Consider the following 70,107-nt stretch of genomic DNA (forward strand, 5'->3'; position numbering starts at 1 on the left):
ATGGTGAAATCCAAGCTCATGAGGATTTACTCCTAAGTTCTCTTTTAAGAGTTTAATAGTTTTGGCTCTTACTTCTGGGTCATTGATCCACTTCCAGTTCATTTTTATATGGTGTGAAGTAGAGGTCCAACTTCCTTCTCTGACATGCAGAAATCTAGTTGTCCCAGTACTGCTTGCTGAATGGACTTGGCACCCTTGTTGAAAACCAATTGCCCGTAGATATATGGACTTATTTCTGGACTCTCAATTTTATTCCATCTGTCTGGATGTCTGTCTTTATGGCAATGCCATATTGTTTTGGTTACTGTAGGTTTGTAGTAAGTTTTGAAATTGGGAACTGTGGGTTCTCCATCTTTGTAGTAAGTTTTGAAATTGGGAACTGTGGGTTCTCCATCTTTGTAGTAAGTTTTGAAATTGGGAACTGTGGGTTCTCCATCTTTGTCCTCTTTTTTTTTTTTTTTTTTTTCCCCAAGTTGTTTTGGCTATTTGGGGCTGCTTAGAATTCAACCTGAATTTGAGGATCAGTTTTTCCATTTTTGCAAAAAAAAAAAAAAAAAGGCTGTTGGAATTTTGATACCGATTACATTGAATCTGTCGATTGCTTTGGGTAGCGTTGACATTTTAACAATGTTAAATCTTCCTGTCTATGTACCTGAGATGTCTTTCCATGTTTTTAGGTCTTCTATAATTTTTTCAGCAGTGTTTTAAAGTTTGCAATGTATAAGTCTTTCACTTCCTTGGTTAAATTTATCCTTAGCTTTTATACTTTTAGATGCTATTGTACATGGAATTGATTTGTTTCTTTTTTTTTTTTTTTAAGATTTATTTATTTATTTCAGAGAAAGGGAGAGTCGGGGTGGGGAGGAAGGAGGGAGAAGAGATAAGGTGGAGAGAGATAATCCTGAAGCAGACTCCCCACTGAGCGCAGAGTCTGATGCGGGGCTCAATCCCAGGACCCTGAGATCACGACCTGAGCCAAAATCAAGAGCTGGCTGCTTAACCAGGTAAGTCACGTAGGTACCCTAATTTTCTGTTCAGATTATCCGTTGCTGATATATAAAAACACAGCTGATTTTTGTGTGTTGATCTTATATCCTGCAAATGTTAGCTCTAGTAGTTTTCTTTTGGGTTAGTTGGAATTTTCTGTATACAGGGTTATGTCATCTGTGAATAGAGGCCATTTTACTTCCTTTCCAATTTGGATCCCTTTTATTTCTTTTTCTTGTCTAATTGCTCTGGCTAGAACCTCCAGTACAATGTTGAATAGCGCTGGTGAAAGCAGGCATCCTTGTCTTTTTCCTAATCTTCGGGGGAAAGCTTTCACTTTTGTACCGTTGAGTTTAATGTTGTGGGTTTTTCATAAATGCCATTTAGCAAGTTGAGTAATTTCCTCTCTCTGTCTGGTTTTATGACTATCTTTTATCATGAAAAGGTGTTTGATTTTGTCAAATGCCTTTCTGCATCAGAATGGTTATGTGGGTTTTTAACTTTCATTCTATTAATATGATATATTTCATTGATTTATTTCTTATGCTTAACTACCCTTGCATTCCTGAAGTGAATCTCAATTGGTCATGCTGTATAATCTTTTTAATTAATTAATTAATTAATTTATTTTTTATTTTTTAAAATTTTTTATTTATTTATTTGACAGACAGAGATCACAAGTAGGCAGAGAGGCAGGCAGAGAGAGAGAGAGGAGGAAGCAGGCTCCCCACTGAGCAGAGAGCCCCATGTGGGGCTCGATCCCAGGACCCTGAGATCATGACCCGAGCCGAAGGCAGCGGCCTAACCCACTGAGCCACCCAGGCGCCCCTAATCTTTTTTAATATATTGTTTGGTTTGCTAATATTTTGTTGAGGATTTTTTATGTATATTCATAAGGTATATTGGTCTGTAATTTTCTTTTCTTGGGATGTCTTTTTTTTTTTTTTAAGATTTATTTGTTTATTTGACAGAGAAAGAGACAGCAAGAGCGGGAACACAAGCTGGGGGAGTGAGAGAGGAAGAAGCAGGCTTCCTGCCAAGGAGGGAGCTCGCCTGATGCAGGGCTCGATCCCAGGGCTCTGGGATCATGTCCTGAGCCTAAGGCAGATGCTTAATGACTGAACCACCCAGGCGCCCCACTTGGGATGTCTTTATCTGGTTCTGGTAATAGAACAGTGTTGGCTTCATAGGATAAGTTAGGAAGTGACTTCATTCATTTTTTTACAGCTAACTAATGTCCCATTGTTTGAATACACCACATTTTGTTTATCCATTCATTTGTTGATCAATATTTGGGTTGCTTCTACCTTTTGGTTATTATTAATAATTAATTCTAAATATTCATGTACTAATTTTTGCATAGACCCAGGTTTTCATTTCCCTTGGCTATCTTCCTCACAATGGAATTGCTGGGTCATATGGTATCTTCATGTTTAACCATTTAAGGACCTGGCAAACTGTTTTCTAAAGTAGCTGTGCCATTTTACGCTCCCACCAGCAGTGTATGAGGCTTCTAATTTCTCTACATCCTCGCCAACACTTGCTTTATTTGACTTTTTGATTCTATCCCTCCTTGTGGACGTGAGGTGGTCCCTCACTATTGTTTGGATTTGCATTTTCCTGATGGCTAATGACGTTGAGCATCTTTTCGTCTGTTTATTGGCATTTTTGTGTATCTTCTTTGGAGAAATGCTTATTCAGATCTTTTGCCCATTTAAAAATTATTTTATTATTATTATTATTACTATTTAGTTGTGAGCGCTTCCTACGTATTCTTTATACTCAATATTATCCTCATGGGACTGCACCTGCAAAGACTTCCAAAGACTGCCCTCGGGCTCCTGGGCCCTGCTTCGAGCAGCACCCTTTTGCAGAGAGCCCCGTAGGCCTTGGCAGTATAAAATGCCCTGCGGGGTCCCCGTGTCACCAGGCAGAGGCTGACACTTGGTCTACAACTGCGCCTTGGCCTCCTTCCCTTTCTGTCCTGATTGCCTTTCAACAACTCACCTGCACCTGACCCTCATCTCCAGGTCTGCTTTTAAGGGAACTTGACCTTAGAAAGAGTTTGGAATGGTGGAGGAACTGAAATTGCAGTGTTGCCAGAACTCAGAGAGAATGCAGAGATTGGGGGGGATGGTGAGGCTAAAGCCGTAGGCAGAGGCCTGACCACACAGAGCTTTGTGCATCACGGCGAGGGGTGGGTCTTTATCTGGAGAGCCACGGAGGGGTCACTGGGTGGTGTGAACCATGGCTGGACCTTATCTGACATTTTGTTAAAGTGCCTCTAGGTTCTGCGTGAAAGACACATGAAAGGGGCCAGAGTGGCTGCAGGGAGACCGTGGAGGAGACACAGGACAGCTGTCCAGGGGATCCAGGGGAGAGAGGATGGAAGCTGGAATGAAGATAGGGAGTGTGGAGGGAGAGAGAAATGAAGGTTAGAGAGAGATGGGCAGGTGGATTTCCAGGCTATGGGGAAGTTCAAGGACAACTGGCGGGTTTCCAGCCTGAGCACCTGGAGAGGTGCTCAGTGCACAGAGAGGGCGGTGGAATTGGGAGGGCAGAGCGGGAGTTCCACATGTGAGACGACACCAGCTTACCATCAGCTGCTGGTCCCATCCCATTTCACAGATGGAGCAAGTGAGGCCTGAGGAGTGCAGGGGTTCACCCAGGGTCCCTCATCACGCTCCGAACAGAAGGTGATGGGACTTCGGGAGTCCTGTTGCCTACCCAGAGCACTTATTTCCAGAGGCCCCACTGGCTCCAGCCTCAGAAAGCCGGTTCTTTAGGTGGAAGGTTGTTAGGGTGGGGTTTTGAGGCTGATGGATTTATTCCAGGCTGGAGGCCAGTACACAGTCCCCAGAGGACACAATGTCCCTGTTTTATGAGGGCAGCCTGTGCCCTGACTCCGACCAGCCACCCTGTCCGGGTCTGGCAGGCTAACTCGAGGGCAGGAGGGTGGGGGGGGTGCCCACATCAGAGTGGCCGACAAGTTGGAGGCTTATCTGCGCTCCCAAATTTGCCATTAATCAGACCAGGGTCCAGATCCTGAGCTTTCCCCTCTTTGTCCTGTGACCCCTTTCCTTGTCATCTGACCTTGGTTAGGGCACCTCCTCTCGCCCGTCTTTATTCAGTCTTCTCATTTGTAACATGGGGACATCCCAAAGTATGACTTTTGTGCCCTCAGGATTGTAAGAGAACGGATGGATAAAAAAGTACCTTGTAAACTGTCGAGTGCCTTAACTTCTATTTCGGCTCAGTCTTACCTCTGCACCAAGCCACCGCCCAGTGGGTTTCTAAGGCTTTGCTCCCTGACCAGACAGTCACCCCTCTGGAGAGGGAAAGAGGTCTGGTATGGAGTTCGGGGATGCAGAGATCTTATCACTCTGGCCCGGGAGCCTTGATAAACCCATTGTGCAGGTGGAAAAACTGAGGGGTGGCCCTCTGCTCAGAGTCCTTAGGCTGTTAAGCTTAGCTTCAAAGGCAGGGCTCTCTGACTCTAAAGATGAGAAAATTCCTTATTCATTTAGTGACCTGATTGGACAGATAAGCCAGAGGGGAAGCAACCTGCCCAGCGTCATGTGGGCAGTCAGCAGCAGCGGGTAAATGCCGCTGGAGGTCCCTGCCTCTCGGGCCTTGCCCCTTCCACCACCTTGTGCCCACCAACCCCTCAAGCACAAGAAAGGAGCTCCCATCATGGTGAGCTAGACGCAGTCATGTCACTGGCAGACTTTCCACCAGCACGGAGGGACCCTGAACCTCCACTCCCCAGAGCGGCCTCTGAGGGGCTGAGGCTTCGCTGACACATAGCTCTGTGGTCACTTGTGGGGCGTCTCCTGGGGGAGACCACATGCCACAACCCCACCATGGGCAGGTTAGGGCAGAAGTCAATCAAAAAACTAATTAAGAAGTCCACACAATTCAAAGAGCAGAACGTTCTTTTGGAATCTCTTGGTGGCCTCTGGAGAAATTTCTTCCTTGATCGGCTGGATAGTGAAAGCATGGGCTGGCCGGGGTGGTGCCAGAGTACAATGCTGATGCTAGCTAGATACCACTCCTCAAGCACTTAGTATGCTCCAGGCACCTTTCCCACCACTTTCCACATCAGAACTCATTTAGCACTGACAGCGAGGCTTTGAGATCTGATTATCCTCATTGTATGGGGAAGGAAACCAAGGCACAGAAAGGTAGCATCACTTGGCCAAGGATGCACAGGTCTTGAGGCACAGAGCCCGGGCGGAAATTTGGTCTGTCCAGCTCCTGAGCCATGCGACTGACCACTTTGCCACACTGGCTCGCGGGCTACAGGAGACCGGAGGTGCCTCGCCCAGAGGACCAAGACCAGCCCAGCAGAGGCGGCTGGGGTACACAGCAGCGGCCAGGCTCAGCACGATTTCTGAGGGGACAAAGCGTGTGGCCGGTGCAGAAGCAGCAATCCGCCCAAACTGTCCCAAGATGAGTCCAAAATGTCAGCGTGGCCCCACGTCCTGACTCTGCCACTTGCCGTGTGGCACTTCAAATGTCTGTTTCCTCCTCATTAAGATGGACTGAACTTGGTATTGGCCTCACAGGACTGTTGTGAAGGATCCAGGGAGCCCTGGAAAGCGTCTACTGTGCTTAGTCCCGAGGTAGGCACAAAGAAATTGCAGACGAAATGTTAGCTATTACTATTATTATTTATTATTTGTATATGTCATTATTCATCATTAGATTTCATTTCTGCATCCCCTCTCCCCACCATGCACTGCTGGATGTAGACGGGGTGTTGGGGGTTGGCTCTTTTTAGAGACAGAGGGATGCACAAGATGGCTTTGGGGAGCCCTCCCTTGTAAGGATTCTGGAACCATCCATCCCCTTCCCCATCCCCCCTTTCCCTTGCAGCGTCTGTATTCTCCTCTCTCCAAAGTTAGTTTCCATCCTTGCACCCCAGGTGCCCTGGCTCCCTGCCTGTGGTCCCCACTGGTTGGATGCTGTTGCTATAGCAACAGCATTTCAAGAGCCTTCAGCCCCCCTCTGAGGCGACAGGCATGGATGGAGGTGGGCTCAGCAACTGCCTCCTGCATCCTCTGGCCAGTGTGGATGGAAGGCAGGAGAGTGGAACGTAAGAATGAAAGCTGGCCTGGGCTGGGGGGGCCAGCCCCGCTCGGACCCCAGCTCCAAGCGTTGTCCCACCATACCCCACCTCGCCTTGTCACAGGAGAAACACCTGAGCTCTTGATTACAAAGGCAGATTCTAGCCCTGCCTTGGCTCCCAGGCCCTGATTTTAATTATCTGGGTGGGACCCCCTAGGAAGCTGCCTTTGATCAGCTCTGCTCAAGGCTCTGAGGCAGACAGGCCACAGAGCACATGTGAAAAAAATCTGGAGTCCTAGACGATTGCTGAAGCCATCTTGGGCATTGAGGTTTGTGTTACTTTCTTTGCTGAGCCGTCTCCAAAGAAACACTCGCCTAGTCCCCCTAGGCATGCTCCAGTCCCGCCTCCCTCTCTTTCCAGAGCTGAGCTGAGTACCCACCCTCTGCCCAGAGTCAGGAAAATTCCAGGGCCAGGCCCCCAGAGGCCACCTTGTTAATGCATTCTAGATGGAGATGGGGGGGTTCACCCTTTCCCAGCAAAATGACCTTCAGTGGAGGTGCTAGCCAGGGTTACTCAGGGTGATGTGAAAGCCTGGCAGTCTTCTAGATACTCAAGAAGAGGGGTGCCTGGGTGGCTCAGTGGGTTAAGCCCTGCTTTCGGCTCAGGTCATGATCTCAGGGTCCTGGGATCAAGCCCCGTACCAGGCTCTCTGTTCAGCAGGGAGCCTGCTTCTCTCTCTCTCTCTCTGCCTGCCTCTCTGCCTACTTGTGACCTCTCTCTGTGTGTGTCAAATAAATAAATAGAATCTTTAGATACTCGAGAAGCAACAGGCAGGGCTAGGTAAAGAGAGATAGGTAAGGAGCTACATGATTAGGCTCACAGAAATTCCAGAAATGCTGAGGCCTAACAAAACCAGAAATAAAGGAACAAAGCAGACGACCCTGCCCTAGGCGTCAGAGGTGGGGAATCTTTTTATGACAGTCACATTGTGACCAGCAAAGAATAACTTGACCCCAAAGAAGAAGGAGGCTATTCAAGATGTTATCACTGGTCCTTACTCAAACCAAGACAGCACAAGAATGATAAGGCCACAGGGCCCCGATCAGTCCTAAATAAAAGAGTGTCAATGGGGACCCACATCGGCCTCCCTGTCAGGACCCCTCTCACCCCCGAGATTCCTTTGTCTGTGTTCTTGTTTAGTAAAACTCCACCTCATTACTCACTCTCCTTTGTCCCCAAAATTCATTCTTCAACTCCGTGGGACAAGAACTTCACTCCCCCTGCTGGATCGAGATGTGGTCTCCCCGCTCTCACCCACCCCAACCACCAGCACGAGGCTAAGACACTGGGCACCAGAAGCATTGCCTAAAGCAGGGCGAGTGGGGTGGGGACCTGGGGTGGGGGGAGTGGAATTCATAGAGTCTGAAATGGGTGCGGGGGGAGAGAAGACAGAACATCAGAGGGGGAGAGGGGTTTCTCTGGAGCACCCAGAGAGAGGACCAGACCAGGAACCCTGGAGGGTGAGAGGATGGCCTTGTCCGTGGGAGGAGCCCTTGAGAGCGAGAGCCAGCGAGAGAGCGAGCTTTCCCTGCCCTTCCTCTTTCTGGGATTCCCTTTGCCCCAGGCCGGCCCAGAGAAGAAACCGTCAGCCAGCACGGATTCACCTGACCAGACACCCTTTATTCCTCCCACTCACCTCCCTTCTCCTCCACCACTGGTTCCTGAAATCACAGCCAAATAAAAAGCCACCTGGATCCCCGTCCCGGATCAGAAGCGGAGCCCGAATCCCCCCCACTTCTGGCAACGGGGTCCCGTGGGCCCCCAGGGGCAGCTTATGCACCCCTGCACTCCCGGTGGGTGTCTGGCTTGCCTGAGACTAAGACCTCTGAAAGGGTCTGTACCAACAGCTCTTTCCACCACGGGCCCCGGGGGTTGTGGAGTCGGTCCTGGGCTCCACCGTGTCCTGCTTTGCTCTCCATTCTCACTATTCTGATGGTGAGTCACGTCTTTCTAGAAGTTTCTGGGGCAGGGGAACAGGTTCAGCTTCTTCCCCTCTCCCAGCGTGGGTCAAACACACAGTGAGTGCTCACGAGCCCCAGCCGGGGTTCCCTCCTGTCGCTGGGCCCCTCCCCAGCCACCCTCAGGCCCGGTGCCATTGGTGGAGGTCCTAGCTAGCGGGAGGCAGGGGGACTTGTCTGGGGTGAGTCCTCCAGAGACGTCTGTGAGTCTGTCCCCTCCGAGGAGAAGCTGCCCCCAGTAGGGTGGGGGGTCTTGCTCTGCCTGAGGAGTCGCTGCCGGGAGAAGAGGGGGTCAAAGAAGGGCTCAGGGGCTGGAAACCAAAAGGGCTCCTGGGGGCCTTTGCCTTCTTCAGCCTCTACGGCCCGACCAGCTTCCTGGGGCAGAAAGCCCACCTTCACATTTCTGTTCTGTCCCTCTCTGTGGGCCCGAGGCCAGCAGGGATTTGGTAAATGGTCCAGGCCCGGTAAGTCCGAAGGGGGCAGGCCCCACCTTCCTCTGGAAGCAACATCTCCATTCGGACCCTGGCCCTTGGGAGCTGCCCTTCTGACTTCCGGGGGTGCTGAGCGGGCCTTGGGCCCCTCTGGGCATGGGCAGTGGGCCAGGGCCTTCTTCAGAAGGGTCTGGATCTCCTCGTGCCTCACCCGGGCCTCCTCCCACAGGTCCTGGCCCAGGCCCTCCTGGCTCAGGGAGGCCACCTGCAGCCCCATGGCCGTGAGCTTCTCTGCGGGGAACTCCAAGGCCAGGCGCTGCCGGTAGCGGTCGAGGCGGCGCTGGTCCCCAGGGCTGGCCCTCTGGGCCTTGCCCAGCCTGAGCTGCCTCATCAGGTCCTGGCAGTCTGTGTGAAACCAGGTCATCTGGGGGCGACAAGAGAGGAAGTTGGGGTTCAGTCTAGGAGCAGGACATAGGATAGGGAGGCCTGTCTCCAAGCAGAGAGGAAGTACGGTTGGGATGAAGTCATAAGAAGCGCCCAGTCAATGCCCTGGTTTCCTGTGCATGGCCCTGAATGTCTCTGCTGCCAGCGAAGACAACGGGTCCCCTCTCTTCCCTGAGGTAAACACACCTGCCATCAGCTAACGGGCCTCAGCCCCCTTTGGAGCCTCAGGCATGGTCTCCTCCCCTCGGGGGCCCACAAAGACTCACCCCTTGCTGGGGCTCTGCCTTTCCTTCTCAAGAAGGGGAAGTGGTACTAGCAGATCATTCGGGTTCTCGGATGGTGGAAACACTGTCTTCACCCATTCTGAGTGGCACGGAGGGAGGCATCTCATGGGTATTTATTGAGCACCGACTGTTTGCCAAGCTCTGGGTAGCTCATGTATGATGGCACTGAATAGTACCAGCAGCCCATTTCACAGAGGGGGAAACCAACGCTCAGACACATGAAATCACTTGCCCCAGGTCACGCGGCAAATCAGGAGGGAGCTGGGACTTGAACTCAGATGCGTCCAGCTTTCCACAGATTTCTCTCTCAAGCCTGTCCTTGCATGAAGGAAACTGTTCCAGCGAGGGCAGTGCCCACACACTCACCAGCGAGACCACCAGCTGACCCAGGCCCAGGGTGGGGGTGTCCATTCCGCTGGGCTTCTGCCTCATTTTGGGATTCTACTGTCCCTACTTCACCCACAAAATGTCTGCAGGCTGCAAAGGAGCCAACACGTTCCCAGCAGCTCGTGAAAAACATAATCTTTCTCTCCATTAATTTAGAAGCCGACAGCGAGCTGTTAGCTGTGGGGATTGGAGAACCGTTTTCTCCAAGGAAACCATCTTTCCGCGGATTAAGGGAACTTGTCTTTAGATAAATGGCTTCATATTCGCGGCAGCACACGGAGCTCATGGCTGGGAAAGGGCTCCATAACTCTCTGTTAGTGGCACAATTGTTTTATTATTATTTAGTGCCAAAGCTGCCGGATGCACGCTCTCAGCCTGGGGCTGGGCCCAGCCCAGGGCTGTCTTGTCTGTCTGTCCGCCTGGCTGGGTCTCCATCTTCCAGGCTGGGCTGGGCAGGGATGGGCAGCACCTTTGCCATCATCTTACCAACCCTTTGGGGGTGTGGATCAGGATTCAGGCCCAGAGAGGAGCACGGGTCAAACAGCGAGATGGCCATGGTGGGATTCCAAGTCAGGCTCCCACCTCCCGTAGGATTTCCAGGCCTGGGGCGGGGGGTGTGCGGGGGGAGCTCTATCTTGCCACACGCCCCCCTCCCCCCCAGTCTTCCTTCCTCTGCCTCACTCCTCACTCTCCCTCTGGCCGCTTGACCTCTATGGGGACCTGCCCCGTCCCAGGCACCTGGGAAGGATGAGGGCACAGTCCCGGGGCTCACCTCCCTGGGGGGTGATGAAGCCACAGGATCATTCCAGATCACAGTGAGCACCTTGAAATGAGACAAACAGGGTGACCAGAGAGATGGGTGGGGGAGGGGGGCAGACAGCCAGGCGGGAGGTGGGGGACATGTGAGCTGAGCGCTGAAGACAAGAAACCAGCAGGTCTCGAGGAAGAGCGAGTGAGAAGGCACAGAGTCGCCGTGAGTCTGCTCTACGGGGCTGATCTGGGCTGAAATTAGTAAGCAAGTGAGAGAAGCTGCCAGATGCCCTCAACCCGTGAGGCATTACCACCACTCCTACTGCTACTAATGATGATCCTATCGGTGTCGATAATAACAACACCAAATTAGAATACAGCCCCGGGGGCGGGGGAGGGGAGGGTTACTTACATTTCATTTCCTCCTCTCACTACCCAGCGAGGCTGGCCCCAGAGCCCGGGGACCTGGGTTGGAATCTCAGCTCTGCCACTTACCCCTGTGTGACCCTGGAGGAGTTGTTTGACTTCTCTGTGTTTCCTCATGCATAAAATGGGCATAATCATAGCACCTGCCTCCAAAGGTGGGTGTGACAATAAGATGACACGTGAATGATAAGCAAGGCCACCACGTAACAGGAACTATAGACGCATTGGTTACGATCCCTGTTATGATTGTTATTCCCGACAAGGAGCTGAGACCCAGAGCAGTAGAGACCTCACTGAGGTCACACAGCCTGTGCGGGCAGAAGCTGTCCCTGACTCTGAACCTCAGATGCGGCCACTGCTTGGCTCTCTCCTGTCAGCTGGGAGGAGGTCCCTTTGGTGCCACTGACCACATCCACATCCAGCGGCCCCACAGAGACAGAGAGTGGCCTGTCCTCCCTTTGCCCCAGGCGGGACTTGACCAGAGTCCCTCTTGCCGCCCTCCAAAGCATCCCGTGTTTTCTGTCTCCTGTGTACTGGGCCAGCCTGACAACTGGCCCTTCCCACACTCTGTGTGAGGGGGTGAGTCTGAGGGCACTGGGCCTGGGCCAGAACTGTGGGTTCTTGGCCCATCTGGGGTAGCCCGGGCTGTTCTCTTGTCCTCCTAAGCCTAGTTCTCCACCAAGAAAATGAGAGATTTGACTAAATGGATTTGGGAGAGGTGGGGGTGGGGGTCTTAAATCAAATCCTGCTTGGTCACTGGCCCACTGGGGAAACAGGAACGAGAGACACTTCCGTCATTGGGCCTCCATTTACTCATCTGCAGAATGGAAACAATGTTGGTACCCCTCCCTCATAAAGATATGGTGAGATTAGGGGCACCTAGCTGGTTCAGTCAGTAGACCATGGGACCTGATCTCGGGGTGTGAGTTCGAACCCCACATTAAGCATAGAACCTACTTTAAAAAAATTAAATTAAAAAAGAACAAATAGAGATGATGAGATCAAGTCAAGCAAGGTTTGTGAAGCACTTGTCGGAGTGTCTGGCATGGAGTCCACAGTCACTAATGTGGACTCATCTCATAATAATCATATCACCATCATCATCATCATCACGCCTGTTGGAACAGGGGAATCTATTACCACCTGCCCTCGCATCTTTGGAGAAGAACAGAGAGAATCATGAATCCATCTGTGTTTAAATTCCAAATCTTCTTTTCCGCAGCTGTGTGGCCTTACACAAAGCCCTTTCCCTCTTGGGGCCTCAGTTTGCTCATCTGTAGAATGGGACCACTCAACCTTGCTTCACTGGATTACGAAGAGATGATGGACGCAAAGCAAAGGAGTTCTTCTTGCCTGCTACCCCAGCACTGACACACTCCCATCCCCCAGAGGAGCCCTACCCTCTCCTCCCCACTCCTAGCCAAACTCTGGGTTCCTGGCAAAGACTGAGACCTCTGTTCTGAGGGTGCTCAGAGTAGCCTTTTGGGCCTACCTGTTCCAACCGCCTCCCCTCCCCCAGCTCCCACCATCTGTGCAGGGCAAGGTGAGGCATGGGAAAGGCACTAGAATGGTGCCATGAGCTTGCTGTGTGACGTTGGCTAAATGACAGCCCTTCTCTGATCCTGTTTTCCCAGCTCCGCAACGGGGGGTGGGGCAAGATCAACGTTCTTGACCTGGTCTGACTACCTGCAGTCGTCCTAGTGAGCTCTCCATGGAGACGAAGTCTATGGCTTCGATTGGATTCTGGAAAACACCTGGAACCCTTCCCCTAATCCCAATGTTGGAGAAGCAGGTGATTCTGAGTGTCCTCCGAGAGCTGACACTCGGGTCGCCAGGAGGCTGCCGGGTGTAGTGGGACAAGCTGAGGTCAGAGATCAGCCAGGACTGATTTAGGGGGGTAACCTGTCCTCTCCCACCTGGCTCTCTTCCCACCTGGGGGAAGAAAATGCAGGTCATGCTCTCCTCCTACCCTACAGGGTTACAGAAGGAAGAGCCCAGGGCTGCACGGGGGCTGGTTGCTGTCCCCACCCCAGCTTGCAGCGGCAGAGGGCGGGGAGGGGTCCTGGCAGGCGGCCACAGGCTCACCTTCTTGCAGAAGAGGTGCAGGTGGAGCAGCGTCTCCAGGTCCGTGCGCTGCCGCTCAGCTGCCATGTAGAAGTGGGTCAGCTTCGCCTGGAAGGCCCGCTGGGTGGAAGCGAAGGCTGCCAGCTCCGGGAACTCTGCTCCTCCCGCCGCGCTGCTTCCTCTGGCTGTGGCTCCCAGCTCAGCCGCCTGCTTGGACAGCTCCAGGCCACGGCGGTACTGGGCCTGAGCGGGGAGAGGAGGGGTCCACTCAGTTCCCATCCTAGCCGAGGCCTCCTCTGGAGGTCAGGAACCTCCACTGTCCGGCCGCTGGGTGGTGACACTTGCCAGACCTCTGTTGCCTCATCTGTAAAATGGGGCCAGGCCTCTGCCTCAGCAGCCCACTTGCCTCACTGGGACTCTGCTTAGAGTTATCTCCTTCTGGAAAACTTCCCTGACCCAGGGCCTGGGTTTGGGGCTCCTGCTGCATGTCCCCACATGTCTCCCCCAGTCCTTGCTGGCCTAGGAACTCCCTGAGAACTGAAAGGGGCTGAACTAGGGTCCAGTACATCAAGGATACAAATTCCTTGCCCCGACCTCCGAGTCTGACTGAATAGGTCTCAGGTGGGACTCTGGAATCTGCATTTAATGAAATCTTCCAGGGATTCTGAGAGAGGTTTTTTGGTCTAGTGATGATCCTGGAAGGCTTCCTGGAGGAGATAGCATCTAAGCTGAACCCTCTGTGATCTCAGCTGGTCTTCTCACTATCTCTGGAAGTTTCATTGTGCTCTCCAACCTCCACACCTTTGCCCCAGCCATGCCCTCCTCCTCCACTGCCCTCTCCATGTGCCCTGGTCCTGCTCCCAGTCTTAGGAACGCACTGCAGCGTGGAGAAAGAAGTCCTCAAACTCCATGTGTGCCTTCTCCACGGTCTCCAAGCTTCTGTCTTTGGGGGTCAGCGCTTGCAGGCACCGGCTCCCCTCCTGCTCCATCCAGTTGCTGACCTAGGGCAGGGGAGGGAAGTTTGGACATGGTGGGGGACCTGGGGGATGTCTCTTAGCTGGTTCCCCAACTCCCTTGGAGATGAGGATCTTCTTGTCCTCAGTTTTTCAGTGGCTGGACCTGTGCCCACTGGCCTAGACTGACACCATCCCAGGTCTGGGCAGGAGCAACAGCTTGGGGAGGTTGGGTGCATTGTCACGTTCTTCAGCTACCTGAAGGGAAAGAGAGCCTGGGTGACTCAGTCAGTTAAGCATTTACCCCTGGCTCAGGTCATGATCACATAGCCCCAGGACTGAGCCCTGCCTTGGGCGCCCTGTTAGGCAGAAAGTCTACTTCTCCTTCTTCCTCTGCTTGTCCCCTTGATCCTTCTCTTTTGCTAACTCCCTCTCTTGCTCAAATAAATTAAGTTAAATTAATTACATTAAATTAAATTAAATCAAAACAAATACCTAAAGGGGAGAATACTCCCCGAAGGGGACCCCAGAGGGCATCTGGCCTGGCCAGCATCATGCACACTTGTTTGAACCAAGTCACAGGGTAGCAAATTTTGCTTCGTCTAACCACTTGCTGGCACCAATCATAGAAGAGGCGGCCTTGAGAGTAGTGAGCTCCCCACCCTCAGAGGTGTACAAAAGTGCCAGAGGAAAAGCTGCCTTCTGTGGAGTAAGGTGCATAGGTGCTATGAAGTAAGGTGCTATGTACTCAGTGTATCAACTGGGCAATTCACTTCCCCTTTCTGGGCCTCAACTTATTCAGAGGAAAAATGGGGCAGACATGAGGAATCAGCAAGGGACAGCGGCTCTCCAACCCCTGAGCAAAAGTCCCCTTCTGATTCTGGGAAGCCTTCAAGAGTATGTATTCACTCATTTTATCCTCAAAAAGCCCAGCACAGCAGGCACTTACATTATTCCCCACTGAACAGATGGGGAAACTGAGGCAGCAAACAGTGCAATAACCTGCCTAGGGTCATCATCAGTGGCTGGAGCCAGGATTAGCGCCCACGCTGTCTGCATGCTCCACAGCTCCAGCCTGGAGGGGTGCACTGGCTCGAGACCCCGGCAGTCAGAGCAGTGATGCCAGGGGCAGGCTCCGGGATCCCCAGGTGTGTGACCACAGGCAGGTGATGTCATGTCTCCCAGCCTCCACATCCTCATCAATGAGTGGGAGGAATCCCGGCATCCTCCCACATCCCTGGCAAGGGATAGGTTGGAAAATCCTGGTAGGTGCAGAGGCTCTGGCCCAGGGCTTGGCGGGGTAGGGCTTGGTGGGGGGGGGGGTGGGGTTATGCCTTCACACGTCTGGCACCTAGAGAATGCCATGTCACGGTCATGTCACCGGAGGCCTGCCTGGCATTGAAGAATGGCCAGCCTTGTGTCCTTACGCCAGAGCAGAGTGCCTGCTGGGGCAGGACCTGGGGCAGGGTTTTCTCTGCAGGGAAGCCAGCCTCCCCTTTCACCTGGAGGATGGCAGCTTCCAGACGGCCCAGGCGGATCCGGAGCTCCAGCCTCCCCAGGAGATGGTTAGATGCACTGACTAGGACATGCAGCCGCTCATCTACGAGGCCGTACAAGGCGACAGCTTCAGCCAGATGGCTCCTGGGAGGCAGAAGAGGGGGAAAAAGGGGCCCCAGATGTTCCTCCCCACCAGTACCTGCCTGCAACCTCCCACCAATTCCATGGTTCTGGCCTGGGGATTCCAGCTGCTGAGTTGCTGTGTGACCTTTGATAGGTCCCTATACCTCTCTGGACCTCAGACTTGGCCTTCCAAGGGACTGGGAAGACCAGAGGACACAGCAGGAAAGCAAATGACCCCTTCCCCTTCCCCGGGAGGATATGAAGTGGACTGGACAGATCTGGGTTCAAATCTTCACACACACCCCAAGCCGCAGAATCAGACTGAGTGCGGCGTGGACATCAGTGCTTTCTAAAGCTTCTTGGGCAGTTCCGGGGGCAGTGAAGGTTGAGAAACAGCCCTCACACACTCAAACCTCCTAACACAGTGCCCACCACACAGTGTGCGTTAGCGCTTATTACTTCTATTGTAAAGATGGTGAGTGGGCGTAACACACCCTCGTAGCCCAGCCTCCATTTTACAGATGGGAAAACTGCGGTCCAGAGAGAGGAACAGACTCTCATGCATGGCATTCTGTATTGAAACCTGGTGTGCAGCTTTTTAAATATTGACAAAGCCAGTGAGACATAAGTGAAGGGACGCAGACCGACCGGAGTGAGGCGTGGTAACACTGCGGGGAGGGGAGGAACACCCCTCAAATCCTACCCCACCCTCTCCTGCCCTATGGGGTCTTAACTTGAGAAGGAAAAAAGAAAACAATGCTTTGGAAGGAAAGCCTGCTATCCTTGCTCTGGGCCTCCTCAACGGACGGCAGCTTCCCACAGATCGCTGCCCTTCCAGGAAGGGATGAGGGCCCAGGGTCGGTGGTGCTCCGGCTGGAAAATACCAGCCTGCCTGGAGGGACAGAGAGAGGAAGGGGCGGGTGTGAGGGCGGACCGGGAGCTGCAGGGTCCTCCCCACAGAACAAGTAGGCTCAGCGGCTCATGTGGGACCACAGCGCCCCCTGGTGGAACTTCTGGGAGCCAACAGTCTGGAGAGGCCCACGGAGGACAGAGGAGCCAGGGAACCAGCCAGGGAGGTGGGGTCATGCTGGGAAGGACCGTGCGAGCCCCACCAAGCCGTGTGAGGGGCAGGGAGATGGCTCCAGCCCAGCACCAGGCCCCACATCAGCGTGAATCTGTCTGTGGCTGCAGTTCAAGGTGACAGGTTCAGGCTGCCTGGGTTGAAGTCCGGACCCCGGTACAGGTCAGCTGTGTGATCCTGGGAAAGTCACTCAACCTCCCTCTGGGCCTCAGGCCCCTCCTTTGTAAAAGGGGGGTAATGCTAGATTCCTCCTAGTGGGAATTAAACAAGTTAATATTTGCAAAGCCCTTAGGACAGGGCTGTGCTCATACTAAGTACTATTCAGGTGTTGGTTAAATAAACAAATGATTCTTGGAAGCTTGTGTAAACTTTGTAATTGTGTTTGTTCTAATGGAGATAAAATAGCTCCAATTACTGACGGATTTAATTACTGACTTGCACCCCCCACCCCGAAATGTAAGCAAACCAGTACTTTCCAGGAATATGTGTCTGTTGTTCTGTGGCTCTGACACCACTGATGCCACCTAAGGTTCCCTGAGCGGGGCTGAGGAGCCCACCAGGGAAGGCGGGCCGTGCCATTAGAGCATTTCCCCGAGCCTCGGCCTCCCATCGGCCAAATGAGGATGGTACGGCCCTCACGAGGTTCTTCTGGGGAATAAACAAGATGGACCTTGAAGGGACACAGCCTAGTGTCTTAGAAAGTCAGAGAAAGTGCTCGAGGGTGACCAGAAGTGAGCAGGGGCTGTCTTTGGACACCTACCTGGGCTGAGGAGGGCCGGGGCTGAAGGAGAGGCAGCAAAGAAGGGACGGGAACCTTACCAAAGCCTCAGCCCAGGATATGAGCCCTGCAAATGCCCCCATCCTAGATGTCCTTAGGGCCCCCTTGGTGGGGGCCAAGTCCCCAGGGCCAGGGAACAAAGGTGGGTGAGGAAAACCCTGGCCGTTCATACCTGACATCGGGGTTGGAATCCAGCCTACCAGCTTCCTGCTGCAGCTTGGCCAGAGTGGCTCCCCCTTCCCGCTGGAGGCCCAGCAGGCCTGGGTCCCTCAGCACGGCCTCCATCAGCTCCTTGGACTTGCTCAGACACCTGGAGGCCTCCTGTCAGTGTAGGGAGGTGGCCTGAGGCGCAATCCCCACTCTCGCTCTACAGCCTTCCCAGGGCTCTCCACACCCAGATCGTGCCTGAGTCCCCCAGTTTGGTATTCAAGGTTCTGCAGAAAGTCCATCCTTTCTATCTCTAAAACATCTCCTCCAGCCATGCTTCCTCTCATCACCATGGCAACCTCACTGGTCCAACCGCCTCATCTCTGTGGGACACTCAGCCCAGCCTCTTCACTGGTCTCCCGGCAGCTCGCTGGCTCCCTCTGTTCTCCATATGGCAGCTGGAAGGATCTCAGAGGACCAAGGCGTTCATCCTGCTGCTCAGAACTCTCCGAGGCTTCTCTGGCAGCTTAGAGTCCCAGCCCAGCCCAACTCCTTGATCCAGCCTCCGTGGGGTTAGAAGATCCTCCTGTTGTTCTGTTCCTCTCCTACCCTGCTCCCACCGCTCTGTTCTACATCGGCCTCCATGCTCTTCTAGAACATACCAGAACAATCCCCCCTCAGCACCTTGGCGCATATTTGCCCTCCACCTGGCACAATACCCCTCCTGTTCCCATCGCCGGCCCCTTGTCATTCTCAGGAGTCTGCTTAAATACCATCTCTTTACGGAGCCGCCCCCCTTCCCTATGGTTCTCGATCTTTCTTGGCCTTTGGCACATTTTGTAGCTACATATCCATTTCTTTGTTTGCTTTTTAAAGGACTGCCTCTAGCACTGCACCCACGACACCCTCCAAAGGCAGGGACTAGTCCTTTTGCCCCAGGCTGGGGTCCCCAGGGCGTGATACACAGCGAGTGGCCTATAAATATTAGTCCAGTAAATGAATGAAAAAGGGGGATGGTTATGCCCAGCATGCTGTCCCCTTCACTGAGCCCCTTGGTCCACGGAATCTGGGGTACAGAGGGGCTTCCCCACCCCATGAACCTGGCTCACCTGCACCCCTCCAGGGGGCTCACTCTTCTCAATCTGGTTGATGGAAGCCTTTAGCAAGGAGGCGGCCCGGCGGAGGTCAGCAAGGAAAGGGTCCAACTTCTGCATGATGGAAGACCAGAGCCGGGGTGTCAGCCTGGGCCCCCGAGGAGGGCGCCTGCCCACGCCAGGGGGACCCAGGGCGGGCATCAAGCAATGGTTCTCAAACTTGAGCTGCATCAGAATCACCTGGAGGGATGGTCAAAATCCAGACTGCTGAGCCCCACTCTTGAGTTCTTTATTGAATTCTTTCGGGTGGGGCCTGAGAAGGTACATCCCTAGTAAGTTCCCAGGTGGTGCTGATACTGCTGGTCCAGGGACCACACTTTGAGAATCACTTGGGCTGGGAAGGAGAGAGGGAGAGGAAAGAAGCCCAAGGTATCCTCTGGGGGAAGGGGCAGGAGCAGATGTGGGAGGGCAGAGATAGGGGACATCCTCTGCTGGGTCCCCCTTCAGCCCAGCTCCACCACTGACAGGCTGTGAGACCTTGGGCAAGTTGCCTAACCTCTCTGTGCCTCTACTTCCTCCTCTATAAAATGGGTTCGCAGTCGTCCCTACCTTACAGGCTTGCAGGAGGATGAAACGGGTTCATGTGGGTGAGGCACTTAGTGTCTTAGCCATCATTATCATTAGTTTTATATTCTGGGACTATGGGCTAGATTTCATGAAAATAGAGTTCAAAGACCACTGGATTCATCAGAGGGGAATGGGGGGCCGGTGAAATGAATAGGAAAGGAGATCGTTCAATATATATACACCCTTCAGCAGCATTTTTGAATTTTGAACCCACTCTGCCTTTTCAAAAATGGGCACAGGCTCAACAGGAGAGGACCCAGGCCCCAAACAAGTAAACAAACCACCGCACGCAACAGTCAGTGGGGACCAGCGGTTCTCACGGGGGGGGGGGGTGATTTCGTCCCCCAGGGGACATCAGGCAATGCTTGGAGATGTTTTCGGTTGTTGTAATTTGCAAGGTGCCCCTGTCAGAGTGGGTAGCGGACAGGGACAGTACAAATCATGCCACAATGCACAAGAGAGCTCCCCCCCAAAAAGAAGAATTATCCAGTCCCAAACGTGAACAGTGCCAAGGATGAGCAGTAGGGAAAGTCGAGGGCAACATTTATGGGCACTGGTTTCCGTGCGATTTAAGCCTGGAATCTTCTGTGTGCTGTTGTGCTAGTCCCTCTCCACCACCACACACACACACACCACCCTGTGTGTCCTCGTGTGTTAAACTGGACATGAAATGCCCCCTCCGGGGTTGTGCTGAGGAGAGGCTGAGATCATGAGGGGAAGGAGCCCAGTGCGGGCTGTTTCCTGATTTTCCTCTCTCAGAAGGGAACATGTCTGCCTCCCCCGCCAGCCCCTGAGCTCTCTGAGTTGTGCAAGGCCCAGAACAAATGTCTGCTGATGTCTTTTCAGTTAACAACAGACACAGCCGTGTATACACCAGCCACTCTTCCAAGCTCTTTGCCCGCATTAACTCAATTAATCTTCACAACAGCCCCCTCGGAAATAGCTATCTTTACCGCCCCCTCCCCAATTTTGGACTAAAAGGAAAGGACTCAGAGAAGGTAGGTAACTTACTCAAGGTCACACAGCAGAGTGGGGAATGAAACCCAGGCACGTTGGGCCCAGAGCCTCAGCTCTTAATCACCACCCTCTGAACCCTCATCATAAACGTTTTTTGAATGTCTGGTTTGGAACCTGACAGAGTCGCTAAATCCCTGAAGCAAGAGTATGAAGGGAGGAAGAGGAGGAGCCTGGGTTGGGGGTAGAGGCTGTGAGGGCGGGCACCTGGAAGAATTGCACCCACTCGCAGTGGCAGTAGGGGAGGGAGCCCTCCAGGGCTGGGGGCAGCTGGCTGGGGTCCACGTGGTGGCCGAGAGCCTTCAGTGAGGTCACCACCTCTACCTGCAGATCAAAGAAGTCAGTCAGGAGGACTGGAGGATTCCGGGTGGGGACATATGTTTGAGAAAGGCCTGCCAGATCCCTGTCCCACCACTGCTCTACCCGTCACAGGGAAGGCTGGCCCTGGCTTTAAGAGTTGCTTTCTGGACCAAGGATCTTCTCTGGAAAGTCTGAGAAATCAACATTAAGAATGCGATCCTGGCCAAGAAATGGCACATCAAAGCACTTAACATACCCCACCTCTTAGCCTGTGCCCAGGCAGACATCACTAATCAATCACAGCACTGGCTCCCTCTAAGCCAGGCTCTTTCCCAGCACAGCTCTCCAGGCCATCACACAAATTGATTGATGCTGACTCTTTTCTTGTAACTTCTTTGGAATCCTTGTACTGTCCTCTGACAACCCACCAAGGTGCTGTCTCCTTCTTGGGGCTGATGAAAAAGTTCACCAAATCTGAAATGTCCTCTAAGACATGGAGGAGGGACGAAGTGGCTGCTTCTCCTGGGCGCTAAAGATGAATGTTTATGCCAGGCCCAGCTCCAGATACCTAAGCTTGGGATCGGGTGGACTCAGTTTTTTTTGGACCCGTCCTTGGCACTCAAAGTGTGGTCCACGGACCAGCAGCCTCAGCACCACCTAGGGGCTCCTAGAGATGCGGAATCCCACGCCCCATCCAGAACTCCTTCACTGGAACCTGCACTTTGACAAGGTCCCTCAAGGGATTCGCTGGTCCATAAAAGCATGAAATGCACATCCTGGCCCACAGTGTGTCTCTTTACCGATGAGGAGAAAGAGAAAGGCGGCTTTTAAAACCATTTCCAGAAACAAGGCAGAGGGCAGGGTGCGCACACCATGATTGTAATACATGCACCGATTAAAGAAAATGGCAGGCCTCTTTCCTGCAAAGCCCTAAACGATCCGAACCTGAGATGCCGAGAAACCCAAGGGAGGGGGAAGGCAGGAAGATCGGGGCCGCAATATGCCTCTAGCTTGCTGAGTGGCCTTGGGCCTCAGTTTCCCCATCGGAAAAAAGGGAAGGAGGGGTCGAGGAGATGAAGCTTTTTAAATAGTCTTCATGCCACTGCAGGTCCGTCATGAGCCAGGAGCTGCTGGCATTGCCAGAGAGGGAGAACTGTATGGTTTGGAAGCACCTGCCGGAGAGGCTGGGGCTCAAAGTTGTAGCACCTGGCCTTGTACTTGCTGACCTCCACTAGGCTGACCTTGAACTTGTTAACCTTCCCTAGCTGCTGAATTCTGCATCCCAGCTCAGTTCAGCTCCCCCACTCACCTGGATGTCAGGCAGCATCCCTGGCTGGAGAGCAGCCTCCTCGTCCCCCAGGTAGAGCACAGCACCCATGGAGGCTGGGGCCAGAGCCTGTCAGAGAGAATCACTTCAGGGGGGCTCTGCCTAGACCTTCACTGAGCCCCCTGCTAAGATTCAGGCAAACAGGGTGGGTGGGGTTTGGTGGGGGGATGTGTAGGTGGGATGTTTGGAGGGTGAGTCATTGGGAGTCAACAGAACAGCAGGTCCAGGCTGTGTTACAAACGTCCTAGATGATCCATCCCCACTGGGCCTCAGTTTCCCCATTATAAAGTGAGGAGGAGAAGGAAGAAGAGATCAGACCATCAGGTAAGCACACGCCAACCTTCCACTTCCTCTGTTGCCTAACCCATTAACTTAGGAACCTCTTCCTCCGGCATTCTACGCTCATGAGGTTCAGGGGACCCAAGTCTAAGCCGATCAGTGTGCCGCATTCCCCTGGCCATGGAGATTGGTTGGGGGATGGCCACCTGAGCTAAGGAGACAGAAGGAAACTTGCTGGGACCCCTGGAAAGAGAATCTCTCACTCTGTCCTACCGGATTTAAATGAAAGACTATGGGAATTGAAAGCTGTTGGGAACCAGAGAGCCACCAAGGCAGGGAGCCTGGCTGAGAACAGCGCCCTCCCAGGAGAAACTGGCCAGAAGTGCAGAGACAGGAACCGGGTCTTGGAGACAATATTTGAGCCCCTGAATCAAGCCATACTTGGAAGTTGGATCTAATTTCCAGATTGTCAAGTCAAATGAACCAATGAACTCCCTCTCGCTTCAGGCCTCTTTGGGCTGGGATATCTATACTGTAATTAAGAGTGTCTGCCTGGCGTTCCTGGTTCCAGTTCTCAGCCTCCTGGGCTCCATGAGCACCACAAGTCCCCTGGAGCTCCTAACACTTGCTAGGCTGAGGCTGTCCACTGCCCACTCACCTGGGTGACCTGCAGGGCACTGACCAGACCAGGATGCGGGGGCTGTTTCCTGGCATCAATCACAACAGCCAGCCCCTTGGTTTTATCTTCAGGCCTGTGGGTGGTAAAGAGAGTTGGCAATCTTGCTGGATGAACCAGGCTTTCTAGGGGGAAGGACCTATGGGGGCGGGGAGACTGGCTGCCAGGAGCCTTGATTTATTGGTGAACTCTTCCTCCTACAAGACCAACTAACTGCCAACGCCCACCCCACTCCAGGAAGCCCTCCATGATCTCTCTCCAGGTGGAGTCCATTGCTTCCTCTTCGGTGTTCCCACAGTACCTCACACAGCTCTCTCTCACACCCTATAAGCCACTGTCCCCACTGCAGTGGACGAGTCGTCCAGCATTGAACCCATCCTTTCCCCGTGGGCAGAGCTCTCGCTTTCTTCAGGAATCCCACGTTTGGTTCGGGAATCCTATGCCCTCTGTATAACAGGTCCCCCAGGGGCTGGTTTCTGATTGGTGGAGGCCAGCAACCATGGGGGCACTTCTGGGAAAGAAAGGCTCCTTTACCAGTTTCCTCCTAAGAGCTAGAAAACGGAGACCAAGAAAGTTACATTTCCTTATCAGTGAAGACATTTGGAACTGGGATTTGTTGCTCGCAGCCCGAACACCCTCAGTGGTTCCCGGTGTACGTTTCGGTGATGACCTTAGGATTTCCCAAACTGGCCCAGTTGTCAAAACTTGTTAAAATAATCGGTTCGTCACCCCCGCCCCTGCCCCATCCCCCCAGCAGATCCAGGGTGGGGCAGGGAGGCTGTGCGGTTCCAAGTGCCCTTGGCCGTCCTCATGATCAGGCAGGTTGGAAAAATAACCCCCTGTGGGGGGTTATTTTGAACTCCAAGCCTGAAGTCCAGCCAGTTCACAGAAAAAATGGAGGCGGCCAGTGTGGTGATGGACTTGTGGTACAGTGTCTGGAACCTGGACAAGATGTTCCATCTTGCTGAGAGTCCATTTTCCCATCTGTAATGGGGATCATAGTGCTGACCCCTTGGGGCCGGCTGTGGTGAGGACTGATGAATTCATTGGAGTGAGGCACTCAGTGACTGTGCAGGGTAAGAGGAACATAAATGTCTGATTTTGTCATGACCCTAGAAGGGGAAACTGAGGCACAGAGTGGCAACATGGCAGACGGTGAGAAGAGGTCCCGCACCTCGCCTGCCTCCCGCTGTTCATGCTGGGAGAGCCGTTTGCTTCCACACAGGCCTGGCCACCAACCCGGGGGGCAGGCCCCGATGCGAGAAGCGTCTGAGTCTCTAGCGTGGCCTAGCGTGAAGCTGGGGCCAGGACTCCACAGTTTACATTGGTCCCCAGAGTCCACTTGGCTGTCCCTTTTTTTTTTTTTTTTTTTTAAGATTTTATTTATTTATTTGACAGAGAGAAATCACAATTAGATGGAGAGGCAGGCAGAGAGAGAGAGAGAGGGAAGCAGGCTCTTCGCTGAGCAGAGAGCCCGATGCGGGACTCGATCCCAGGACCCTGAGATCATGACCTGAGCCGAAGGCAGCGGCCTAACCCACTGAGCCACCCAGGCGCCCCGGCTGTCCCTTTTTTTTAAGTGACACTCAGAGAGGGGAGGTTACTGCCCCAAGGTCACACAGCAAATTGGTGGGATTCCAGGACCCTGTCTAACACACTGACCACTTCTCAGCATGAAAAAAGTGTGTCCCATCTCCCCCTCAGGCCAGAACAGTCACACCACCTTGGAGAACACAAAGAAAAATCTTAATGGCCAGCAAGTGGCCATGATAGCTCCCACGGGGTAGAGCGTATGGAGAAGGTTCCAAAGGGTTCCGCCAGTCCTTCCATCCCCGACCCCTAGCCACACAGCCTCTAGGTTGGGTTGGGGTCTCTAGCACAGTCCTGAACAAACCCCACCTCTGAGACCCTCCTGGCTGGGGGCTAGAAGGCTGAGGAAAGGATGGAGGCTTTCCCCAGCCAGTCCAACCTGAAGTCACGCAGGTGAAATCAGCCTGGATCACCCACTAATCGTCATCAATCTACATCACCCCCGTTCTCTTCACCACACTGATGCTCCTAAGAGTTGCTCTTCCATGCTCCGCTCCTCGCACGCCATCCATCTCCCGCAATCTGGGAACCCCCTGATGGCAGGGACTAAGTCTGTCCTGCTCCCCCCCTCCCCCCAGCATCTGGCTTGGGACTGGCTCTGGGAACAGACGACTGGGTGGAAGGGCACGGTGTCTGCCCATTCAGTGCCCAGCCCGGGACTCGGGGCCAAGAAGTCAAAAGGGGACAGAGTGGCCAGCTGGCCCAGCCCCTTACCTGGGGACAGTGCACAGGTAGGAAAGCAGCTTGGTGACTTCTGAGCTTGTGCACCACGGGGCCTCCCAGGCCCCCTCAGTGGTTGACACCAGAAGCAGGGGCCTCCCTGCCCTGTCCCGACCACCTGGAAAAGGGAGGACACAGGTGAGCAGTGAGAACCCCAGGTCTCTCCACCTCGGATGTCCTTTCTCTCCTCCCTCGGCCACTCTGAACTCTGAGTCGGCCTTCAAGACCCAGCTCAATAGCCACTTCCTCAGAAAGCTGTCTTTGACTCCGCCCTCCATTCCGGACTCCCTCGTTCTGGACTCCCTTCTGCACAGGGCACTCTGGGACGGACAGCTCAGGGACTCGACTTTGGAGGCACGTGGATGGGTTCAAGTATCAGCCTGGCACTGACTCACTGTGTGTCCTTGGGCTAGTCGCTGGGCCTCTGAGCCTGTTTCCTCATCTGTTAAATGGGGAGCATAAAATGTGGAGCTTACTAGGTCATTTCGAGGGCTAAATGAGATGGTCCTGAGAAACACACGGAGCCACGGGCTCAGTGACAACCATTGTTACACGGAACATCGCCTCTGTCCTCATCTCTGCCCCCGGCCCAGGGCTGCCAGCTCATGCTTCATTCTTGCAGACTTTTACCCATGGGTTCTGTAGACTGTTTCCCGTTCCAGGAATCAGGGCTGCCTGGCCCACTGTCCCCACAGGGGCTGAGAGTCCGAGGCCCAGGGAGTCAGCGCAGCCTAGCTGCACGATGGTGAGGGGAGAGCACAGAGGAGGGAAAGAGGCTCAGGCCTCTGGAAACTGGGCCTGCCTCACACCCTGGGCCTGGAGCCCTGCCCTCCAGAGTCACCTCACGCAGAACCAACTTGTAACAGCCACCATCTGCTCCACATGGGCACGACCTTCTACAGTATGTAAGCGTGCAAGACCCTTTATGGCTCAGGAAGTCTTAGAGACAAGCTTAACAGCCTTCATAAGTGCTGTCTCACACAGGGGAGCAGACCTTCTAGAACAGTCTTTCCTTCATGCACATTTGCAAATTTGACATAATCGTAAAAGATGTCCGACCGTGTGTGTCTAACTTTAGATCCTCTTGAGATCATGGGTTGGATTTTTCTTTTCCCTGTGATACTCATTTATAAATTTCAAAAGGAAAAACATTTCACTGGGGACAATATGGGAAATTTGAATATGAACTGGGTGTGTTGAGTAGTATTAGAAATTATATTTAGTTTTGTTAGATGGGCTAATGGTATTGCAGTTCTTAGGGAAAATATCTTCAGAGCTGAGAGAGGCATGCTGAAGTATTCAGGGACAAGATATGAAGATCTTTCACTTATGCCAAAATGTTAAGACTTATTAAATCTGAATAATGGGTAAGTGGGTGTTCCTTACAATACAGTCTCTGCTTTTTTTTTTTTTTTTGTATGTTAGTATTTTTTATAAGAGAAAGTAAAAAAATGTGAAATGATTAAATATGAGAAAATGATATAACCTACAAAGTCAGAGATGTCTGCCCATGTTCCTCTGAAATCCTCTTGCAGCCACTGGGGCCGTCAGGTCAGGCAATGCTGCATCATCGTCCCCAGGCCCATTTTCTTGATAAGGAAACTGGAGCCCGGCGAGGGAAAGTGGCTTCCCAGTCTCGCCCAGAGCCAGGTCCCTCACCTGCTTGAGTCATGCTTGATCTGGCCCTTGACCACCAGGAGAGATGAGCTCCTGTCTCTATAGATCCATGACTGGAGCTCAGTAGAGGCTCTGTGGGGTGCTGCTCCCCTACTCTAAACAGCTCGTGGCTCCCCATGGCCTCTAGGAAAAAGTGCAAGTTTCTCCACTTGCCCCTTAAGTCTCCCCAGAGGCTGTACACTCTTCCAGGCTCATTTCATTCATTTTGTGTTATCAGCTGTATTGTGTTCTTCCTACACCCTCCCACTTCCATATGTTGAAGTCCTAATCCCCGGGAACTCAGAATGTAACTGTATTTAGAGACAGGGTCTTTAAAGACAGGATTCAGTTAACATGAGGTCATTGGGGGTGGGCCCTAATCCAATATGACTTGTGTCCCTATGAAAAGAGGAAATGTGGACACAGACACACAGAGAGAAGACCACGTGAAGATCAGATCATCATCTACAACTACTAGACTGTGTCACCCCTTGCCACCTATGGCCCAGCCAGAAAGGGCCATCTGTCATTGCCTAACCTAGGCGGATTCTTTCCTCTTCTTTCCTCCTTCCCACCTCCCACCCCTGTCCACGCTGTTTCTTCTGCCAGGGATTCTCTCCCCTCCCACTTCTGTCTGGTGAAACCCTCCTTATCTTTCCAAGCCCAGTTCAGATGCCACCTCCTCCAGGAAGACCTCCTCTCTGCCCTCTGTAGAAGCCCTTCTCCCACTGCAGCCTCCTACAGCAAATGTAGGCCTTTATTCAATCCTGCAAAACTGAGGGCTCCACTCATTGTGTCCCAGCCCTCAGCACAACATGGTATAGGTCTATGAAGTAAAATGGATTTTCAAGACAGTAGGTCACAAAAAGCCCTGGGGTCTTTCTTGCTTCTGGACATTTGCACATTCTGTTCCCTCTGTCCGGAACACTGTTCCCACCCCTTCACCCGGATAAAACCTAGTCATGCTCTAGGACTGAGCTTTCTGTTGCTTCCTCCTTCCTCCCTGATCTCTCCTCGCGCCTAAGCCTGAGCCAGGGCACTCATCGGTCCTCCCACAGCACCCTGTACTCCTCCACAGTGCAATTTGTTTACATTGGATTGTAATAACCTGTTGAATTTTCTCCACCCTGAGAATATAGACTTTTTGAGAGCAGAGCACACATCAGTCTTGTTCCGCCCTGAATCCTCAGTGCTAAGCCCAGGGCCTGGCTGTACACAGCAGGTATTAAAGAAATGTTTGTTGCAAAGATGAATAAATATTCAACAGAAGGGATAACATCCTCTCTACTGGATGCTGGTAAAACCCCACTCGGATCCCTTTGTCAGGCTTGATACCCATCCCCCAGCGGCTGTTGACTGCTGGCTGTATTGGCTCACAGATGTCCCGTTCTCTAGAGAATTGCCCTCAACTGAACTGGATGCTCACCCTGCATCTCAGGCCCTGTCTGGGTTGATGACCAACAGACCCAAGTGCACAACAGACCAGCCCCCTACACCTTAAAATGGAACCAGCTCTGCGGTAATATTCATGTCCCAGACCTTCACAGGGTCAGGCCCCATTGTCACTCAGCTTCTCCCCTGCCCTGTCCTGCTCTCCTCACTCCCCTTCTCCTGAGAACTACCTTCAACAAATCACTTCTCCAAGGATCTCTGTCTTAGGCCCTGTTTCTAGGGAACAGACCTAAGACACCCATGCTGGCTGCCTCACTAAAAAGTAGGATGGATGGATGGTTTGATGGATGGATGGATGGATGGATGGATGGACGGATGGATATCTAGAAATTGCTTTCATATAATCCAGTTCCTTCACTGGAAATATGAAGAGCCTGAGTCCCAGGGGCACTTGGTCCAGAACACAAGCCTCCAGGACCTTCCCTGTCTCCTCCACACCCGCCAACACCAGGATGCTCAGAGACTCCCCACCCCAACACACCCTCACCCCACCCCACCACCCTCCTCTCCACCTCCAGCTGCCTTCTGATCCCCGAGGACCTGGCAGACATGCTATTCTTGACTGGAACAGCTCCACACTCAGAGCCCCCATCCTGGGTTCAGGCCCTGGGGTCTCCTCATCCACAGCGGGGACTCTTCCAGGAGGGCCTTCTGGAAAGCCAACCTTTTTCCTGGTGAGTGGGCCTGAGTCAGCAGCTGGGCCAGATGCTTTGGTCTGAGTTGTCCCAGCTGGGGAAGACCAACAAAGAAAAGGATATTAAGAAGAATCTGGGTTTCCCTGGAGGAAATGTCTTCTCTGGCATTTTCTGACTGATAATAAGAGCTTATGGCTACTGGTCTCCTACCTAATGTGGCAGGTGTTATGCTAGGCTCTTTTTTTTTTTTTTAAAGTTTATTTATTTATTTGGTAATCTGCACACCCAACGTGGGGCTCAAACTCACAACCCTGAGATCAAGAGTCATGCGCTCTTCCAATTGAGCCAGCCAGGCATCCCTAAGCTGCTTACTTTTAGTGTGTCTTTGAACCTCAGAACAACTGTGTGAGGCAGGGGACACCCACACTGCACCAAGAAGGAGTCCTTGACCAAGGTCAGCCAGCCGCTGTGGGGCCGAACTGACTGTGGACTCAGGATGGCTCAGAATAGTCATTCCAGTCCCCTGAGACTTCAAGCCTCTTGACATGCTCCCCGTGCACTAAAACCCTGAGGCTGAACCATTTCGGGGGTGGGGGGGGAGGGGTCTCTGTCCCTGGCATCCTGAACCTCCTTGTCACCTGGTCATGTCCAGAGAATAGTCCCCTGTCCAGCCGAGCGAGTGGGCACCTTACCTTTCCCCAAGCCCTTGGCTCGGTTGGGTTTGGGAGAGTAGAGCGAACACAAGACTTTCCAGGGCCCGTCGTGCTGGAGTGAGGCTTTCTCTGGTGGCCCCGGGGCTTGCCTTTGCCCTTTCAAGAAGGAGAATCTAAGCCCAGGAGTGGGGGACCTGGAGGAGGAGGTGTTCTGACTGGGGCCAGGTCCAGGTTTGGAAAGTCTCAGTTTGGCCCTCTCTTCCACTGGAGTAGCAGGAGAGGAAGCTGGGCACAGATACAGGGAGGACTCTTGTTTTGGGTCAGGCCTGGGATGGACCATATTTTCTGGGTTTGCCAGATGTCCCTGCACCTTTGTGGAGGAAGCCAGGTCTTCTGAACCACCTGCCTCGAGGCCAGAGGCCCAGGGTAATGGCTTCTCAAGGACATTGAGGTAGGGTTCCCGGGGCTGCTGTTCTGAGTCATGGGTGTGTGAGTCAACCTTATGGTTGATCTTTCTCCTCAAGTCCAAAATGCAGGGCTCCTCTTCTGAGCTTGCTGCCTTCTCACAAGCCCATTTTTTCAAGGAAGGTCCCCCACTGGTGCCTGAGAGAGGTGGCGTTCTTTGAGAAAAAGGGATTTGCTTAGTTCTGGATAATTCCTCCGATGCCCCCAAAGGACACCCATGGGATGTCTCCACTTCCCTACTAGGAGATCCTCCTCTGCTCTCCAGAAGGACCACATAATCTCCCTCCAAGTCCTGGCTGGCCACATGGTCCATCCTGAAGGCCACCTCCCCAGGCCTGGCTGGCTCTACTTTGATGAGTCCTGGGTACTTGTTTCCGTAAGTCCTGCCCTTGCCCTTGGCCAAGCTCTGGGCATGCAGCTCCTGGCAGCCTGGGGACTTGGGCTGGGGCGGCTCCGGAGGGCAGCTCAAATCGAGGGCCTCTAACTGAAGGGACCCCCAGGCCAGGGAAAGGACATTCACTGCTTGGGGTCTGTCATCCACAAACTCCGGGCTGGTTATCTTGGTCCAGGGCACAGAGACAATCCCATCTTCTGAAGCGACCAGGCAGTTGTGAAGGGGGCTTCCCTCAAAGTCACTGTTGATAGTCTCCAGCCCCGTCTGGGTGAAAAGTATAGGGTAGGACGACACGGGAACAGGCTTTGTGTCCACTGTGCGGAGGTCCAAGGAGAGGCATTTGATCATGATGCAGACGGACTGCTCCTCCTGGGGCTCGACTTGGAGGTAGAAGTCCCCTTGGCGTAGCAAGAGAGGGTTGAGGGGGGCCAGGTGTACCACGACCTCACCCCCCAGGCACAGAGGCCAGCCCTCATGCAGGAAGAGGCAATGTGAGTACGGGGCCTGCGGACAGAAGGGTGATGTCAGAGAATCCTACCCCGGAAGGACCTGCCCATGGGGTTGATGGAATCTGGGGCAGGTCAGGGATGGGATCAGGGAGGCAAGAGAGGTGCCTACAACACAACTCTTAGGGCCCCATCTCAGAGTCTCGCAAGTCACACAACCCCTAGAGCAAATGCCTCTCTTGCCCCATCCTAGTCCTGACCCTGACCTTAAAAATGCTCGCTAGCCTTCTGGCCCAAGGGAGAAAAGCTCTGAGTGGCAGGTGCTACTTTGCAGGTGCCTTTCCCATGAGGATCATTCTCCTTGGGTCACGGTCCCTTCTCCCCATCCACCCCAGATTTCTCTCAATCCAAATCAAGTCTGGGCCCTTCATTCAAGAGCCAGAGAGACACAGGTTCCAAAGCATGAATCGCTAATTTGTGCAGATTATATAACCACTTCAAGCCTCAATTTTCCTATCTGTCATTCCAGGAATGACTATATGTATCATATGGCTGGGTTGGTATGAGGATTAAGTGAGATCTTATATACGTGTAAATAAAACCCTCACAGCACAACGCCTGGCGTACACTAAGTGGGCGTTCAATAAATGTTAATTTCCTCTCCCTTCGACATTTGCCCTTCGAAAAATTGTGGGGATTTTCCATTAGAAAATGAGTCAGTTACGGCACTTACGCCATTCTCTAATTTTTAAGGCAGAGAGATTACAGAGTGAAGTTGAAACAATCCTGGGTGAAAAGCCAGGAGACATGACCCCACCACTACCTTGTTGGATGACCTTGAAACAAACAAACAAGCAAACAAACAAAATCATTCCACTATTCTGGACTTGAATGTTTATTATTTACTGGTTTGTGATTTATTTATTTATTTATTTTTCTTCACTGAGTAATGACATGGCAGGTGAGGAAAAACTTTAATTTTTTTTTTTTTTTTTTTTTTTTTTTAAAAACAGGAGGCACCAGCAATTCTCTGTATAGGTGGGACACAGCAAGGCATCCCGGAACCAGTTGGACCTGACCTCTCTTGAAGATTATTTATTTATTTATTTGACAGAGAGAGAGAGAGAGAGAGATCACAAGTAGGCAGAGAGGCAGACAGAGAGAGGGAAGCGGCCTCCCCCCTGAGCAGACAGCCTAATTCGGGGCTCAATCCCAGGACCCTGAGATCATGACCTGAGCCAAAGGCAGAGGCATAACCCACTGAGCCACCCAGGCGCCCCAGACCTGATCTCTCTTGATGGAGCCCCTCCACCGGACTGTGCAGGACCCGCTCCCACAGCTACACAATGTGGCAACAACAGAAGCAACACCCCCACCCGCCAATGGACGGACAGGTATCTCTCTCTCTCTCTCTACCTGGCTTTTGGAAAAGAGCCCTGTGGCTTGAGTAAAACCTAGATAATCTTCTATAATTTGGATGTGTATGCGGGGCGGGGGGGGAGTTCCAGAGAATGACACTGAGGTTCCTCTTAATGAAGCAGGTGCTTCCCAGGTTGATTAACTGGGGCAAGAACTGACTGCCCTTGTACCCCGGGTGGGTAAACCAGTCCCCGTCAGGGACGTTGTAGATTTGGCTGCCGCAGGAAACCTTCCTATCCACAAACCCCTCCAGTCCACGAGATCCTCCGCTACTTTCACAGAGCGTTCTGCTGTTTACAACCTGCTTTCCTTCGCCTTCCCATTAAACGAGGCCGAGCTGCCCAGCAGTATTGTGCAAACAGCAATGCACCACAAAGACAATGGTTATGATCAATGTATTTGAATCTCACAGTCACTCGGTGGGGCAGGGAGTTCAGGCACCTTTATCTCCACTTTACAGATGAGGACAACTGAGGCTCAAGGGGGTGAAAGAACTAGCTCATGGCCACACAGCTGAGAGCAGCATAAACAGGACTCGTGCCTCGGCTTTCATATTTGGAGGCATCTGTGTCCCCACTGAAGTCCCCACTGGACTTCATCTAAGGGTGCTGGCTGCCTCCAGGTGCTGGTCTTTATCAAGGCCAACTTTGGGGCTGGAACATTCCTATTTTCAGGGGAGAAAGAAAAAAGTGGGAAAGTAACAGCCAATGGCTACCAAGTACCTGCTGAATACCAGGCTCTGTGCCAGGCTGTGTGTGTCCTCTCTGGGACGTGGGTACCGTCTCATCCACGTTCCTGCTTTCCCATGAAGGAAACTGAAACTCAGAGGGTGATCGCCCAGCTCCGCAGTCATGGAGCCTGACTTTGAACCTGGGGCACCTGACTCTTGCCGCCATACTATTAATCCGAGTCCCTGGGCTCGGAGGTGACATGAATTCACCTAAAATTATAATTAAAATCTCCTATGATTAAAAATAGGGAAATTGGGGTGCCTGGGTGGCTCAGTGGGTTAAAGCCTCTGCCTTTGCTCAGGGCATGATCCCAGAGTCCTGGGATCAAGCCCTGCACCGGACTCCCTGCTCAGCAGGGAGCCTGCTTCACCCCGCCCCTGCCTGCCTCTCTGCCTACTTATGATCTCTATCTGTCAAATAAATAAAATCTTTTTTAAAAAATAGGGAAATTAAAACGTTGTGACCCTTGTTCCTGGAAGACATGGGGAAGGAGACCATGCAAATACAGATTTAAGGGCCGAAAAAGGGAAGAGGGGAGTCATAGAGCTTGTCGTGGGGAAGGAGTTGGGAGGGGCAGGTTATGCACAAAATAGTGTCAGGGTGGGTGAATGGGAGCTGGCAGCAGGTGCTTGGTGAGAATCTTCCTTCTGCAATAACAATGACTGTGTATGCCAGTTTCTGCCTTCCAGAAGCCACACCAAGCAAGAGAAACGAAGGATCGTAGTCTCCTTCTAGTTCCTACCATCTCTAGTTCTGGCTCCCAAACCGGAGCTTTTAGCTGCCATATTCAATTTCTTGCTACCCCTGAAATGATGCGCACGGTCCTCACTCTTATTTTTTGCTCCTGATGCATTAGGTCTCCGAGGCACATGAGCCAGCGGGAGCTTCAAACCTCTTAGCGATGCTTGAGGCTGGGGCAGCGGGGGCACAGTTGGCAACCCCGTGAAGGGTGTAGACAAGTTCCTGCGACAGGCATCTGAGGGCTTGGTCTCCAAAGGCCTGTCCCCACCCTTAAAACAGTCACCACCTCTGACCAGAGGCGTAGGCGTATGATGCAAGCCCGGCCAGCCCCGCTATCCCATTTCTCTGGCTGCAGCAACTGGTCCGCTCCAAGCCTGGCCAATCAGGATCTTTTCTGGCATCTTTTCTATCTGCAGTTGAGGGGGAAGAGTTCTTTTTCCTCTCCAAGAGTTTCTCCTCTCCAGGACGGGAGTGGATCCCAGTCTTGGGGGGGACATCTAGCCCATAAGATTGATGTTGGCAAACAAGGAGAAGCAGAGACAAGAGACAGAAAGGGATTTGATTGGTGTATCAACTTGGGGCTGAGGCCAGATCACCTTGAGTAAAGATCTATCATTTGCAGCCAAGTAAACCTACCTAAAACACTTTTCTTTCCAATTTGACTTAGAGAGTCCTCCCTGAGATCTGGGTTCAAAGAGGTCTCCTGGGACAAAAGTGAGTCCTGAAGCCTCTAGGGCTCCAGGAAATATCTGGAACATTCTCTGCTATTTCTACTGAAGCTGACCCACTTCAGCCAAGGCAGCTTGGTGATGCCCACAATGCCAGCCCCAGGGCAGGCTCCCAAGGGTCATCCCACCTTTTATCCAGGATTTACTCCCCGCTAGCGAAAGGATAAACGTGACTGACTCCTAGATAATCAGAGAGCAAAGAACCAAGCGAGCTTCCTGCTCCACTGGGGGAAACCAGGGGGAGGATGGAGAACCATCCCACATCCTCAATTCTTGCTCTGGGACAAGACACGCACCAGCCCACTTCCTTCCCTGCTCACCTCCAGGCCTCTGGTTCTGGGAGAGCTTGTCCCCCGGCCCCACCCTCCCTCCCAAACTTACACAGGCTGCTTCTCGCACTTGCTCACACAGGCGCTTGGCAGGAATAAGGAAATCCAGAAGGCAGGTCAGCCCATCCCCTTGGAAGTCAGAATCCAGCAGACGGAACACCTGCCCCAGGATGGTGGGCGCCGTGGCCTCAAAAGGGGGATAGAGGCCTGCCAGGGCATGCTGGATGGCTGCGTCCAGAGATGGGGGGTCCTGTGGGGGATAGGAGGAGAATACGAAAAGCAATCATAGCAGTAATAATTAGGGCAGTGGCCACTTCCCATGATCCTCCAGGCTCCATATGACTAAGGCTGACCTCCTCGGCTACCCTTACCCCTCATTCATCCTCTCCAGCCATATTGGCCTTCTTCCCTGTTCCTCAGGACCTTTGCACTGGCAGCTCCCTCTGTCTAGAATACTCTTCCTCAAGACATCCTCATTCCCTCCCCTCCTGCGGTCCTTGCTCAGTGCCATCCACAGGCCCAAGGTGGAGGGGAGGAATGGTGGGGGGCATTCTAGGTCGGGGCCAGAGGGAACAGAGAGGTCCGCAACCTCCAATCCCACCATCTGGCAGACCTGCACACCTGCAGGTTGAAGCTGAGCCATCAGTGAAGACCAACCTGCAGGCAACATGTAGGTGCATCAAAACGCAGGTGCATGAACGATAATAAGTAATTGCTGGAGTTTTTTTTCAACACCATCTTTTCGGGTGGTTTGTTACACAGTAATACCTGATTGATACAAATTAATATAATTGACACAAGAGCTCACAGATTCAGACTCACATGATGAGCTGCCTTCTGGGTGCTTCCCCTAGGTGTCCACCAAGCACAGATCATGAACGCATCAAACCCAACTCAGTATGTCCCTAAACCCACCCCTCCCCCATGTCCCTACGTCAGTGACAGCCCCACAGTCCAGTCAGACTCCCAGGCCAGAAATCTGCGCATCCTTCTGCCCTTCCTCTTGCCTCCTCCGTTCACACACAACCTGCAGGCTCTTCTCACCTCCAGCAGCCCACCCACCAACTCGGCTCTGCTCCCCCGTCCCTATCCTGACCCAGGCCTCTGTCTCTTCCACGGAATCCCTTCCTCATTGCCATCCAACCTTCAGACTGCCTCACTTCCAGCCATTCTGGACCAGGAACCCGCAGTGGTCTTTCCAAACACGAACCTGACCTTGGAAGTGTCCGCACTGCCTTCAGGAAAGCATCAGCCTCCAGGCATTCAGGTTCCCTGTGATCTTGGCGTTGGCCTCGCCTCACAGCCCGTCTGTCTCTCTCATTTTGGCCACAGCACTGCGTGCATTCTCTTGCTTATCTCCAAGCCTCTGCACACGCTGTCCCTTCCTCCTGGCGTGCCTTCCACTTCCACTCCCCTTCACTTGGCTGAGTCCCTCCCATTCTTCAAGAGTCAGGTCACCCCTCATATCTCCCATAGGATTCCCCCAGACTTCCCTCCCCCACACCCCCTGGGCCAGGCGTCCCCTTTCTTGGGCTTCTGTGGCAGCCCTATCATAGCGGTTCCCATGCTGATTGCCATCTCCCTCCAAGACTCTGGGCTCCCTGAGGACGGGGCTGGTACAGAATAGTGGCCCCAAAGATGCCTGTGTCCTAAGCTCCGTTACCTGTCAGTCTGTTTCCCCATAAGGCAAAGATGGAATAAACATGACAAATCAGCCCTCCTTAAGATAGGGAGAATATATCCTGGATTAGCCAGTGGGTCCCATCCAATCCCATGGGGTCTCCAAAGGGCGAGAGGGTGCAGAAGAAGTGAGAGTTGGGGGGAAATGTGACATGGGAAGAAGGATCTGAGAGACGCCATATTGCTAACTGTGAAAATGAAGGAAGAGCCCAGGAACACAGGCTGCTCCTAGCTGCTGGAAAAGGCAAGTACAGCCTGCCAACACCTTGATTTGAGCCCAATGAGACCCGTGTTGGACTTCCGATCTATAGGATCCATAGAACGGTATGTTGCTTTAAGCTACAAAGTCTGGGACTTTTATTTTTTATTTGTTTTAACAGTGCCTGAAACTGTCACAGCGACGGGGGCATTGATGACTCCCCTTCCAAGGGTCTCCCATTCCTGGCACAGGGCCTGGGCAAAAATAGGTACTCAGTAAATGCCGTGGAAGGACAAACAAAATGTCCCTCTCTGAACCACAGGTTTTTTCCATCTGTAAAACCATTTGGATAAGACCAGAGGTTTCCAGTCTGGTATAGTAATAGAACCCATGGGTTATGACTTTCAACTCTTAAAATGCCTGATGGAAGCCATTCTGGTTGGCCCAGACTGCTCACAAGCTCCGGGGCCATCTGTCACTGAGAGATGTAAAGCAAGATGAGAATAAACTAGAATCCGGCATAAAGACAGCTTATTTGGGGCAGAAAAATCATTTTTACAAATGAGGTCCCTTCAGACAGGGAAATAAAATCCGGGATTGGAGGAGGAGGAATATGGCACTTCTCCATCCCAGCAAGAGGCCAGGGCCAGGAGGCTATAACACAGGAGCCGCTAGCCCATGGTCATTGGGCCAATGTCAGGGTTGCCACTCTGCCCCCGCACCCACACAGCACTGAGCACAGGGTAGGGTCTCCATCACTATTTGTGGGAGGAATGAATATATGCCAAAACCCCCCTTCTGAAGGAAGAAGGGTCTTGCCACTGACACAGCATCAATGCAGTGGGGGTGACCTATCACAGGTTCTTGACATCAAAAGTGAACATGGCCAGAAGGGCTATTTTCCCCTTTGAGGTACAAGACAGGGTCGGTGGGGGGAGGGGCGTCTTGAAGTTGACAGAACAGAAAAAGCCTCATCTGGCTTGACCAGTTCTTCTAATGCTCTTCCCCTCTAAAGCAAGGTCAAACCCCTAGAGTTACCCCTCACCCACGCAATCCTGAGGAGAGCAATGGGAATGGGGACCCTGAGTTAGAGGACTCTGGCTGACGTCTGTGAATATGTGGACACACTAAGAAGCCACCACTCCACCCAGCCTCTTCTAGGGCACTCGCTTTCCTAGGTTCCACGCCACTGTGCCACCTTGGGCAGGTGCCTTCCCTCTCTGGGCCTTTCCTTGTGTGCACATTGAGCTGGGTTAGGTTTGTTTCATTTTGGTTTTGGAAATTTAATCATTCACTCACATCTTCATGAATTTTAGCATATCCAAATACCATTTGTACTATTAGCGCTAACCGCTTTTTTTCCCCCCAAGTCACTCACCAAAAATACTTAAATAATTGTATTTCAAACAGAGACGTTATGCCCCCATACGGGTTAGGAGAAGGCAGCCAGACTGCCCAAGTTCAAATCCTGCTCTTACCACTTTCTGCTTAGGTGACTTGGCAAGTTGCTTAGCTTAGTTCTGTCTGCCTCAGTTTCCTTACTAGGGAAAGCGGGGGCTCATAATTGTATGTGCCTTAAATGGTTGAGCAAGACCGAATGACATAAGACACAGAAGGTCTCTGCACAGGACTAGCTTTTAGTAGGTGCTCAATCAGCAAGACCCATCACTGCTATATGCTTGTGGCCATTACTATAGTTATCATTATGTCATTGCTTTATGGGGAAAATTGGTATCAGCTGGCATAAATGGAATGGAACTTCAAAAATAAATTGTTGAGGGCGCCTGGGTGGCTCAGTGGGCTGGGCCACTGCCTTCGGCTCAGGTCATGGTCTCAGGGTCCTAGGATCGGGTCCCGCGTCGGGCTCTCTGCTCGGCAGGGAGCCTGCTTCCTCCTCTCTCTCTGCCTGCCTCTCTGCCTACTTGTGATCTCTCTCTGTCAAGTAAATAAATAGAATCTTAAAAAAAATAAATTGTTGATGCGTTGGGTGGTTTTGTATTATTTTATTCATATAGATATATTTATATCTATCATATATATTCATTATTATAGCCAGAGGGTAGACCTTACATTAGTATATATTACCATAAATAATGTAATATTTAACTATATAATAAATACACACTTATTATATAAAATATATTTCATTTTCACTGTTCTAGTTCTATAAAAATAAACTATTTTTTAAAAGAAAAAGGAAGCAATAAGAACAAATACATTTTCTAAATTAGGTTCTAGGACATCTGGTCACTTCCTCAAGGCTCATTGAGTTTCTCTTTCGTTCTTTCAAAGCAAGCTTGCCACGTATTAGAAAGGTAGTGAAGATATCTTATCGTGAGAGGTGGGTTTTCTCTGGGGGTCCTTAGAATATCAGAGGGAAACTCAAAGGGCCTGAGTCTCCTAGCACATGACTCCTGTTATTTAGCTCTGCTCTGTGACAGCCTGTGTCCCAAATGTGGTCTGCATGTCAACCTTGGATCAACCATCTCTGCCTTGATGTGCCTCAGTTTCCCCATCTGTAAATGGGGATTCTAGAGCCTAGCCTATCTTGCTCAGATGATTCTTCTGCAAATGCAGGGAGATGATGGATGCAGGGGTCCTGAGAAAAGAAAAAGGTGTTGGTGCCTTTTTTTTTAATCTTTTTTTTTTCTTTATTCCTCCTGTCAGATGAAGCTAGAGTCCCAGCCTCTGTGTGAAGCCATGTCCCCCTCCTGACCCCTTCCTGAACCCACTGCTGTCACCCGAAGAATAACAACAACTTCCAGGCACCTGCTGTGCATGGGGCCTTGCGCTCACTCACATTCTCTTGCTTAGCCACACAAAGGTCCTGGGGCAGAGAAGGAACGTCCTGCTCTGCCGATAAAGAAGAGGAAGCGGATCTTGTCCAAGATCACGGAGGAGGAAGACAGAGCCACAATCCAACCCTGTCTTGGCCAGTCAGGCCCGCCCTCTTCCCCTGCTCCCTGGTGCCTGGCCCACCATGGGGCCAGCAGCAGCCACCAGCCTTCAGGGTGGCCTTCCCAGCCGCCTGTCCTGCAGTGTTTCAAGCTGTTTACTTCTCGCAGACTAAAGCTCACAGATGGGATGCCTTTGGCTTTCACAAATGGGCTCACTGGCTGCACACTCTAACGATTTAAGGGGCGGCCAGTAAAAAAACAAGAATGTTCCAAGTTAATGGGACTCTAAGCTCTTGGCCAGAGCATTACCTGCTATGGGCCTGAACCCCAGGGGTTCATAAGCTGTCCAAATATGGGCGTAAGCACACAGTGTGGAGCCCGTAGGAAGGAAAGCTGGCCCCTCTCCACTCAAAACCAATCAGGCAGCCCAGCCTGGGCCCTCAGGAACCCAAATACTGCTGGCCCGACACGGGCCCCTCAAAATGATTTCCGTGAAACTTAATCGATGTGTTTCCATTCCTCCCCAGTGAGCGCAGCCAGGCTGGGCCTTTAACTGTTCCTTGCCAGGAAGCAGCGAGAAGTTGGAAAGGGAGAAGCCAGAGCCGGTCTGCAGCCCTCCAGCCCCCCCGCCCCAGAAGCAGAGAAGGAGCCCCCCTTCAGGCACCAGCCAGCTGCGGGGCTGGTGCCTGAAGGACGCTCAGGGGCCTTCTGGATAGACCCAAGGAATCCGTTATGGGGCTGACAGAAAAGTGTCTGTCCCCAGCGGTTCCCTCTGGGTATGGGAAGGTGGGAAGAGGTTCCTACACTTCTGTGTCAACACTTTGCACTGAGCCTCCATTATTTTTTTACTAACACACAAGTCTGATGTCGTTTTTACCTATGTGCCTTTCCCCGTGAGCACTGGCCAGATCAACAACACAAGGTTTCCACCACCCCGGAAAGAGGCTCCCTGCCAGGCAACTCCCTCACCCCGGGAAGGAACGACTCTTCTGATTACTGGAAGTTTCGAAAAGAAAAAATTCCCAGACAGTGTGATCTCCATGCTGTAAAAAGGTGCGTAAGCCAAGAGGCCTTGGAATGAAGTGTTAACAGCCGTCACCCCCGAGCGCCGTTGGGGGCAGGGGCCTCGTAAGTCACCCTTTTTCATTTCCTTCATAGTTTGCTGGATTTTCCGACCATTCTGTAACCAGCCTGTGTAGCTTTTATAAACAAGAGGGGAAAATAAAACTGTGATTGTGTGTGTGTTTTAAGGCCTGTTCCCTTTCTAAATGGTCTCACCAGTTGTTGTTAGCTGGGCTTTCTGAGGTGTGCCGAACTCTTCTTAAAGGCCCAGGTTTGTCCATTGGCTCCACCAGACAAAGCTCTGAGCATCACTGAGCATCATTCCCTAGCTTGGGAAGAGCGAGGGCTTCGAAGAACTGAGGTAGGCAGGGCCCCAGGGCTGCTGTCATCCCCTGCTCTCCTCCATGGCATGCCTAGGGAAGGTGAGATTTCACCCTTGACTCACAGGGTGACCATGGCCTCAATTTCCCCATCTGTAAAATGGGTGCATTGGGCTTATCTATCTATCTCTAAGGATGCTTCCAACAGGGTCACTCTAGAATTCAACGTATAATCAGGTGCAGGAAGGTTTGGAGCTGGGACACGGTTTCTAAATGGGATCAGTTAATCCCCAATTGATGGGAAAGTTTAAAAAGATCTGGTCTCATCCATCTCTCTACTCAGCCCAGGAAGAATCCAAACCACCAGCCACAGGCACAAATGCCCACAAGGGACTGAAAGGTGACATGGAAGACAGAAGTAGCCAAGTGCGAGAAAATAACCCCTCTGGCCCCTTGGTGAGTGTCCCCTGATAATCAGCCTCAGTGTCGGGGAAGCAATAGGGAGTAGTGGGGACTGTGGCACACGTCCCATCTCATCGGCTCCAACCCAGTGTTGCCTTCACCCAGCATTACTGGGTCTGCTGACATTTTAGTAAAGTTTCCCAGTGTTCTACAGGTTAGCCACACCAAACACATCTGTGAGCCAGATAGAGCCCAGTGGATATCAGCTTGTGGCCGCCAGGTTCAGCTACCTGGGACGTTCCTCTTGAACTTCTCCAGGCTGGAGATTCTAAAAGCAGTATTCTGTGGCCCTGGCTGCCAGGAAGTTGTTGCTCGTGTCCAACTAAAACTTCTCCTGCTTTAAATCCTTTTTATTTGTGTGTGGGTGGAGGCATGAGTGAGAATTGACTCCTTACTTAAAAAAAGAAATAAAAGTAGAAGAAGAACCTTTTAGAAACTGGAAAAACAGTCCAGATGCAGTGAACTGAAAAACCAGTGGGTGTTAGAAGACCCACATTTGAGACCAGCTCCGTCATGGCTCATTGGTGTAACCTTGAGCAAGTCACTTCACCTGTCCAGGGCTAAGTTTTGTGTTTGTTCTTTTCTCTCCCTATCCCGTTTGCCTTGCCCTGGGGCTCACCATTCCCACCCAAAATACATAATGATAATAATAACAATGATAACTAGAGCTTCTTACTGAGCAAGCTTCTGTATCAGGCTTTATCCTAAGCACTTTTCATTATTTTATTAACATTATTTTATTTCATCTTCCCAACAATTCTATGGGATTGGTATTTTTTATTCCCATTTTATGGGTTAAGACACTGAACCCAAGGCTTTACCCTCAGTAAATGGTAGAACTGGGTAGAGGTCTTCTCCTGCTTCCCCAGGCTGGGCTCTCCTTTGGCCATTACAATGGCCTTTTTTTTTTTTTTAAAAAAAAGACTTTATTTATTTATTTGACAGAGAGAAAGACAGCAAGAGAGAGAACATAAGTGGGAGAGGGAGAAGCAGTCTCCCCGCTGAGCAGGGAGCCCGATGTGGGGCTTTATCCCAGGACCTGGGATCACAACCTGAGCTGAAGGCAGACGCTTAATGACTGAGCCACCCAGATGCCCCTACGATAGCCTTTTAGCACACAGATGTGATTGTGACCCTTCACTGCTCAACAACCTTGAGTGGCTCCCCACTGCCTTACCCACTCAGCCCACCACTAGTGGCCATCAGTCCACAGCAGCGTACTTTTCTGCTTCTTCCAACACACTTGATGCTCTAGCCCGGGGCTTCCCAATCACCCACGTGCCATATGCAGAGTTTTTCTGGCTGTTTATACATCTTAATTTATTTTGCTTTATATCAATTAGTATTTACTTCACATTCATCTTCTTGTCAATTCATTTCCAACTTAAATCCATTGATTTTTATTTATCATCCTGTGTTTGTGTTGCCTAAACCACTTCTGCCCACTCACGAAGATGAACAACTGTAAATAAAAATGTTCATCTAGGGGCTCCTGGGTGGCTCAGTGGGTTAAAGCCTCTGCCTTCTGCTCAGGTCATGATCTCAGGGTCCTGGGATTGAGCCCTGCGTCAATTTTGTTTGAATCCTCAGCAGGGAGACTGTTTCTCCCTCTCCCACTCCCCCTTTCCCTCTGCCTGCCTCTCTGCCTACTTGTGATTTCTGTCTGTCAAATAAATAAAATCTAAAAAAAAAAGTTCATCTAAAGTCTCCCCACCCTGGACCCATAGCGGGTGCCCCACTTGGAGAAGAACTGCTTGAGCTCGCACTGTGCCCCTCTCTGGGCTGGGTGAGCTCCTTCCCACCCTTCAGAGCCCTGCTCAACCCGCAGGGTTTTGCTTTGCTTTTCATGACACATATACTTCCAGGCAAAGAGAGGGACTCCCATCGCCTGTCACCCAGCCTCAGCAACTTTGCACTAGAAGCCCCCCAGGACAGGAACCAGAGCTTACTCTTTTCGCACTCAGGTCCTTACACAGGGCCGGGCACATAGCAGGTGTCTTGGAGAAGCAGGTACTTTGGCAGTGTTGAATAAATTAGATTCAACTAGCTTTTCTCAAAGTGTGGGAGAGGCTGGCAGGGGACCCATGAGATGAGTTGGGGAGGCCATGAACTTGATGTGAAATCACAGAAAGTTATCCCAACTCTTGTTTAGTCCTCCTGAGAACACCAAAGAGAAAGTCTCAGTTCAGTGCCAGGATATCTTAAAACACCTCTCAGACACACAGTGATCACTCCTTCTAATGAAAAGAAAGCAGTCCTCCCGCTTGGAGTCATCCAGAGCCAACCTCATTGAGCCAGAATTTACCAACACAAATTTGCCCTCACTGTAGACATTTTTACAGTTATTTTGTGTTTATGATCGTGGATACTGATTTTTCATGGTCATGATATAAAATGTCTTAAATATACCTTTAAGTGTATAAGGTAATCTGATTAAAAGAAAAATATTAAGCAAATAGTAATTTTGATTTTGTTCTTTCTTCATAATGTCTTATCCAGCAAGTGAATGTGCACAAATTATTATGATAGAACAAAAAGTTCAGGAATATGAAACCAAATAAGCCCAAAGTGCCTTTGTCATAAGACACTCTGGCACTAGGCTGTGCCAAGGCACTAGGTAGCCTTTAATCAAATCATCCCAGGCAAAGAACAACTGTGGTAGAGCCGTGAAGGAAAGATACATAACATACTAGAGTGGGAGTCAGGGAAATTGGAAAAGGCTTTCCTGAGGATGTGATACTTGGGTGAACATTGATAGGATGGATAGGAATTCTTCAGGTGAAGGGGTGCCACCCCAGCAGGAACAGCATATGCAAAGGTCCTGTGGCAGGAAGGAACATGAAAGATAAAAGACTCTGAACCAAGGTCAGAGTGGCTGAAGTACAGAGGTGAGGTCAGAGAGGTGGACAGGTAACAAAAGTGGGAGAAAAGTCTGTTCATTGTGCATATTTAAGAAAGAGTTGCTCAGCCTTTTCAGAGAACCACCCAGGGCCTGCCTCGTAACCTGAGGGGCTGGCGTTCAGCAAGGAGTTTCTGGATTCTAAAAGTAATCCCTGAGTTCAGTCCAAAACCAGGGAAGGTTTAGCAAACACTGCTTGATGAAGGTTTGGTTCTGGGGTGGCCTGGACAGCTGAACGCACATTCCGAATTCAGGCTGCCCTATCTTCCACTTCCTGGTTGGGTGACCTTGGGCAGCCACAGAAGTTCCTAGAGCCTCAGGTCCCCATCTGCCGGGTGAAGATCCCAGCAGGTCTATTTTTAGGGCTGATGTTTGTGACATGAGCTCCTGAGTATAAATCCCTGGGCACAGTGCCTTGCCCATAGGGAAAGGTGAAGAACCACGAGCTTATGACGAACTCTGTCAAACAGCTAGGGCAGCAAGGTGTGTCGTACACCTGTCCTGCTGGTGTGTGAACCTAGCAGCCTGGTTTTGCCATATGTCTGTGGCATGGATGCAGATGGACGTCCTTATTTTGACAGTGGGGACAGCCGGTGGGTCAGCCGTGTGCATGTCAGAGGGCACGTGTGTTCAGCCGTGGGAGGCAATGGGAACATACATTGCTATGCTCTGTGCGTGCGTACCCGTCTTAATAGAATTCTTGTGCACTGAGTGAAAATCCACACACATTCAGCATGGCCCATCAGTCACGGGGTTAAAGCCTTGGCCTGTCTTCAGGACTTTTCCAAACCCCAGTGCTCCTGTGAACCCGCCTGGGGCTCCTGGGCCTATTGGGAGCTGGACTGTGATTCCCTGAAAACAGACTTTTCTTTCATTCCCTGTTCCCAGATACTGGCACACGTGCATGCGCGGACACACACACACACACACACACACTCCTCCCAGAGCATCTCAACGTTAGGGAGGGGCCAGCCAAAGAAGCCACAGTATCGAAGTATTGCTCTCTTTCCTCTCTTTCTGCTAGGCCTACCTCCCCACCCTGTTCCCATGAGACTGCCTCACATCAGGACTAGGAGCACACCTGGCGTTTTAGCCCTGAGTCTAAAGTGAAAAAACCACCCCACGTTTTGGTAAGCAACTCCGCCCTCTCCACTGGGCACTGGGCAGGAGGGGGGCTTGAAGCCCCATCTCTGTTTGCACCTGTGTGAGGACAGTGGGCATACCTGACCCTCAGCCCCAAATCCAAAGCACAACACCACCCCTTGTTTTATCTAAGGCCCAAGGGCTAGGGTTTCAGCTCTGATCTGTGCCAGGGATGGGGCCACATCTAAGTTCACAGGTCATCCAATCTTAGCCATCCACATCGCTCCTGGAGAGACAGGGCCCAGAGAGGAGAGAGGACATGACCAGAGGGGCTCCCCGCACCTCCACCCCCATTCTCCCATCCCGCTCCTGATGGGGAGCAGTTAACACAGACCCTTAGCGGGGCACTGAGGGTCATAGCATGAAAGGTTGGGGTCCGCCCTGGACACCCGCACCAAAAGGGGACAGAGCGAGGTGGTCCAGGCCTTGGCAGGCGTTACCATGGTGACGGGCTGCTCCTCTCCGGGGCCACGGGATCAGTCGGTCGGTCCGTAGGTCCTGTCAGTGGGGCACGGCCCCCTCCTAGCACTGGAGCGAGTGGAGCCGGCTGGCCGGGGAGGGTAGGCCGGGGACACAGGGAGAGGGCCCGACGGAGCCGGCGAGACGAGACTGGAGGCAGCCCGAGTAGAGCGGGAGCCGCCGGCCGCCTCAGGGGCGGGTCAAGCTCTGCTCCCCGCGCGGGACGGGGCGGCGCGACAGCGGCCCCTTTGTGGCGGCGCCCGGCTCACGCCCCGCCTGCCGCGCGGGAGGACGAGCAGCCGCCCCCCTTCCCGGGGCTGCGCCGCCGCTGCCGAGAGCTGCTGGGCCGCCCGCCGCCTTTCCGCCCGCTCCCCTCCGCCCAGCCGCCCCCGGTGCACCGACGGCGGTGCCAGGACTCCACGGCCATGCCAGGTCTCCACGCCCGCGCTGCACCCACCGCTGGGCGCGCACCGCTTAGGCTTCAGCCCTGGGTTCGAGTCTCCTCCTTATCCGCTTGTCAGTTGTGGGAATAGGCAAGTCACAAAGTGTCTTAAGCCTCAGTTTCCTCATCTGTAAAATGGGGATGATGCTACCGATGGGGCTGATGGTGATCGTACCTGTTTCTTAGACGTGGTGGCAAAAATTGGCATCTGTCCCAACGCCCTGCCCCTGTGAAGCCCACACCGCCCCCACATCAGGATGGCCCAGTTCAAGACTTAAACGTGATGGTAACTTCTCGAGTTCTTGTCTTGTTTCTTGCAGATAATGACTAGCTTTGTGGCCTTGGTCAAGCCATCGTTCCTCACCTTTGGCGGGAGACCAGAAATTAGATGATTTCTGGCTGGGTGACTCTGGGGTTCCTCTATTTATTGAACAAACATTGTGCCAGGAACTGAGACAGAAGTCAGAGCCTCTGCCCTCAGGTAACATATAACCTAGTGGGGAAGATAGGCAAGATATCTTCCCCACGTGGGGAAGATAAACAGAAACAAATAATGGTTGAGTGTGCTAGCTGCTAAGGCAAGAGACAAATGTGGACCTTGAGAACTGTAGGGGGACCAACTTGGAGCTGGTGGTCTAGGAAGGGACAGAGAAGCCTAGATCTAAAAAAGGGGAAGGAATTAGATGAAGAGTGGAGGAGGGAAGATGGTGGAAGAAACAGAGTTCCAGGCAACAGCATGTGCAAAGGCCCTGAGTTACCATTAAGCTGAAAGAAACCCGGAATCAGCGAAGAACTGATAAAGGGAAAGTATAGTACTCAGAGTTCAAGGTCAAAGCCCAAGCCTTATTTTTAGCCCATCCCCCACCCCACATAGGTTAATCAGTCTTTTAACAGCGAGAACGTGAGCTAAGAACCCCATCCTGCTGTGTAGCTTTTAACAAGTCCCTTCATGTCCCTGGTCCTACATTTGCTCATTGTTAATTTGGGACTAATAATCCCGAATAGCTTCACTATGCCCCACAGCCCAGAGGACCCCTCCATGGCATGAATTAAGCAAGCAAATAAATGTCTCCCACCTGCAGGGGCAGTCCCTTTTGGCATCACTACTCCAGACATGAATTTAAGAGAGAACAGACTAGTTGATGTCAAGTGTAGAGTTCCACTGGGAATTGGCGGTGGGGGTTGGGGGGCGGTTTCCCAGCTTGGAGCCTGCAGAGTCCCAGTTTTGCAGGGAAACAGAACTGACATGACACCAAGCATTCTGGGGTTGCAGGCAACAGAGACTGACTCTGAGTTAGTTTCACAGAGAAATAATGGATTAGCAGAGTATTAGGAGCTCGCAGAATCAATGAGAAGACCGGGATCCCACCCTCTGGAAAGCACAGGAACCAAATGAGATGCTCCAGGGGTCTCCTTGTGAGAATGAATGGCAAACCCTTGAAGACTGATGGAAAGACATCAAAACACCCCAAACTAGAACTTTCTACATGCAGGTAGTAATTGTTATGTAACTGTTATGAGGTAAATTCTCTGATTGTCCTTATTTTATAGATTTAAAAAAAAAAAGAGGTACAGAGAAGTCAGGTAGCTTGCCCAATGGGGAATAGGTACTGATTGTGGAGCCTGAAATTACATGAGGTTATCCATTTCCAGAAATTATGTTATTAACCACCTTCCTGTGCTACCTGAAGGAATCCCAAGCTATGTGTCACTCTTTTCTAGAATCAAAGACTTACATGAGAGATTATTTTATTTTTTTAAGATTTTATTTATTTATTTGACAGAGATCCCAAGTAGGCAGAGGGTGGGGGATGCAGGCTCCCTGCCGAGCAGAGAGACTGATGCGGGGTGCAATCCCAGGACCCTGAGATCATGACCTGAGCTGAAGGCAGAGGCTTAACCCACTGAGCCACCCGGTGCCCCTTAAATGAAAGACTCTAATTCGGTCATGTGGCAAGGTAGCATAACAATGAATATATTGGGACTAGTTTATCATGTAAAGGGCAATTAGGTCACACAAGAAGGGTAGGAAAGGGTCTGAAATAGCTTATAAACAATGGTGCTCATCACAGCCCATCCCTTGGGCCTCTCAACATCCCTTGTATGTTTATTCCAGTGCACACTCTTCCCAAAATACTCTTTACCAGCATAGTAAGTTAGTACATACTAACGTACATACTAACGTGGCATACTAACGTACATACTCCACGTACAGCCAAATGTACACACACATACCTACACCCTTGTATGTTTTGACTCCGTGCTGTGTGTGACCTCAAAGAAGTTCACCTTCCTGAACCTCAAATCCATCCTTCTAAGACAACATATGACTTACTTCCTCATGGGACTGTGGTGGGGATTAAATAAGTCAATGAATGTAAGATGCTTTGCACTCTGTCTGGTACACAGCAGAATTAATAGATGACGCATAAAATGGTGTTGTTTATGTAAGGGACCAATGGTTGTGAAATCAGCCTCCAACTACACAGGCTTAACTATTGGTTCGATTTGGTTCGTCTCTCAGGGACTTTCCAGAGAGGATTTTCCAAGGACTGTCCGATGTATTTCCTCTCTCTTTGGCAAATGATTAACTGAATGAATCATGTTCCACTTGCTACACCAGATTTGGGGGAACTCATCACTGCTCTGACATAGGGTAGAATGGAGAAAGTGGGGAAGCGTGGTAGAAGTGGGTCTCTGCCACCGACCTGCTGGGTGGCCTTGCACAGATCCCTCCTCTTTGGGGACCACAGTTTTCTCAGCAGAATCTGAAGGCTCTAATGCTCTCCCCATGAGACTTTTGTGAGAATCCAATGAGGTGGTGATTGAAAGAGCCTAACTCAGTGCCTGGCATATAGGAGGTCCCCAGCAAATAGCAGTTGTCCCTGTGACTCTGAGACTCCCAGAGCCAGGTTTCTGGTTGTCAGACTATCTCTCCCCAGAGACAGTCTCAGTTGGGGGAAGAGCATTGCCTAATTCAAACAGAATGTCATGGGATTCCAAATTGATTCATTCAGTATTTATTTGTTCCTTCTGTAAGGGTAGCAAAATCCTGGCTTACCTATGCATGTTCACCTCTTTCCTACCCACGGTAGGCATCAGGAATCCACCATGAACCTTTTTGCAGAACTTAGAAGCAGCCTTAGAATCCTCAACACAGAGCCCAGGCAGCCACTACCCATCAACAGGGCTGGAGTTAAGACAACGCTGAGCTTATCTGCTATTGGCGGTCCCTAATGTATAAGGAAGATTAGCATTGAAAAGGCACCAGCTCTGGAGGCGGAAGGCTTGGCTTTGAACCTTGCCTTATAATTTCCTATGGGCTGTTCCAGGAATGAGTAGGTACCGAGGCACTGGATCAGCCATGGACTGTGCCGCTTAGATTTCCCTTCAAGAGGGATCCCATAGCAGTTCAGTGAGCTGTGGATTCCTCCAGGATACAGCTTTTGCCCATCTCCCCTTCACCCTCATGGGCATCGCCCCCGGTAAGTTTCTTGCACTTCCAACTCTGTCTTTGACATCTGCTGTAGAGGATTCCACTAACATCACACTGAGCTGCCTAAGTCTGGGTTGGAAGGGACTGTGCTCCCCTCTGGGATGCTGAGAGTAAGGGGAAGCGTGGAGATTACGGACAGGGTTGGGGGAGAAGACCCAGAACAGGGAGGCTGAAGATCACAGTAACATAACCTATGGCCTGCCCTAGATGAAATTGACCTTACTTATCAAGGACAGACATTCAACTCAACAATCCTAAGACCACAGCATTTTTTCCCTGCATCTATATACTAATCCTAGGGAAGAGACCTTGGTTGGCCTTGCTTGGATCCCAAGTCTATTCCTTAGCCAGTCACTGTGGTCAAGGAAATGAGGATATTCCGACTGGTCAGAAGAGACTCTATGCCCACTGCTGGGTGGGAGCCTATGATGGTAGCTCTACCAGAACTGCATGGAGTGGGGGACAAGTTCTTCCAAGAAAACAGAAGGAGAGGAATGGAAACACAGCCCAAGCCAACAAAAGCTTTGGGGATCATTGCCCAGTCCATAAACAGTGGGTAGACAAAAAATGGAAACAACTTGGTGTTGTCCCTCAAGGACCTTCTCTTCTTGCAGGTGAAAATGTGATGTTTAGGTGAGTTTCCTGAGACCAGATCTTGGGACAGGAGTAGAAGAGAGATGGGGATACATGGATACCTCACACACTGTCCCACCCTCTCCTAGGAGGCCCACAGTCTGGTGCATAGGGACAGAGAGGGAAACAACCTATGAGAACAAAAGCCCCTGAGACTTAAAGCTTACCTTGTTCGTCTGTCCTGATTGACAGCACAGAGATCCACCCACAGAGGGCTGACTCACACAGTGTGACACTCCCCAGCCAGGACACCAACCTGTCATGTTTGGACTGTCCCTAAAATTGCTTCCTGGTGGAGGAGCCTATGATATATAGTCAGGGCTCTGAGTTCAAGTTCCTGCCTGCCCACTAACTCCCCAGAGGCTTATGGGGGTTTACTAAATTCTCCAAATCTCAGTTTTTTCAGCTATACAATGGAACCAATAATCTTTGCTTTGCTTCCTTCCCCTGCCTGTTGTGAGACAATAGCCACAAGCACTGGTCATGTCCTGCAAGAGACACAGATGCATTTATTGATCACCTACTGTATCCCAGGGACAGTGTGCTGAGTCCTGGGAGTAGCAGGGTGAACATGACAGATAGGACCTACCCTTGTGTAACTCACAGTATAGTAGGAGATCAGATCTTAATAATGAAGCATGATACAAATCGTGGTATGGTTATTCAAGAGAGGAAAAGCACATATCAAAAGAATCCAGTAGATTCTAAAGGTCTGGGAGGGCTCCCCTGAAGGCTTAAGCTGAAATCTGAAGAGAAAGAAAGAATGAACTAATGAAAGAAGTCAGGGGAAAGCACAGTCAGGAGGAACAGCATATGCAAAAGCCCTGTGGCAGGAGAAGAATTGGAGGCAGAAAAGAGACACAGGGAGAGGGACAGGGACAGAAGATGAGGTGGAAAAGGTTTTTGCCTTAGAGCCCTGAAAAGCCATGGGAGGAAACTAAGAAGAGAGTAATGTGATCTGACTTATTTTTCCCCAAAATTCCTCTAGCTGCTGGATGAGCCGACAGTAGAAAGTAGAGGTCGAGGGAGTACAAGAGGGGGCAAGGACAGCCATCAGCTAGAGGCCTGTCACAAAGGGTTGGCGAAGGTTCAAGCTCCAAGGACAGTGGAAACTGAGAACCAATGCCCCATGGCAGAGGCCACTGAGGGCCATCCCACTCCCTCCAGCCCATCCCTTAGCCCCCACCTGGGGTTTCTCTTTTCTTCCCAGTCCAGCCCTTTCTTGTTATTGTAGGATAGACTCCATCAATGACTCATCCAGGACTTGGGTTTCTCATTCCAGCCACCTCCCCCACCCCAGCTACTTGGAACTCCTCCGGGCCTGTGGAGCTCACCCCTCACCATCTGGAAAGGCAGCCAAGAGCCCCTCCAGCTCGGAGGGGAGTCTAAGAAGGGAGGAGCTGGGACTCTGCCTGCTCAGGCACAATCCACACTTCCCTGCCTCTATGATTTTGCTCATCTTCTTCCTCCTGCCAGGGGACCCCGTGTCTGCAAGACCTATTCATTCTCCCAGGACCACCTCCTCCAGGAAGCCCTGCCCCATGCACCAAGGCAATTGTTCCCCTTATGCTTCACACCTGTCTTTTCATTCACGCCTCAGGAGCTCACCTCTTCATGAGGGAGGCAAGGAAGTGCAAAGTTGGGGCTGGGACACACAGATAAGGTAGCAGCCTACAGGAGCAAGCCAGCAGCACCCCCAAGAGGAGGAGTCAGAGGAGGTTTCCTGGAGGGAGAAACATTTTCACCTGGGTTGTGAAGAAGGAATAGAAGATCACTAGGGGAAGAAAGAAGAGAAGGCATTCCAGGCCAAAGAAACGGTGTGTGCAGGGGGTGATTGCGGATCATTTATGGGGTATGTGAAAGGGGCCTTGTGCATTTTTTATTTTTTTTTCAAAAATTTTATTTTTTTATTTGACAGAGAGAGAGAGCACAAGCAGGGGGCGCAGCAGGCAGAGGGAGAGATAGAAGCAGGTTTCCTGCTGTGCAGGGAGCCCCAATGTGGGGCTCGATCCCAGATCTCTGAGATCATTCATAACCTGAGCTGAAGGCAGATGCTTAATCTACTGAGCCTCTCAGGTGCCCCCCACCCCCACACACATACCGTGCATTTTTTAATGAATGAACATTTGAGGAGTGCATTGAGAAATTCACTATAGCTGCATCAGTTTGCAAACTGGGGATGTATGTGCCAAACCTGGCAAACACAGGCTTTAAAAAACAAAACTGAATTCGTTGTCAACATCTAACAACAAGGAGGCTTCACATAATTTTCTGGGCAGCAGCCTCTCCCTTCGTCCACTTCAAGCATGTGGTACCCAGCTCACCGTAAACTCCGCCTGGATCACTTCGCTCATTTGCACTTCCCGGGTCACTTCCGCACCCTGTGGACATTCAAGTTCGCATCCCTGATCCAGATGATAAGCTTCCGGAGGCTCTGAACTACATGAGGTGCTAAGCGGGCCAGGTGCACAGCAGGTGCTCAATAAATACTGGCCGGGTGGACGGGTAGTATGATTCTAACACATGACCACAATATCTTAGGACTCCTGCCTTTCCAAGGTGGAGCCCCTCCCATGTGGGCTGGATGGAGACCCTCACGTTTAAAGAATCAACTGTGGAGGAAGTGACGGGATAGGACTGTTGTGACAAGGTCATAAAAGACATGTGACTTCCACCTTGTTGTCGCTTGGATTGCTCACTGTGGTGGAACCCAGCTGCCATGGTGTTAGGATGCTCAAGTGACTCTATGGAAACACCCATGTGACAAGGAATGGAAGCCACCTGCCAGAAGTTAGCACCAACTTGCTGGCCATGTGAGCAAGCCACGTTGAAAGTGGACACTCCAATCCATCCCAGACTTTGGATGGCTATAGCCCCAGCTGACGGCTTGATGGCTGCCTCATGAGAGACCCAGAGCTGAACCCTCCCAACTAAGCTGCTTCTAGACACCTAATCCACAGAGAGTGTGCAACAATGAATGTTTATTGTTGTTTCAGATGCTGGGTACTGAGGTAATATGTTACATAGCAATAGATAAATTAACACAATGGGTGGTTGGATGGATGGATGGATGGATGGAAGGATGGATGGACTGATGGATGGGATGGATAGAGGGAATGGGTGGCTAAAGGGGGTGTTATGTAGGAAAAGAGATTCTATTAGGAAAGCAAGGGGAGGGGTTCAGATCCCAACTGAGTTTTGTCATCCTGGAAAGCCAAAAGAAGTTTGTAATTCAGGAGTGCCACGGTTCTATCTAAGTTTTAGTGGTTCACTCAGGCAGACATGTAGAGGAGAATAGATAATGAGCCTTCAGGCTGAGAGGTAAGCAAGAGGCCGTGTCAGTTATCCTGGGGAGACAGATTGCCTTGTGTCTCCAAACACAGATTCCTCCAACAGCAGTCCCATTCCAATCTTTGTACCCCATGGTCCGGCCTCTGTCAGTCCTCAGTCCTGAATGGCTCTCTGGGCCGTGGAGGAGGTCAGGACTTGAGCATTTCTCAGAGACCAAGTCATCCTCCTCACTCAGAGTCTTCTTTGTGTTGAGGAAGCAGTTGCTCCCTTGACCAGTGGGGGCTCAGAGTAGGGTCGTGACCTTCAGGAATCAGAGAGGGGGGGCCAAGGAGTCAATTTGCTGTGCAGACCCCACTGCCCCCTAGGAATGATGGAAAGCCACAGCTACCAATCACCCATGAGTTAGGTCAAACCCAAGATCCAGTCTATTGAGATTGTTTGAAATGGCCCAGCAAGTGTCTCAGGGAATGTATTTGCAAACAAGTCTGACACATATGAGAAGCTTTCATGCAAATCAAACTACATTGAAATGCCATTTCTCATCTATTAAATTGGCAAAAGTTCAAAAGCTTGACAACACATTTTAGTGAGGCTTTGAGCAAATAGGCACTCCCACACATTTATTGGTAGGAATGCCAATTGGTAATAAGCCTTAAACAAGGGAATTTGATGGTATCTAGCAGAGTGACACAGACTGTAGCCTCCAACCCCAGGATTTTTACTTCTAGAATTTATTCTAAGAATATAATTCCACAAATACAAAAACAAAAACAAAGAAACCCAACAACTTATGCATAAACTTATTCACTGAGGTATTAATTGCAATAGCAAAATGTTGGAATATCCATGTCCATTTATGGGAAACTGAGTGAATGAACTATGGTACCAAATAAGGGAATGTTATGCAGCTGTAAAAGCAGGCAGGAAGATCTCTATGAACCTATCTATAGGGAGTAACTTGAAGCATATGTTGTTAAGCAAAAATACAAAATAAAAGCAAAATGTAAAGGACTGTATATGGTATACTACTTTCCACATAAGAAAAGCTCTTTGAAAACCATTTATTTACCTGTGTACTTACTTATTTAATTAGGCAGAATTTTATCCAGGAGGGATAAATTGAAAACTTACTGAAAATAGTCACTCATAAGGAGTTGGTCGCAATGCATTGGAGAAGAAAGAGATGGCAGCAAGATTTCTCTGGATAGATTTATATACAATTTTGACTTTTTAACTACATAAACACTGTATATTTTTGGAAATAAAATTAAATAGGGGCGCCTGGGTGGCTCAGTGGGTTAAGCCGCTGCCTTCGTCTCGGGTCATGATCTCAGGGTCCTGGGATCGAGCCCCGCATCGGGCTCTCTGCTCAGCAGGGAGCCTGCTTCCTCCTCTCTCTCTGCCTGCCTCTCTGCCTACTTGTGTTCTGTCAAATTAAAAAAAAAAAAAAGAAAGAAAATAAAATTAAATAAAAATATGAAAACCTAAACCCTAAACTTAAAAACAAAAAGAACAAATGAACTTAACTGTACTTCAAGTAAATAGTATAATCACACACAAAAAATAATTCAAGTGACTTTGGCCATAGGATTCTGACTCCTGACCCCTTAGTGAGACATACCTTATGGATAAAGAGAATGGCAAAGAAATCCTGAACTTTAATTAGTAGTATTTGACAGAGGCATTGGTATTATAATTTTGAAGCTACTATCTGCGTTGCATGATTGAAGAAACGAACAAATATATTGATGATTTGGGAACCCAGGTCTTCACTATGGGAATAGGAAGTTAAAAATATGGAATGGGGAAAAGATCTGTGGCTCTGAGTTTTAACTGGAGACATCAATAGGAGCTCATGTTTTTAAAAAACATGCACGCACGGGCGCCTGGGTGACTCAGTGGGTTAAGACTCTGCCTTCTGCTCAGGTCATGATCTCAGGGTCCTGGGATTAAGCCCCGCATCGGGCTCTTTGCTTGGCGGGGAGCCTTCTTCTCCACCCCCCCCACCTCTGCCTGCCTCTCTGCCTACTTGTGATCTCTCTCTATATATATCAAATAAATAAATAAAATCTTAAAAAAAGAAACACACACACACACACACACACATTCCCTAACTCTGTCCACTTCCAGGGCCAGGGAGCTACAATAGTGCCCCCACTGGCCAGATCTTGGTTCCTAAACCCTGATCTCCACTAGGTAAAACCCACGTCCTTAGATAAGAGACTAATTTCAAGGACAGGGCAGAGAAAGTGCAAGGTGAACCTGAACTATCTCGTGTCAGAAAGCAAGGAAGCACTCAAAAATGATGAGGCCAAATTAAAGGATCCTACTTAAAGGGGCGTCCACTAACCAAAGTTCAGACAAGTTGATCATCAAGGAAGAATGATGTGGTTTCTCACTGTTGGAGAGAGAAGCAGGAAGTAGAATGATCTCTGTAGTAATAGGTTAGAGCCAGAGATGGTATGAACTAATGCTTAGCTTAGTAAAAATATCGATGAAGATTGGTAGATTGATAGATACATACAGAAACATTTAAAGATATGTGTGTACACAGGAGTCAGTATATACATATATATATTGCCTTGCTCCATCAGCTGAAGGAGGTTACAAGAAATCATACCCCAGTAGCAATGAGCACACCTAGCACCCACATCTTGGCTTCTAATACCATTCTCCAATAAAAGAAATCAGAGGGCAGAAGTAGCTGACTCTAGGACCAGGGTAGGAAATACACAAGATAAGCCTGGTGAAAGTAAGGAAGTGCCAAACAACAAACCGACAAAACCCACGATGATGGAAGTATGTCAAAGAGACACAGGAACCCACTGAAAGAGCTTCTAATGACCAAAGCTGCAAAAATTTGAGGAAGAAAAAAATGGAATTATTATATTGATATAAATACAAGTGAATAAATAAGTGGGAGAGAACAGACAAATCTCCCATGCAGAATTCCAAATAATTTGCATAGATACTTCGCTTTTGAAAAGATGGGACATAACACCTCAGTCCTAAAACGAACTTCATTTCAAAGAGCACAGTATGGAAAGGAGGGAAAATTAATTTTACAGTATATCAACCTAACAAACACTACCTCAGCCTGGTGATCAAGGTCAACATCAAGACTGGTGATCTCGATAGTAGATACTCTGGATATGCTTTGCAAGGACAGGGTAATTAAGTGGCAGACTGTCTTAAACATCCTCCATTCTGACCCTATCTGCCTTGCAAAAATGCCCAGAAAGGGCAACAGTTTTCTCTGACACCACACAGCATGTCCATGGCAGAGGCAGGATTAGAACCCATCATCCTGACCCCTAGCCCAGGGATCTGCCCCAACTCTGAGTGCTGGGAATGGCAGGGACTGGACAGGACTCTTTATAACATCGTCACAGCAGCCACAGGAAGACAAGGGAGGTTCAGAGGGTTAGTAGAATGTCCCCACATCATCTTGGAGTGAAAGAGCCACCAAAAAATAGGAAGCGGGGTTCCCCAAGCCACCCTGCCCCCAAGGCCACAGTGTAGCCTGATTCAGCCCCATCCCTGGGAGTCCCAGCACTGGCGTTTCCTTCCCCAAAACACTTGTTCCCTCTCCCTCCTTTCTCACAGTGACGGCCCCTTCCCTCTGTGGCTCCACTTCAGGATCTGGATCTATTTGGCCACCCAAATAGACCCTGGACCTCTACCTAGGGTGATGCGGTCTGGATAGGGTGAAAAAAGTGAACAGATGGTGCTGTGGGGGCGGCAACAGGGAGAGGGTAGGGTCGTGCAGAGAACTTGGCCATGAAAGAGCTCAATTGTCCTGTGCAGCTGTGCTTGCCTTTCTCCTCCTTTCAGTCTACAGCCCTAATCGGAGAGGGGCAGCCGCCTTCTCTGTGCCTGATCTACCCCCACCCCCAGCTCTCCAGGGGCCATCAAGCACCACTTTCCCCTTCTGGTTTCTTGTCAAAGCAGTATCTCAGGTCTGCAGAGCAAGAAGGGGTCTTGGAAGCCATGGTTTCTCATTGCTGCCACATCAGAATGGCCTGTGGGATGCTCTTCATACAGATATTTCCTCTTCACCAGGATCAGAACCCCCAGGGCTGGGACAAGAAATTGTATTTTTAATAAACACAGCTGGTTGGTGAAACACCTGGTTACACAAATGAGAGAATCTGGGGACTTCCTGTCTGGAGAGGGACACGGACTTGCTCAGGGTCACAGAGCGAGTTTTATGGCTAGACCCAAGCTGACTCACTCACTCATTCATTCATTCATTCATTCATTCATAAAAACATTCATTCAGCACTGACTATCCCAGCCTATCTGCTAAGGATTTACCAGAGAGAGAGTTTTCTTCCAAGGTGTTCACAACAAGTAAGCAAGCAAAGAAACAACAAATGTGTCCTTCAAAAACATGACGATAGGTACTGCAATTGACTTGTCCAAGGTACTGCAGGAGCCCACCTGGAAAGGATACTTACCCCAGGCAAAGGGGCGCAGTGATCAGGGAAGGCCGCCTGGAGGAGGTGAACCTTTAAGTTCCTGGAAATATTTATGCCAAGAAGGAAGGGTCTCCAGGCAGGTGGGTCAGCATGAGCAAAGGCTTGGAGGCAAGCAGCAACATACCTTATGTGGGCAGCCCATAGCAGTTCAATGTTACTGAAGCCTAAAAGATAAAGCAAGAAGCGCATTCACTGATTACATCTGTTGAGTGCTTACTACATGCCAGACCCTATTCAGGCACAGGGTTTGGGCACACTGAACAAAACAGACAAAATGTTCACCCTCATGGACCTTCCATTTCAGTGGGAAAAAGAAAAAGACAAACCAATAAGGAAATAAAGTTTATAAATGTTCATGAAGTGACAATGTGCTAAGAAGGAATATAAATCAGGGCAAGGGGCTGGGGCTCATATTCTGTAAAGGGCAGCCAGAGAAGGCCCCTTGGAGAAAATAGCCATTAGTAGAGACTTAAAGAAAGTAAGGCAGTGAGTCACGAAAAACTGAGTGAAGCAAATTCTAGGAAAAGGAAACGGTAAGTGCAAAGGTCCTGAGGCAGGAGATGGATGAGGCTGGAGAAAGGTTGGCAGGAGGAACTTACATGACACACTGAGACTTTTCTTTTTCCTTCTTTTCATAAAGTATAGGAACCCAGGAAAAGTTTTAAGTGGAGAAATTTCCACTAAATCTCCACCAAATTTCGATTTTAAAATTCCTTCTAATGGCAGATAATGATTAGAGGGGAACAGAAGTAGATGACAGCAGGAAGAACAGTGAGGAGGTCACTACAGTGGTCCAGGTGGCAGAAAATGGTGGTCTGGGCTGCCATGGGAGGGTATGGGAGGGGTGAAAAGAAGACAGGAAATACTAAATGAATTATCCAGGAGGCAAAATCCACAGGGAGAAAGGAGGCCCAGGATGGCAACAGGTTCCTGGGAGAAGACACATTCAGTTTGCAACTCTGAGCCTGAGACTCCTGGGGATGTTCCTGTCCAAAGAATGACAAACTTGGGCTCTAGAGAGATCTGAGCTGGGGAGGGGGTTGGGGAGTTAGCAGTGTAAAGAGTGGATGGAGAGAACTTTGACACACTGGTCATTTGAGTCGACTCATGATTATTGAGTGTGAAAGGAAGGGCCCAGGATGGAATCCCAGGAAACCCCAGTGTTTACGGGATGGAACAGAAGCCCACCAAGGAGACAGAGAAGGATTCATCTAGGTCCCCAGGAGAGCGAGGAGCAAGTTGGAGTAAGCCACGGATGCTTTGAGGGGAGAGAGACAGACAGTGGTAAGTCTGCTCAGAGACGCATTCAATCAAGGGCTAAAATATGTACATGGGAACTTAGCCAGGCACTAAACCGACTGACAGCAGTATCAGCACAAGGACGTGAAGCTGTCTTCAAGGTCAAGCTCCTTATCCATTGCTGGGTAACAAACGACTCCACCAACTCAGCTACTATGCCAACAAGGGACATTGATTTTCAGGGTGTTTGCTGGGGCTGCAGTCACCTGAAGGCTCGACTGAGGCTTACAGATCCACTTCCAAGACTGCTTGCTTAAGCGTCTGATGAATGGTGCTGGCTGTTGGAAAAAGGCATCAGTTCCCCATCCTGTGGACCCTTCCCCAGGGCTGCCTGAGTGGCCTTACAACATGGCAGCTGGCCTCACCCAGAGTCAGTGACTCTGAGAGTGTGGAAGCCACAATGTCTTATGGCCTAACTTGGGAAGTCACACACAGTTATTTCCTCCATATCTGAGCATAGTCCTATTCTGTGTGGGAAGGGACTCTACATGGAGGCGGGAGTCACTGGGGATCACCTTGGAGGCCAGCTTCTACAAGGTGAAGACAGTAAGAATGTAAGTCCTGGTGGTATGTTTGGTTTGTGAAAGTCTTTAAAAGGTCACCCTCCTACCCGAGCACAGAGTACCTCTTTCACGGAACATCTCTGAGAAGACATGCTTTTCACTGTTCATTTCTTTGTAGCTTACATGTTTCTCCTCATCTAGGAAATATATTTGAAACAAATAATTATCTAGTGGCCGAAAGGAGTGCCCATTGAGTTTGGGAAAAGTTCTTTCATTCCTTCAAACAACAAATATTTTCATTGAGTTCTTACTGTGTGCCAAGCATTGTTCTTGGCACTGGAAACAGTGACGTGAGCAGAGCAAAGTTCCTGTGGTCATCATCTATGAGTCTGTAGGGCCACCATAACAAAGTACTGGAGACTGGAAAGCTTACACAAGCAACAATTTATTTTCTCACAGTTCTGGAAGCTAAGAATCTGAAATCAAGATGTCAGGCTGGTTGGTTCCTTCTGAGGAAGGAGAAGGAATGGTCTGTTCTAGACCCTTCTCTTTGGCTTGTGATTGGCCATCTTCATGTTCACATGGCATTCTCCTGTGTGTAGGTGTTCACATTTCCCCATTTTATGAGGACACCAATCATACTGGATTAGGACCTACTGTAATGACCTCATTTTAACAGCTTTACCTCTATAAAGACCATATCTCAAAATAAGGACACATTCTGTGATACTGGACCTTAGGACCATCACATATGAATTTGGCAGCAGGGATGCAGTGGATGGGCACACAGCTCAACAGGTAACCCTGGCCTTATAATCTAGTGAGGGAGACAGACAAGAAGCAAGCAAATACATAATACCTCCAGGGGTTACAGAAAGAGAAAAAGCAGGGCACAGGGATGAGTAGGCCAAAGGAAAGGTGTTGCTCATATCTGTGGGGTAGGAGGTTCCAGGATCTGAGTGGGGAGGGTGGCCTGAGGGCAGGAAGTGGGAGTCTGACCCTTGGAGACAAATGGGGCTTTTGAGGAGGTTTGGCTGAAGAGGAGAGGAAGGGCAGTAGCTGGAGGGAGGCGTAGGATCAAAGAGAAGGTTCGTCTGATTTTCTGTTGGAGAATTTTGTGAGTTGAGAAGACCAAAAATTTCAGAAAGGGGGAGGACCAGGCCTCTTCTGGGAGCTGAGAGAAAGCGGGGAGGAGAGAGGGAAGAGGCAGGTGTGTATGCCTGAGCCCTGAGAGGGGGAACGGAGGAGGAGGCCACTTGCTGAGTGGGAAGGTACAGGGGACAGGAATGGATGAGGAGCAAGCAGCCTTAGGGTTTAGCTAAGAGGGACACAGGAAGCTCAAGGGTGGGGGCCTGCCCCTTGGTTCCTCCCAAACACCACCAATCTGTGCAGCCTTTGGCCTTCCCGTTTCCTCCCCATCTCCCCCAGGACCCTGTGATGACAGGCTGTGGGGCTCTCCCTCCCCACCCACTGTCCACTCTGATCAATGGTTGCTGTGTTCTCCCTGGCTCTCCTCCATGTGTCCCCAGTCACAGAGATCACGGGGCCCATGGTCAAGGCAGTCATCATCTGGCCAAAGGGAAACTCTGCCTCCACATCCCTAAAGATATTTGAGATTCTTAAGAAGCTGTGTTTTGTCTTTTCACATCCACTGGCCCCTGCCCCACCTTTTGAAAACCCTCCAGTGACCCCATTGCTCACAGAACAGAATCCAAACTCTCCAGATAGCCTCCAAGGCTCTGCATGGTTTGGCTTCTGTAGTCCTTTAAAAACTTTTTTTTTTTTTTAAATTTTGAAATAATTTTAGGTTTGCAAAAGAGTTGCAAAGACAACATAAAGAATTCCGGTATATGCTTCGCCTCAGTTCCCCTATTGATAGCGTCTTAAACAATAGTCACACATTCATCAAAACCAAGAAGTTAATGTTAGTATGATGATGTGTTGCTTTTACGGTAAATAAAAGTGATTATGGATTTTTTTGGTTCATTTTTATTGTGGAATGTACCACAGATACAAAGACATCTATGTGCAGTTCAAAGAATAATAATAAATGTTTCATCTTTTATGGAATTTCTGTTCATTTTTTTTGCTCATTTTCTGTTCTGTTATTTATTAGTCTCTTTGATTCGTAGGTGTTTTTATATATTCCAGATGCTACTCTGGTTAGTTGTGTGTGTTGCAAATACCTTACTGCAGATTGTGACTGGTCTTTACAATTTTTTTTTTAATTTTATTTATTTATTTGAGAGAGAGAGTGCACATGTACACATGAGTAGGGGGAGGGGGAGAAGCAGAGAAACTTTCCAGCAGACTCCCAGCTGTACTGGGAGCCCAACATGGAGCTCAATCCCAAGATTCATGAGATCATGACCTGATGCTTAACAGTCATGATCTTAACCGACAGTCAGATGCTTAACCGACTGAGCTACCCAGGTCTCCCTGGGTTTTTCATTCTTATTGGGGTTTTGGATGAATGGAAGTTTTCAATTTTAACAGTCAAGCTTACCAAATATTTCCTTTAGGGTTTAAATTTTTTGTATAATATGTTTATAAGCTTTTGTTTAGGCTCTTTCTGTAAGGAGGTTGTCCCATATTTTATTCTAAAGTTGTAGGTTTTACGATTTACATTTAAATCCTTAATCCATCTGGTATCGATTTTTAGTGTATGGTGTGAGGCAGGGAATCATCTCCATTTTCTTTCATATGAAAGCCCAATTATTCCAGCCTTGTTTATTAGATAGACCATCTTTCCCCCCCCTGGATTGGCCATGCAGGTTGTGCTGAATATAAGCTTTCCATATATGCATAAGAAAAAAATGTTAAGGGGTGCCTGGGTAGCTCAGTTGGTTAAGCAACTGTCTTTTGCTCAGGTCATGACCCTGGAGTCCCAGGATCAAGTCACATCAGGATCCCTGCTCAGTGGGGAGTCTGCTTCTCCTTCTGACCCCCCCCCCTTCTCATGCTCTCTGTCTCTCTTCCTCATTCTCTCTCTTTCAAATAAATCAACAAAATCTAAAAAAAAAAAAAAAAAAAGAAAAAAAAAGAAAGAAAAGAAAAAGAAAAAAATGTTAAGGAAAAGTAAAATGAAACACGTTGACAAGTCCACATCTAAGAATTTATCCTAAAGAAATAACTCTAAATGTGAAAAAATACTTGGTTCTAGGATGTTGTCTATAAGAACCAAAACTTGAAAACAATCTACTTGTATATACAATAACAGGGGATAGTTTGAATACATTTTTGTATATCCATACAATGGATCATTGTGTTGTAATCCAAAAAGATGTGGTAGATTTTAACGCAATAACATGGAAATGCTGAAAAAAAAAAAAAAAAAAACCCCAGACTGTAGAGTCACATATGTAGTATAATTCTCTCCCTATGATCTAGCGGGTGTTCATATATACATTACAAAGAAGGAAGGATTTATAGTAAGCTGTTAGTTTTTATTATTTGAGTCGCTACAACAATATAAAAAAAAACACAAATAAAATGCAATTCTTTTTTTTACATAGTCCAAAAAAAATGTTGCATAGGCTTAGGCTTATACCATAGGATCCAGCGATTCTGCCCCAAGGAGTTTCCACAAGAGGAATAAGAGCATAAGTCTATGCAAAAGCCTTTACATGAATGTTTATAACGGCTATAGTCATAACCACTGACAGCTGGAAGCAAGCCAGATTCCTTCCACTGGTAAACAGATAAACACTCTGTGGTACGTCCATACAGTGGATTGTTACTCACCAATTAAAAAAACACTGCCGATGGTTGCAGCTCCTGATTAACCTCAGTGTACAGTGTCAAGTGAGAGAAGCCAGACACAAAGCCTGCATGCTCTGTGATCGTTTTCACAGGACTTCCCGGAAAAGGCAAATTTATAGGAAAAGTAAACATTAGTGGTGGCCAGGCGGTGGGGCCTTGAGAGGGGCCGACTCCGAACAGATAACCGGGAACTTGTTTGGGATAAACTCTTCTAGAGATTGATTATGGTGGTGATTACATGACCGTGAGTAAAACTCAGACATAAACACTAGAAAGGTTGATTTTTACTGTATGCAAATTATACCTCAATCACAAAATGCAAACTGTAAGAGGCATGGCGTATAACAGCCTTATAAATTAAAATAAACCAGCAATGTGAGAGCTAAAGAAAAATGCATTGTGTGAGACATTTAATGAGATAGAATAGCATTCATCCTATTGTCAGATGAATGCCCATGTTGTGCAACTATAAAATGAGCCTGTGCCTCTGTGTGTGTGTATGTTGTGTGTGTGTGTGTGTTGTGTAGACACCTGCACATATTGGTAAAAAGATGAACTACCAGATAAGCAACACAAATGGCATTCAGTAGTCTCTCTGAGTGGAGGGGTTCCAGCTCATCTGTATTTTCTGCTTCTATGTTTGCTAATTTTCCCACGATGACCATGCTTTGTCCTGGCTCCTTGGAACTGCTGGAGTCCACTGCTGCCTTGGAGAAGCTGGGAAGAGGCACCCCGCTCACAGCTGGGAAAACAGCAGCCCCCGGATGAATCCTGAGTCTTGTCCTGTTAATGTTTATTCTTCCTCCCTGGATAGACAAGGCAGGAGACGGGATGAAGGGGCAGAAATTCAGACTCAGAGCCCCGTTCAGGGTAGTCTGCCCCTCAGAGCCAGCTTGCCATTCCTCCACTGCCTGAGCTCTTGTAGAAGTGTTAAGGTCCAGAGAGTGGACTCTGGTGCCTGCCACATCAGCTCCCTTTCATAACATACCGACTGCGTGTCCCTGAGACAGTTACTCAACCTCTCTGTGCCTCCATGTCTTCCTCTGTAACATGGGGATAAAGATGGCGTCTACCTCACCAGGATGTTGTATGTGTCTATGTGCACACATGCGTGTACAAGGAGCTTAAAACATACCTGGCACCTTAATTTAAGTGCTCAGTAATATTTAGAAAGATTGTTGTGAAAATCCAGCTGATAGAGGTGTGAGCCTACTGGTCCCATCACAGGACACGTGATGGTCACAGAGTCACACACGCAACGACTGATTTTACAACGACTCACATTCTTCACTGTGATTTAGAGCATCCCGAAGGGCATATGCACAGTCTACAAAACACAGTCTAACCTCTGTCTTCAGTCAGCCACTTCCCTCACCACCATCACAACCAGTTCTCTTGGGGTTCTTCCCCAAACTCTCTTCGTTAAGCCAACAAGCATTTGCTGAGCACCTACTATGCACCAGGAGCCATACTTGGGATAAGCCAAGGACCAAAATAGCTAAGAATCCCCATTGTTCACATGTAGATTACAGATCTGTCCCCCAGAGCTAGACCTAGAACCTTGGTCTTTCTCCACTATCTTCTTCCTCATTCTACCATCCAGAATCCAAAGAAACCCCGCAGACCCATTCAGATGGCAGGGGATGGAAGAAGCCGAGTTGGCAAAGCCAGGCTCGAGCAGACAGGGCCTGAGCAGACACCAAGCATTCCCAGTCAGCAATGACTGTGTCCCAGGACAAGCACAGAGCGCCACCCTGGCCCAGCGCACAGTAGGACCCCTGCAGGGGTGACCCCATACTGTAGTCATCTCATCCCCAGTGGGATTGGCAGCAAGTTCCAGGCAGAAGCCCCATGTTGTTCACTCTGTGGGGAATGCACAGCTCAGGGTAAGGTACACAGTAGGCCCTTGATGGCCGGCTGGGCTCTCAGGAGACTCCTGGACTCATTTCTTTCGGATGCCATGGATGGTCCAGCTCAGAATCCACTGATGTGCTGGGCGGGGTGGGGGATGGGGGTTTGCCGTGGACAAGGCTTTCTCTGGGCCTTTACACACTATTGCAAAGCTCTGTCAGCCCCCAACTGGCTACCTCTCAGCCATTCAGCCCTCGGGCTACCTGTGGGAGCTTCCTGGGGCAGGAAGTGGGCACTATAGGAGGAGGCCAGGGTTTGGACTTTTCAGCTCTACCCATTCATAGCTCTGAGGACTGCAGACCCTCCTGGCCCTCCATGTCTCAGCTGTGAAAATGAATGTTAACCCCTTCCTTGGTGGAGAGAATGAAGTGATATCTGGTACACAGAAACATTTTGTAAACGCTTGTCTGTCTTTTCTCTCATTAAAGAGGCTTCTACCTTCAGACTCCAGACACCCGGGAACAGAAACCCAGGATGCCGTCTTGGGAGGTACTTAGTGCCATGGTCCCCTCAGTTCCTTCCAGCTACACGCCACGCTCGTGCCCGCCACACAGGGCATCGCACTAATCCGCTTCCTAACTGTAAGCAACAGAAAGCCACCTGTGGCTAACGAGAGCAGAAAAGGAATCTATGGAAACCATAAAAGTGTGACTTACGGAATCATGGGAAATTCTCCAGGCCTCTACTGTGAAGGCGGAGTGAACTTTATTAAAATTAATTGAGAGGCAGGACACCCGGGTAGCTCAGTCGGTTAAGCGTCTGCCTTCCGCTCAGGTCATCATCCCCGGGGTCCTGGAATTGAGTCCTGCATCAAGCTCCTTGCTCAGCAGGAACCTGCTTCTCCTTCTACCTACTGTTCCCCCCTGCTTGTGCTCTCTCTGTCTGTCTCTGACAAATAAACAAATAAAATCTTTTTAAAAAATTAATTGAGAGGCACAGTGGCATTGTGTTCTGTTTGCATACAGTTAGTGCACTATCGATGTTACCTGAAAATAAAAGCACATCTCTGTTCAAAATGCTTAATGATTCCAACAGTCTCCAAGGGAGTCCTGGCCCCAGGGCAGGCTCTGAATTCTTCCCAAGGGTCTGCAAATCCACGTTGCCTTGAAACATTGTCTGCCCCCCCCCCACCCCCACCCCCCCGCCCCGCGCCCCAACACGTCCCCAACTGGGGGGAAGAAAAATTCACCTGCACCTGCCTTTCTGCTCTCTGGTCCTTCCCCCACCCCTAGGAATTTGGAATTGCTGCTCTGATTGGTTGGATCTAGGACACGGAGAAGCCCTTGTTTCCTGCCCCTGTGGCTAAAGAGCCACACACAAAGCTTACCTTTTTCTGTTCTTAAAATCACACTAGATGACTAGTAGGTATACCAGACTCTCTCCCTCCAGCCAAGCCAGTCAGCCTTGGGATTTCCCCCCCAGGCAGCACAGAGGCCAGCCGGAAGCTGGAAGGAGCTCGGCTGGACACGGCGGGGAGAGGTCCAGCCCACCGCCTTCTGTGCTCCTGCCCAGCTCAGCCACTGGCCACTGGCCCAGCTGACAGTGAATCGATCCTTTGTTTCTGAGCATGCCAGTCTCTGGTTTCAGCTCCCAGATGTAGTGAAGGCCAGGGGCCAGGGAACAGACTCGGCAAGTCTGGGGCATTCAGAGGTCCCTTAGCCAAAAGATCAAATATCATCAAACATGCCCGCCTGGCTCCTTATTTCAAATGCCTGCAAATTGGAGGCTAGAAAAATGCCAATTCACTTAAAAGGGTTGCTGAATTCCCGGCAGTTCTTCCCAACCTACCAGCTGCAAATCTAACTACCGTCATGGGAGGACCTTCATACTTGAAAAACTAGGGCGGTCCCTGGTCTCCAAGAACAAGACCACAGTAGGACCCCAGGGCCCTCCCCAGCACTTTCCCCTTGCAGTCCACTTTGCCGCCCCGGCGGGATTTTCATCCTCGGTGCTTTTGCCGGAGCTGTTCCCTCCACCTGGTCTGCCCAACCCCAACCCTCCCCTACGCCTATCCATGGCAGGTTCCTGCGCAGGGACATGTTTCTCCAGGGGTCCTGGCCTTCCTTAGTCACCCCCTCACACATCCTAGCAGGATGCCCCCTTCCCCTCATTCTGAAGCCCTTGACATCTCTTTGCCATTTCTCAGTTGCGTGGCCTTGGGAGAGCTGGTCAACTGCTTTGCGCCTCAATCTTCTCATCTGTGAAATGGAGCCAATGAGACCTACCTTTATAGGTGAGGAATAAGAGAGAATGTTAGCCAAGGGCTTGACTTTGTCTCTGGCGTGATTTAAGCCCTCCGAAGACAGAACCAGCACTTATGGACGAGGAGCCCGGAGTCCAGAGAGGCACAGCCACACAGAAGCAAAGCCAAAGCCAGGCCCTGTTTCCCACTGGCCCCCTCGAGTCCCAGGCTGTATGTGTCCCCAGCCCTGTGTTCTGACCATCCCTAGGCAGGGTCAGGCAGGGAGCCTGGCAATAGCTCTCTCTGGGACCATCCCCGGCCCCTGGGGCTGGCTGAGCACACATACAGATTTCCTAAGGAGGCTGATGGGAATTGACTTTGGCTGTTGGAGGCCCTTGGCCATTTGGCAACAGTGTGTTGCTTGACTTCCTGTGATCCTCCCTCAGGCTGGAGGAGGCCCAGCCTGCTACAGCCGGTGTTGCAACAGAGGGAAAGAAGTGAGAGCCACACTCTCTCCCGTTCCTCCTTGGGAGAGCAATTTTGCTTTCTATTTTGCATTCCCAGACTTCAGCTCTTTGCAGGAACTAGCCCTTGTGCAAAACCAATGGCTTCTGTGTCAGAAGTGAGCCCTCTGTAGCCCCACACCCAGGTGGGCCTCCACCCCAGGGCCAAGGTCACCTCCTTCTGGAAGCCTTGCAGGATCGTCAGCTCAGGCTGCACTTGTCCTTCTTAGGCTCCAAACTCTGACCGTCTGGAATCTATGCTCCGGATTCTGACCCTCCTTTCATTTTCACCATTAAATACAGCTTGTGATCAGCTCTGGGACTGCAGAAATTACAGGAACTGCAAAACTGCCATGAGGAAGATCTGCCTGCACCTCCCCGAGCAGGGTACAAAAGGGTTCTTTAATGAGTCTGAGACTCAGGAGACAGACACGTTTTTAGCGTGATGCCGTCCCAAGGGGTTATCTACACGGTGCAGTGACTGATTGCCTTTTAGATACTGAACCTTGAGCTCGGATCTGCATGAAGGACCTGTGCTTGAGGATCCAGTGGAGACAAACAAGGAAACTGAGGTTCGTCCAGGTTAGGCTAACAACACAAACTCACAGCAGGCAGGTGGCCAGCTGGGAGTCGGGCCCAGCTCTTTAAGATTCCCAGCCCACACTCTGGATTGCTTTGCTGTGTGGAAAGTGGTCTCTGCTCACAGCACCACAAGAGACAGGTTCTTGGAGGTGATGTGAGCCACGGATTCTTCTCTCTCGCATGTATCCAGCCCAAACTCAAAGCTCAGAAAACCAAGAGCTCAGTTTGTGGGGCTGCTGGTGTGTTTTCCTGAGGGGTCTGAGACTCTCCAGCCAGCTAGTGATGAAGGCTGAATTAAGACTAGGTACTGAGCAACTTCTCTGTGCAAATGGATTCACACCTTATCTCATTTAATCCCCAGAACATACCACATGATGGACACTGTTTCCCCATCTTTAAATAAGGATGAATTTCAGAAGGGTCAAAGGGCTTGATCGGAGCCACACGGAGAATATGTAGCCTGGCTGGATCAATGGACCCAGATCTGCCAGCTCCAAACCCAATGTACTTTCCTCTGGGAAATGTCAGCATCCTAAGGACCACAGAGTAGAAAGAGAGACAAAACCAGCCCCTGAATTCACCAACTCTTGATCCACTCACCTTGGAATTCCCAAAGAGATAACTACATTTTCCTTAGGCTTTCAGCCATGTTGAGCTAGGATAGCAGGTGAGAGTGTGAGAGGATGATAGAAATACTCTAACCCTTAATGAAGTCCTGGTCACCTATAGTTATACATGTATGAAAATTCATAGAACTAGGAGAAACTACAGGAAGTAAATATGGCATAATGTTAAGATTTTATAAACCTGGGTGGTCTATTCTTATTTACATGTTTGAAATATTTTACAATAATAATAAAAAGAGCAAAAGAAAAAAAAAAAGGAAAAGGAAAAAGAGCAGAGGAGGTGGCAGAGTGGAGGAATCTTGCTTAGTTGTGATGGCTGGAGCTGCTGCAGCCATCTTACAGCCATGAAAGAAGCCAGTGTGAGAATAAATCTGAGACTAGGTTCACAGAGTGGAGAGACGGAGAAATGGTAAATGTCTGCTAGCTGCTGAGTCAGCCAGAACCTGAAACCGGCTCTCTCTCTCCTTGGAATTCTCTGAGATAACGTGCTTATTGTTGAAGCCAATGTAAACTGGGGATTTCTGTTACTTGGGTTGAAAACATCGTCACTGATACGGA

General features: G+C 50.3%; 1 protein-coding gene across 1 annotated transcript; it reads right to left on the minus strand.

The window, feature by feature from the left end:
* Nucleotides 1-5,641: 5,641 nt before the first annotated feature.
* KIAA1755 (KIAA1755 ortholog) lies at nucleotides 5,642-46,078 on the minus strand. The gene is made up of 14 exons (XM_004746450.3): nucleotides 45,820-46,078; nucleotides 34,770-34,967; nucleotides 29,504-30,827; nucleotides 28,717-28,905; nucleotides 25,063-25,186; nucleotides 22,741-22,834; nucleotides 21,786-21,872; nucleotides 20,384-20,500; nucleotides 18,551-18,649; nucleotides 17,467-17,615; nucleotides 15,318-15,456; nucleotides 13,741-13,863; nucleotides 12,884-13,105; nucleotides 5,642-8,931 (listed from the first exon to the last, which is right to left on the minus strand). Exons 1-14 carry the CDS (start codon nucleotides 45,820-45,822, stop codon nucleotides 8,230-8,232), a joined length of 3,570 nt encoding a protein of 1,189 aa, XP_004746507.2. The 5' UTR covers nucleotides 45,823-46,078; the 3' UTR covers nucleotides 5,642-8,229.
* Between the last annotated feature and the right edge of the window lie 24,029 nt (nucleotides 46,079-70,107).

This window comes from Mustela putorius, unplaced genomic scaffold, assembly GCF_011764305.1.
Source record: "Mustela putorius furo isolate JIRA1106 unplaced genomic scaffold, ASM1176430v1.1 tig00000743_pilon_pilon_pilon, whole genome shotgun sequence".
NCBI classification, from domain to species: Eukaryota; Metazoa; Chordata; class Mammalia; order Carnivora; family Mustelidae; genus Mustela; species Mustela putorius.

Coding starts and splice junctions, on each gene's coding strand:
- KIAA1755 (XM_004746450.3), bottom strand. Junction 25,187..28,716: donor AAGAATAGCATGTCTGCCAG/GTCCTCGGGGAT, acceptor TCCCTTTTCCAG/GTGGTCGGGACAGGGCAGGG. Junction 17,616..18,550: donor AGCCCCCTGGAGGGGTGCAG/GTGAGCCAGGTT, acceptor CTACACTGACAG/GAGGCCTCCAGGTGTCTGAG.